This window comes from Theropithecus gelada, chromosome 10 (assembly GCF_003255815.1).
Source record: "Theropithecus gelada isolate Dixy chromosome 10, Tgel_1.0, whole genome shotgun sequence".
NCBI lineage: Eukaryota > Metazoa > Chordata > Mammalia > Primates > Cercopithecidae > Theropithecus > Theropithecus gelada.
In genome coordinates this window covers 20,765,466-20,833,760 of record NC_037678.1, presented here as the reverse complement: position 1 = coordinate 20,833,760, position 68,295 = coordinate 20,765,466, and the positions used below count along the sequence as shown (strand labels likewise).

Genomic DNA, 68,295 nt, shown 5'->3' with positions numbered 1-68,295 from the left:
CACCACACCCAGCTAATTTTTTTGTATTTTTAGTAGAGACGGAGTTTTACCATGTTGGCCAGCTAGTCTCAAACTCCTGACCTCAAGCAATCTGGCCGCCTCGGCCTCCCAAAGTGCTGGGATTACAGGCGTGAGCCACCATGCCCGGCAAGAATATGAAAAGTTTTAACAATTTGTTGTTAGCTTTGAATATATAGAATTGGTCAACCTGGGCCACATAGAGAGACCCCATGTCTACAAAAAATTTAAAAATTAGCCAGGTGTGGTAGCTGCACCTATAGGCCCAGCTTTTTGGGAGGCTGAGGTAGGAGGATCACTTGAACCTGGGAGTGTGAGGCTGTAGTGAGCCAAGATCATGCCACTGCACTCCAGCCTGTGTAACGTAGCGAGACTGTCTCAAAAAAAAAAAAAAGGTAACTAATTAGACTTTTTTTTTTTTTTCTTGAGATGGCATCTCACTCTGTTGCCCAGGCTGGAGTGCAGTGGTGCGATCTCTGCTCACTGCAAGCTCCACTTCCCGGCTTCACGCCATTCTCCTTCTTCAGCCTCCCGAGTAGCTGGGACTACAGGCACCCACCACCATGCCCGGCTAATTTTTTTGTATTTTTAGTAGAAACGAGGTTTCACTGTATTAGCCAGGATGGTCTCGATCTCCTGACCCTATGATCCGCCCGCCTCAGCCTCCCAAAGTGCTGGGATTACAGGCATGAGACACCACGCCCAGCCTAGACTTTTTATTAGATGAATAATATAAACTCATTTCTCAAATGTAGATTGTTATTTTTAGTAATTGGAAGCAGTTTGATTTCCTATGTAGTCTAAGCCAAAGAAAGCACTTTGAAAATATTGGTCATTTAAAGCCATTCAGGCAATATTTTCACCTAACCTTCACATTAAAGACAACCCGACTCACCCCCCACCAAAATAGTAAATGTGACCTCACTGAGATCAGAGGTCCCCATTAAGTAGTTAGAATTACTAACACCAGAGTTCCAATGACTGATTCTAATGGTATTTTGGTATCGAGATCAGTTGAATTCTTTGCTGTTTTTTCTAGTCTGTGGTGACCCTGCTGTAAATGCAAAGCAGGGGGCCAGACCTCAGTGCTTCACTGTGGCATTTGCTGCCAGTCCCACTGGAGCCCCAAGTGGCTCATTCTGGCCTCCCTGCTAGCACTTCATTCTTTGCCTTTGGTCTTCGTCTGAGTGGGGAGTACCTGGCAGCTGTTCCCCAGGGCTGCCTACCCCAGAAGCCTTCATGTGGCAGAGAGGATAAGGAGCCACCCACATATAATGAAGAGTTGGCAGCAAAACTCTGGGGGGAAAGGTATTGGCGAGAAGACTGCTGTGACTGTATCTAATCCAATTTCTTAGCCGTCTGGGGAAGAGAAAGTCGGGCACCCGCATGTTCTCCGTCTCCCTTTCAGACAGCCCAGGCAGCCTCATCTCCGGCAGAGAGAGGCCAAGGGCTCCTCTCCCCCTCCCCGGCCGGGCCGTGCGGGGCTCCCTGGCAGCCTGTCGTTACTGCATTACGGCAGGATCCTGCAGCCGCAGCCCAGCTCCGGTAGGGAGACCACAGCTCGCTTCCAGAGAGATGGCTCTGGACCTCTGCGCCGTGGCAGGAGCACCTGGGGAAAATTACAGGGGCCATTAATCTGCCCAGCAAGGACTTGAGCTGGGGCCGTGTCCTCTCCTGGTTTCCACTTGATGGTCATTTCTCACCAAGGTGGTGGCCCCAGAATAGCACCTGGCATTTTGCCTCTGAGCTGGAATCAAGACTTCTCCTGAAGGGCTCCGCAGTCAGAGCAGCCAGAGGCACCTCGCATCTCCCATAAGCCACACTCGCCCAGGGCAGAGGTGGAGGGCACCTGGCTCTTCCTTCCCCACAAGGGCCAGACCTTCCACCCCCTGTGAAGACAGCTGACAGGCCTCTGGGTACCCGGGGAATGTTGTCAGGATAAGGTGAAGAACAGGAACAAAATGTGCTGAGGTTTCTAAGAAAAGGGGTGTGGATCTGTCGCAGTGTTACGGTTGCTTACAAGTAATAGACACAGCCGGCCTGAGGAAAGGTGAAATACCTACCACTAGCGGCAGGGGGAGCTGGACACAGCTGAGAGGCTAAGAGCCCCTCCCTGCCTCCGAACAGACAAACCTGGGTTCCTGCTCCGCCGCTGACCAGCCATGTGAGCCTAGGTAAATTGCCCAGCCTATTGGGCACTGCAGTTTCTTCATCTGTAAAATGGGAATTTTATAGGGTTTTGTGGAGATTATGAATGCCCAGAAAGCTCTAAGCACCTTGCCTAGATGGGCATCACCACTCCATACTCGGTACACAGTGGCTTTTTTTCTGAATACTTCTTTTGGGGGCAGAGGGCAGGAGGAAGCAGAGAAAAGAACCATAGTGCCTCAGGGGATGTCACAGCTCAGAGGGATCAGGCCCACTCACGGCTCCCCTGTGGCCTCCATCCCCTCCACCTGCACCCGAGCTTAATGAGCCTGCAGCTGCCCTGTTTGTCCGAGGCCATGTTTGCCCAGTGCCAGCTGCAAAGCCCGGGAAATGATAGATAACTCCGGGCTGGAGCTGCCTGCGAGGGATGCTCTTATTTTGTCCCATTAATACTCCTGCTCAGGTCAATAATTGACTGGAGGCTCAGGGTGGGAGAGAACCAGGTGGGCCACAGTGTGCACACGAGCTCTTCCCTGGGCCTGTGAGTACCTGGGCTGTGAAAAGCCGACTGCAGATGCCAGGGAGGCACGGTAGTGACCTGATTTTCTTTTATCAGGCGTAGGGAAGAAGTCCCGTGGAGCCTTGCCCATTTCTAATATAAATAATGCCATTCCCCGTCTGCCTGCTCAGGGAGAAAGGGGCAGCCTTTGATTGAAGGAATTAAGTCGGTAAACAAAGCAAAGAAGGCTGCTGAGGTGCCCCAGGTAGGCACCTGCTGTGCCGTTCACCCTGAGAGAGAGAGAGGAGTTAAATTTGGACGAGTGGAGTGGACCGACAGGGACAGCCCAGCCTCAGGCTGGCCCTCCCCGGATCTCCCTGAAGTCTCCCTTTATCCCCAGCTGAGCCAGGCAGCGCCTCCCCAGGACCCCTGGCACACCCCTGCTGTGGCGAGCTGCGCATGGTGTCTCCACCCTCCCCAGCAGGGGCCCTGCTCGGGCCCTGGGGATTTTCAGCAGAGGATAATTCCCAGGGAATATATCTGAGAAAGTCAAGTGCTCTGGGATGAACAGCTTAGCCTGGAGCCTGGAGCTGGAGAGGAGCTCCACTCTGGGAGGATGGGGCCCTGTCTGTCCCAGCAGAGGGCAGCTTAAGGGTCCAGTCTGCGCTTCAGGCCAGCTGGCTGTGGGCTCTGATCCCCTGCAGCTCTCCGCCTGTGGCTGTGTGGCCTTGAGTAAGTCCCTTCCACTGTCTGGGCTTCCATGCCTTAGCTATAGAAGGTCAGGTTTGGACCAGCAGAACTTGAGGCCCCCTTAGGTTCCAACTCCACAGACTGGTCCCCCGAGGTCCCCCAAGGCCCTGTCAAGCCAGCTTCACCTTCCAAGGAGCCAAAACAGGAGTGACTGGCCCAGGATCCCGCAGGAGTGGCTACGGCTACGGCCACAGCCGGGAGCCGGAGTGGAACCAGGTGCCTGGGAGGGACCCCAGCCTGGGGCCTGTGTTAGAGCTCCCACCACACCCCTCCTTTCTCTTGGCCCCACGATCCTCTGGCACAAATTCGGGAGGGGCCACCGTGCTGCCAGCCTCCCAGCTCAAGTGAAAGGCAGCAGGCGCCAGCGCGGGGGTTGGCATGGCCACTCTGGGCTTTCCTCCTGAGCAACCAGGCCCAGCGCCTGTCAGCCCGGGGGGTGGAGAGAGGCGGCAGGAGCCGCAGCGTCAGCCGGGCCTGCTGTGACAGTTGCTCTGCCCGGAAACCCATGGGACCTCCCTTCTTTGCCCATGCCTGCATCCTTCCCCCTCCTCACCCCCCAGCCTTCCGCTCCCAGCCCGCGTTCCTGAGTTCCTGAGGCTGAATCTATTAAGTCCTTCATATTAACCAGCAAAGGGGGAAACAGCCCTCTTTCATCTTAACTGGAGTGAATTTGCATTAACACCTGGGGAGTTCTGTTTGCCTTGAGAAGGCGCATTGCTATTCTGAGCCGCACATGCTGTGGGGTTAGTGCAGTATCCTATTCTTTTATTAATACGGCTTTCCTCTCCTCCCTCCTCTTTTCCCATGGAAGGGAGAGAGCGGCTGGGGATGCCAGGGCTCCCCCCATCACGTAGGAAGGGCCCCTGGAAATGCCAAGATGGGAGAGCAACTCCCAGCTGAGGCAGATTCTTCCCCTCAGAAGAATCTGGGCAGCTGGGCAGCTCCCAGCCCCAGTCCAGAGTCCCCACCCTGCTGTGTCCAGTGCATGCTGTGTGTAGGGTGGAGAACCCCATGAGGCAGGGCTCAGGGATACGCCCCACCCTCAGGAGCTCCTCAGGGCAGGGAAGGTATGGGGAGGGGGACACCAGGGGGCCAGGAGCTGTGGATACTCAACGATGACCCCCACTGGGCTCAGGGGCCCGGCGAGGTCTCTCCCCCAGCGTTACAGAGGGGCCTGACTTGGTGGCTGCTGCATGTCTGCCCCAAGCGTGCTGCTCCTGACCCTCCGGTGACAGGACTGGTATTAGCCACCCTCGGTCCTGTCCAGGCTGGATGCAATTTAGGATGCTCGAGAGTGCCTGGGAAATGCTGAGTCTAGGATGGGGTGGGTTGGGCAAACCTTGGTTTTCAGGACTCAGACCTAGAGATCAAAGTTCTAGAAGGAGAAAAGTTTAAGGCAGGGGAGGGAACAGTGAAGAGTGAATGCCTCCCCAGGACCTCTCCCCTAGTGATGGGGCTGCCCCCGCCTCAAGTCTTTCAGGAGGCCCAGCTCCTACCCTGAGGCCAGACCTGGTGTGAATAAGAGCCCCGTCTCCCTTCCTGCAACTCCCCAGGAGGGACAGAGGTAAAGCAGCAGCTCCTGGAGCACCCTCCCCTCCCCTCCCACCTCCTGACCACCCCACCACCCTCCCCTCCTCTCCTGAGTACACCACCACCCTCCCCTCCCCTCCAGACCACCCCGCCACCCTCCCCTCCCCTCCTGACCACACCACCACCCTCCCCTCCCCTCCTGACCACCCCACCACCCTCCCTTCACCTCCCACCTCCTGACCNTCCCCTCCCCTCCTGACCACCCCACCACCCTCCCTTCACCTCCCACCTCCTGACCACACCGCCACCCTCCCCTCTCCTCACCCTCCCCCCACCATCCCATGAGATGGTGAAGGGGAGAAAGGTGCAGGGCAGATGGGGGTGGGGAGCTGGAGCAGAGAAGGGTTCCATGAGGGCCGTGGATGAACTCGGGATGGGGGTGTCCGGGCCCCCCAGTGCTGCTCAGAGTTGAGGACTTGGCCTCTCAGCCTCACGTTCCCCTCCTGAACAATGGAGTGCATTCAGAATCCACAACAGGGTTGCCGTGGGGTTGAATGAGATCACAGGGACCGGTTCTGAGCCAGTGCCGGCTGCAGTGAGAGTTTATTAAACCAGGCCTGCCGCTGTGTGGTTATGGCTGCTTACTCTTAGCTTGTCCTGAGCCAGTTATCAAAGGAGACAGCTCAGGGTTGGTAGGGCGGTGGGCCAGGAGGGGTCCTCACACGGCTGCGCCTTGACTCCTGGGCCCTGGGCTGCTGGGCCCATCTCTAGACCACCCTAAACTGCCCCCACAAAAAGAAAGGGGCAACCCTCCCAGCAACTGGCGTCAGTCCATTGTATGTTGATAGCAGGAGAGGGGCTGGTGGTTGCAGATATCCCCAGGGGGGTGACAGCTTCAGCCGACTGGGTACAGCCCCTCTTCAGGGATTGGCGGGAGCGTCTGGAGGCTCTGGAGACCCTGGACTGGTATCAGCATTTCATGGGCATCCCCGGCCCCTCTGGCAACCTGCCAGCTCCCACTCACTACTGGACCCATGCCAGGTGCCACGGCTGCACTCTCCAGTGACATTTACCAGCTGGGATGTGGCCACAGAGACGTGAAATCAATGTGGCCTGCGGCTAGTCCACTTCATTAGAGCGACTCAGCTCCACTGGGTAGCGCAGCCCCCTCTCCAAGTCTCCCAGCTCCTCCGGGACCCACCTGCTTGGCTGACGGGCCCTGTCCCAACCCCAGCACTGATCCGGTGTGTGTGGGGTCGGGGCCACAATGTCTTCTGAATGCCTGCTGTGGCCAGGCCCTAGGGAAGATGAAAAGAACAGCAGCAGTGACCTGAGTGAGCCTCGGCACACTTGGTCTCTCCCTAATCCTCACAGCAGTCCCCAGAGGGGGCCACGACCATTAGGCACAGCAGGGCCCAGTGAATGCCAGCAGCTCCCACTTAGGCCTCACCAGGGACCCCCATGAGAGCCCCATGCAGTTACCATTATCCCCATGTGAGACAGAGGAGGAAACTGAGGCTCAGGGAGGCCAACTGACTTCTCAGAGCTGGGACTTGAATCCTATCCTCCTCATGTGCCTGGCTCATTCAGCAACTGAACCTCAGAGAAGAATCCCCCCAGCCCCGCCCCGCCCCGCTCAGAGTGGGTGGGACAGAAGACCCTCCCCTCACATTGCCTGGGTGCAGCCCACGACCTTCTGAGGAGGCTCAGCAGTGGGAGGCCCAGGGGGGCTCGGTATGGGCTAAGGAGGGGTGGTCCCGGTCTTGGCCTTCCCCTCCTCACGGCAGGGGAGGAACCCGGGATGGAGGACTGGGCTCAGTGCTCCCTGGTGGGGAGGAAAGAACCCAAGTCTGGGGTGCAGATGCTGCTCTGCCTCCTCTAGCTGGGGGCCCCAAGCAAGACACTTCACCCCTTTGTGCTCCAGTTTGCTCAGCTAGAAAACAGGGTCACCGATGTCTGCCTTGGACGAGGAAGTACAATGATGCACTTACAGTGCTTGCAAGCGCCTGGCACAGAGTGAGGACCCAGAACGCCAGGGCGCTCGAGCCACCAGAAGGGATAATGTCCCGTAACATCTGCGTTTATCTGGCAGGCCTATGCGGATGCAAAACTCAGACTGAGCCACCTGTAACCTCCAGAGTGCCCGGGGTGAGCAGGTGGCCCAAGTCTGTTTGTCTGGCCCCCATCCCCAGCACCACACCCAGCACAGCACCTGGCACATAGTAGGTGCTCAGGACATATCTACTCAGTGAATGAATGAGTCTCTGTTTACCCATCTTGAGCACCTCAGTGCCTGGAGAAACTCAGCCCACTCGCAGGCTGCTGTGCAATTCAGGTGAAATGATGGCTTGGAAAGGGCTTGTTTTCATAATTAAAATGAAAAGGAGGAAGAGAGAGGCGGTGACTTCCCAGCAATGGGCGTGGGGGCTGGGAAGAGAGTCCAGTGCCTGATGTACCCCTGGCCAGCTGGTCAGGCCAGCTGAGCTGTAATCACTGCGGGCCCGGTCATCACTCAGCCACCCGCTCCCCACGCCTCTCTGGGCAGGAGAAGCATCCGTCAAAGTCTCCTTCCCCATGACGGCCCAGACAATTAGGCAGTCCCGCCTGAATCTACCGCTTGAAGCCTCTGCCTCCACCTCCTGCCAGCCCAAGAGGCAGGGGCCAGACGGGGTCACACCCCCAAGCCAGGCCAGCCTGTCCTGAGCCCTGCCTGCGTGCCAGGCACAATGCCTACCTCGGCACATCCTCCTCTCCCTGGGCGGGGGTCACTGCTGCATCCCCAGTCCTTACAGATGAGGACGTGGTCTCCCAGAGACTCACCCGGGTCACACACGTGAGTCCCACAAGAGCTATCACTCTGAGCCCCCACTTTTAACCTCTGCAGCCCTTCTCCAGGCCTCAGTTTCCCTTGTGCACCAGAGAGCAGCAGTTTTCTAAAGGTTCCACCCTGAGGAGCCGGCTGGCCCCCAGCCAGCATCCCAGGGACAGCATGATGGATGAGGATCCCGCAGGGGGCAGGTGCGACACGCACACACACCCGCCAACCGACGGCTGGGTGATGGATCTTTTCCTCTTCTCCCCCTCCCCAGGAGCTCGGCTCCATCTGGTCAGGCACAGCGCCAGACTGATGGATGGGCCACCCACTGGGCCACCCTCGCCGCGGCCACCTCCTGCACTCTGGATACTGCACACCAGGGTCAGCAGGGCAGGTCTGCGGCTGCTCATTCAGTCAACAAACACGTATTCACCAGGGCCTACTATGTGCTAGAACGAAGCAATGAGCAAAACAGACTAGGAAACCAGCCATCACCCTCCATGTGACAAATGTGGTCACGGGGCAAACAGAGGGTGACTGTGCAAGCCGGAGGAAGCATCTGAGCTGACTCAAAGGACCAGGGCAAGGAGTCTTCACAGGACAAAGGGAGCGGCTTCTAGAAAGGCCTGGACGTGAAAAAGGGCAAGGCATGTCTATACAGTAGTGACAAGTTCAGGATGGTGGGGTTGGGACAGGGGCAAGGGCCAGGGCAGGCTGAGATGTGGAACAAGGCCAGTTTGGGCTCACCTGAGGACAGGAGGGTGCTGGGCCAGGTTGGCACTTCCAAAAGACCCTGCTGCTGCCAGGGAAGGAGGCATGCTGAGGGTCTGCTGAAATTCAGGAGCAGGCAAGGCATGGTGCTCTGCACCTGTAATCCTAGCACTTTGGGAGGCTGAGACAGGAGGATTGCTTGAGCCCAGGAGTTTGAGGCTGCAATGAGCCATGGTCACCCCACTGCACTCCAGGCTGGGTGACAGAGCGAGACCCTATATCAAAAAAAGAAAAGAAGGCAGGGTACAGTGGCTCACGCCTGTAATCCCAACAATTTGGGAGGCTGAAGCGAGCAGATTACTTGAAGTCAGGAGTTCAAGACCAGCTGGCCAACATGGTGAAACCTTCATCTCTATTAAAAATTAAAAAATGGCCGGGCGTGGTGGCTCACGCCTGTAATCCCAACACTTTGGGAGGCCGAGGTAGGCAGGAGTTCAAGACCAGCCTGACCAATATGGTGAAACCCCGTCTATTAAAAATACAAAAATTAGCTGGGCATGGTGGTGTGCGCCTGTAATCCCAGCTACTCAGGAGGCTGAGGCAAGAGAATCGCTTGAACCCGGGAGGTGAAGGTTGCAGTGAGCTGAGATCGTGCCACTGCACTCCGGCCTGGGCGACAGAACGAGACTCCGTCTCAACAAAACAAAACAAAACAAAAATTAGCCGGGTGTGGTGCTGCAGCTACTCGGGAGGCTGAGACAGGAGAATCGCTTGAACCCAGGAGGCAGAGGTTGCAAGATCGTGCTACTGCACTCCAGCCTGGGCGACAGAGCAAGACTGTCTCAAAAGAAGAAAAAAAGAAAGAAAAGAAAAGAAAAATGCAGGAGCAGATCAAAGGGCCCTGGTGCAGGAGGTACTGGAAGAGCCAGCAAAGAGGAGGGATATGAAAGCCCGGAACCAACGATGGTCAGTGCCAGAAGCCAGGGGTGGTATCTGTCCCATTTTAAAGATGAGAAACTGAGGCTTGGAGGTGGGGAAGGATTCCCCCAAAAGGTCATGCAGGGCAGAGAAACAGCTGGGCAGGAGGCAATGCTCCACGAGAGCGCTCAGCCCGTTGGACCCCCACGTCCAGGAGTCCTCCCCCTCAGCCTATAGGCTCAGCAGCCTGAGGACACCCCCACCAGCACCAGCACCTCCTCATTCAGGGAGGCAGCTGTCCCCTTCGCGCCGCCACGGACAGGAGCCAGGCAAGAAATATCACATCATTAAAATGACAGATCCCTTCACTAACTGAACCGGAAGGGCTGCCTCTTTGCCTTGGATCCTCTCAGTCCCCCTGTCCCTCCCCCAGGCTCATCTCCCCTCCCAGACTGGCAGGTGGGCACGGGAGCCTGTGTGGGGCATGGCCTGGTGTGGTCGGGACCATTGCCTTACCCCTGAGATGACCTTGGGTCCCAGACCTCTGCTTCATGGCATGGCTGTGGTGTCTGGGATCCCATCAGCACTTTCCAGCAGGAGCCCAGGAGAAGTAGGGGCTCCATTCTACAGGTGTGGAAACTGAGGCTTGGAGAGGCGACCCTCCAGATAGGACACCCCTCTGCAAAGTTCCTGGCTTGGACCTGAGCAGAGGCCCTGCCATCCCTGCCATTCCATAGCCCATATCCTGCCCCTGCTCAGAAGAACAAGAACAAAGCATGACCCACACCTCAGAATATTTTCCCAACCCATAACCCGCTGCAGAGCCTGTCTTCAGGGTCAACCCTACCCCCTACCAGAGCGGGACTTGATTGTGTCTGAGCCCCACCTTGTCAGGAGGCCAGGGCAGGGGTCATTCTCCTGAATTGACCAGGCAGGAACCCGGCTGCCTTGGGCAGACTGCTGCTCTCAGTTTCCCCATCTGGCAATGGGAGGCTGCCCTGTTCCTTTTTTTTTCTTTGAGACAGAGTTTCACTCTTGTTGCCCAGGCTGGAGTGCAATGGCTCGATCTTGGCTCACCACAACCTCCACCTCCCAGGCTCAAGGGGTTCTCCTGCCTCAGTCTCCTGAGTAGCTGGGATTACAGGCATGTGCCACCACGCCCAGCTAATTTTTGTATTTTTAGTAGATGGGTTTTCTCCATGTTGGTCAGGCTGGTCTCAAACTCCTGACCTCAGGTGATCTGCCCGCCTCAGCCTCCCAAAGTGCTGGGATTACAGGCATGAGCCACCACGCCTGGCCAGCCCCTGTTCCTTTTGATTGAGGCTGAGCTTGTGCAGGGCCTGATGGGTGTGGAGTGAGCACCTGTAACTTGTGCATGGTGCACAGCACATTCGATGCCTGTGATGTGTGCACACTCGCCACATGTATGTCTCCACCTGCATCTGCCCTGGCCCTGGGTCCTCAGGGTGTCAGACCCCTGTGTGTGCATATCCCTCCTGGCACCCAGACACCCAGCCACAGATGCATACATCTACACCAACAGCCCACGTCCACCCAGACCTGTTCGTGCACATCAGTGTCACATGCCCACAGACATTGAGAGCCCGCGTGAGGTCCCTGTTCCTCTGGGGAGCAGGGCAGGTGAGCAGACGGCAGGAGATGTCACCTGGTCCCGCTGGCAGCCCTGGTTCCCAGAATGACCCCCCTCCCTGCTCTCCCATCCCTCCTCTGGGCCCAGCTAGCAAGGACACACCGTCCGTCCGCCCAGTGTCCTGGTCTCCTTGGACGCAGACAGAGCCCACGGAAGCGTCTGGCGCATCCTGACACGGCCGCAGCAGCTGCACCAGCACCCCCAGCCCCCTTCCCTGTGCCCAGTGCTGTCCTGCCTGTCCTTCCCCACCTGCTGGGCAGCTGAAGCAGCTGCTACATGCCACCCACCGGGAGGGGGCTTCTTGCAGCAGCTACCACGAGGGGCCTCTGCAGCCCACCTGCCTGACCTTGGATAGGTCCTTCCTCTCTCGAGGCCTCAGTTTTTCCCATCTGGAAAATCGGAGGGAGGCTGAACTGGCTTTCCAAGGTCCTGTCCCCATCTGGCTGTGGGATTCTCCCAAAGGCCAGGACAGGAAGGTGGGGCCAGGGCTCTGGTGGGGAGATACAGGAGGAGGAAGCGGGGATTTAGGGACAGGCCTGCACCGCTGGGTTCGGGGCTCTGCTTCTAGTGCATTCTCTCAGTTCGTCCCCCCACCCCCCGTCTCCCAATGGGGCTTCGTCGCCATTTTACAGATGAGGAAACTGAGGCCTGGAGAGATACTACGCAGGGCAAGAACCCCCCGCCTCCAGCTCCCTGCACTCCTGACACTGAGGGCCGGAGCGTGGGAGCCATGCCCAAAACATCCCGCACTCGCTGTCCTGCCCTCAGCCAGGGCGGTGGCGTTCCGGGAATGGCTGTCTCCAGAGCCAGGCCTCTCCCCACCCCCTGCTCCAGGCTCCTGGCTCTGAGCCCGCCCCGGCACTGCCCGTCCATCTGCTGTTGCTTCCTGGCAGGGCGAGTGGGCCATACATCACCTGGCCATGCCGAGGAGGCTGGGCCAGGCAGCTGGGCAGGGTGTTCTGGGCTCGGGTGCGACCCCCTCTGTGGGATGGCAGGCACTGACACCTGCCTGGGAACAGGGGTCTTCTTGGGGCCCAACCTCACTCCCACCCTGCAGATGGCAGAAGCCTGAAGGAGGCAGCTGGAGGCCACAGGGTGACCTGGCTGAAGGGGAGTGGAAGTCAGATGGACAGCCAGGAAGGTCCGAGGTGGTGCGGCTCTGTGGCATTTGGCAGGAGGACAGAGATTTTTATCTCCCCAACCCCCCCACCTCGCCATGCAATGTGCTGATGTAGGTCGCTGGGGCGCTGTCTCCTGACTGAGCTGCTGCCAGGAGGTTGCGGGGGGGACAGGTGGGAGCCGGGGCAGCTGGAAGAAAAGGGGTCACAGCCAGGGGCGTCTCAGCCACCACTCCTGGCCCCAAACCCACACACCTGCCTCTGACCTGGCCCTGCCTCCCAGGGCTGCTCCCGCAGGCAGCCTCTAGCTCTCCATCCATCCCACAACTAGTACAAGCACCCAGTGTGTGTCCCAACATGAGGGACGAAGCAGTGAGCAAAACCCAGCCCCAGGCAAGGAAGGAGTCTGCGGTGTCACCAGGAGAAGGGCGAGGTTTATCTTTTATTTATTTATTTTTAAAGCTAGGGTCTCCAGAGAAGACCCAGGGAGAAGGTGAATTTTGAGTAAAGACCTTGACTGGGCGTGGTGGCTCCCATTCGGTAATCCTAGCACTTAGCAAGGTTGAGGCAGGAGGATTGCTTGAACCAGGAGTTGGAGACCAGCCTGGGCAACATAGTGAGACTCTGTCTCTATAAAATTATTTTTTTTAATTAGACTGGTGTGGTGGCACACGCCTGTAGTCCCAGCTACTCAGGAGGCTGAGGCCCAGGAGGTGGAGACTGCAGCGAGCTATGATTGAGTCACTGCACTCCAGCCTCCGCGACAGAGCGAGACCCTGTCTCTAAAAAAGAGAAAAAAAGAAAAAAGAGAAGAAGAAAGAGAGAGAGAAAGAAAGAAAGAAAGAGGAAAGAAGAAGGAAGGAAGGAAGGGAAGAAAAGAGAAAGGAAAGAAAGGAGGGAGGGAGGGAAGGGAGAAGAAAGAAAGAAAAAGAATAGGAAAGAAAGAAAGAAAAAGAAAGAAGGAAGGAAGGAAAAGAAAGAGAGAGAAAGAAAAAGAAAAGAAAGAGAGAGAAAAAGATGAAAGAAAGAAAGAAAGAAAGAAAGAAAGAAAGAAAGAAAGAAAGAAAGGAAGAAAGAAAAAGAAAAGAAAGAAAGAAAAGAGAGAAAGAAAGAAAGACCTGAAAAAGTGAATGTGTTTGGGAGGAGAGCATTCCTGGCAGAGCACACAGCAAGTGCAAGGGCTCTGGGGTGGGACTGTGCCTGCCAGGTGAGGCCAGCAGAGCAGGTGAGCTGGGGGAGGAAATGAGAGTAGAAAGGGGAGGAGGGAGACACTGTGGGTCCTGGGGCAACTTTGCTGACTTCAGCTCTTCCTTGGAATAGGGTGGGAGGCACTGGAGGACTGGGAAGGGGCCGTGCAGTTTGGGGGAGTGATTGGTGGTAGCTTAGGGGCCCAAAGGGAGATGCCGGAGGGTCAGTGGGAGGGGCCTAGAGGACCAGGGTCTGAGCACGTGACAGAGGCCCTCTGCCGTCTGTCTGTCCTCCTGCTCTCCCTTCTGCTCCCTTTTTTTTGCTTCCTCTCACTCATTCATCCAGCAGGTATTTGCCGAGTGCAGGCACAGGTCTAGCCTTTTATGAACTCAATCCAAGGGACACTTCGCCCTCCCCACCCCCTAGCAAGGCACCTCCAATGTCCGCCCTGCAGCCTGGGGTGGAGGCCAGGCCGCCTCAGCCCCTCTCCACACTCCAGATGGTCAGCCCAAGTGCCGCCTCCTGTGGGTGTAGAATGAACACCCGTGTACTGGTGTACAGGGCTGTCACACACACGTCTAGGACCAGCCTAGAGCACACGGGATGTCCTCTTCCCTCCTGGGCCTCAGTTTTCTCATCTGAGAAATGATTGGAGGACAGGACCTAAAAGCCTGTCCTATTCTAAAATAAAGACATACTGTGGTTACCCAGTGCCCTGGGGGTCACCAGTGCCAGAGGACAGTGCTATGGTTCTGCCTGTGCAGGCTTGGGCACCAGTGCAGGCTGTGGCCATGGGCCAGGCTGCACAGAGCCCTGTGAGCCCCAGAAAGCCCAGGAGACAGGTGTGTGAGGACATGGAGAGGGACTTGGCTGGGGGAGCCCCTCCACCCTGGCCTGTGGGGACCTGGGCAGTGAGCTCTGGAGTCCCTGTGTGAAATGCGCTCATGGCCCTCTTCCTCCTGACCTGATGAGACCCTGAGTCTAGGAGGAGTGGTGTGTAGACCCCTGGCCAGGCCCCCCTCACCCAGCTGCCCCAGGAGTAGCAGGAGAGCAGGAGGTCTTAGCAATGACCCAGTTGTAGCCCGGGAAGGGGCCCCGCCCCTGTTCCCTGCCCTTGGCCCTGCATAGCCCCCCAGCTCACCCGGACCCCTGCAGCTCCTCTAATTACACAGCCATAAAGCACAAATCTCTAACGATCCAATTAGTAACGCTGTTACTGCTCTGTCCAGGACTAAAATTACCAATTAAACTGCTGTCGATTTTATCATCACTTAGACTCGACACAAATGGGGCACTGCAGGCCTCAAAGCCCATCCTCGGACCCTTGGGTGGGGGGCCAGCCAGGGCTGTGGGCCTAGCTTAGCCCCTCCATCCACCAGGGCCCTCATACCCCACTCCAGTCCAGTCCCCAACATCAGGGACTCCACAGGATTAGAGCCCAGTTCCCTGTAGATCCGCTGGTGGCAGTGCCTCCAGTCTGGGCCTCCCTCATGTTCCCTGGGGACAAAACACATCTAGTCTCAGTGTCGGGCTCCTCTCAGCAGCTGAGCCCTGAGACAAGGGACGGGGGTGCTATCTGAAGGCCTGGCCCCACGTCCCCTGCTCTCCTTCCTCTGCTCCTCTCGCTGCCGCAGGCTCAGGGTGCCAACCTCACAGGGTGTCCCCCAGTGTGGAGAGAGGTTCCACTCCGATGCGGTGTCACAGGTTAGTATTGTCCTTCTCCCAGTTGATGAGCAGGTGCCCCTGTAGGGGCCCCCAGTGTTTTATCTCAAAACGGGAAATATATTGGAGCAAAAAGGTCAAGCCCAGGGACTCGATGAATACTAGCCTTTGACTTCAGAGGGGTGAGCTCCCTGTCTCTGGAGGTGTGCAAACAGGCTGCACCCAGGCCACATGGTGGCAGGCAAAGACAGCAGGTCATGCACAGGGAAGGGGCAGGGTTGGACTGGATAACTGAAGCCAGATCAATCATTTGGTCCTCTTGGGAAAGAATTCAAGATGTTCAGTCTCCTGCTCTCCATTCCTGCTCTAGAAGTACTTCCACAAAGAGAGAGGGACAGGGGCAGGGCAGGGCAGCAGGAAGGGTCCAGTCAGCCAAAGATGGGGAGGCAGCCACAGCGTGAACACTCAGCCCAAGGCAGGTGTGCTAAAGGCTCCTGGTCCATGACATTGCCAGCTGACGCCAGAATATTTGTGCTGTCCTGGGCCCAGGGCTCAGCGTCTCTCATCCCTTACTCATCCTGAGAAACAGGTGCCCTTATTCCCAGGTGAGGCACCAAAACTCAGAGCTCCAATGACTTGCCCAGGGGTTGATGAACCCTTTAATGAAGCCATGCCTGTGCCCCCTAGCAGGACAAGGTGTGCCCGGCGAGGCCACAGAGCTGACCTGGCAGCACCTGTATATTTTAATGAACCCATTGTCCAGAAGAGGAAATCAAAGTGGAGAGGGTGTAACATAGCACCAAGTTCAAGGTAATCGTGGGACTGTTGATCACAGCCCTACTGGAGCTGCCGGTCCTGCTAGGAGAGAAGGAGGAGGGGAATTACCTGTGGTGGGAAGTGGGTATTCAGGGAGGGCAGAATCTATGGCCTCTGCTCCTTGCTAAGGAACAATATTGTTCCAAGAACCTGCTGGGGACAGTGTCTGGAGGTGAATAAAATATTAATTTACCCGCAAACTCCTGAAGTCTATTTCAACACCTGCGCAGCTCCTGGTTGAAGTGGAAGCTTATGCACAAACCCTTTATGTGACACAGAGAGACGCAGAGAGGAGGGGGACAGGGCCCTGGGGGACTGCAGGGTCCCAGCTTCATTCTGCTCCAGGACCTGGCAAGGAGACGTGACTTTCTTCCACCTATCACCTTAGGCTAATGCCCGGGCCGTCGGGAGCCGGGGCCTCTTCTCAGGCAGCAGCCGCCCCAGGCAAGTTGGTCTCATCAGAGGCAACAGACTGAGGCAGCCCAGAGCAATTAGGAGCTGCCTCTCGCCTTGTCTCCCGCCAGCTGCCACAGCTGTCACTCAGGAAGTGGGCCGGCAGCAAGGGCTAGGCCTGCAGTACCCATGGTCCCCCTCCCATCTGTGAAGGTTCTGATCCCTGGGGCAGCCTCCCAGCCAGCAGCCTGGCCAGGCACTGGGCATAGATGGAGGCCCAGAGGACACAAGGGACAGGATCTCTGTGATTTCCTAAGCGGGACATCCCCAGGTTCCTCTCACCCCTATCCAGACTCAGTTTCCCTCTGGAGCATTGGTTCTAACCCTGGCTGTACCCTGGAAGCATGTAGAGGAGCTTTAGAAGAATACTCCTGCAAAGTTCTGCTCCCAGCCCAGACCAACGGAAGCAGAACCTTTCGGGGGGATGCAGGGCCACGGACTTGAATGTGTGGCAGGGCGAGCCAGGATTTTGCAGTTATTGACATCATCCCTGCCCTGAGGCTGGGAGCTTCTTTCCTCTGGAGAACATGTCTCCCCTCCCTTCCAGCTGAACCCAGTGCAGCCAGGGGAGACTGTCCTGGCATGACCTTGAACTTGATGCTTACACCCTCTCCACTTTGATTTCCTTGTCTGGACAATGGGTTCATTGATAGCCTTGGCCAGCTCTCCTAGGTCCCTCCATAGCTTCACCCTCCACAGCTGGGCCCTTAGCTTGAGAGGGAGGCTCAGAAGGTCCAGTCTCAGACAGCAGCACCAGGCACTGTCACCTCAGCAGATCCCTGCAGCAAGCTGTGTGGTGGCAGCAACTCCATTGTACAGGGACGCAAACTGAGGCCAGGGCAGGGGCTACACTCAAGGCATAGAGCTGGTAGCAAGGGTCAGGCTTCATCCCAGCCACACTGGACTCCGAGTCCAGTGCTCTTTTCCCATCACTAAGTTCCTTCCCCCAAATAGCAACAAATTCAAGTGTCTGTCCCCTTCACTCTGTTTCCCTCACATGGACTCTTCCCTGTTGTCCTTTCCGCTCCTGTCACCTTCAGGAGCCGGGCATGTGAGTGTTCAGAAGGAGGTGGCCAGAGAAGAGCAGGGATCTCAGCAGTTGGGGCCTCTGGGTTCTGGCCTGCACCCCCTCTCAGCCCGGTCTGCATCTTCGAGTCTATAAATTCCATTATTCATTAGTCGACTTCGGGAGTTTGCCCGGACAATGAATATTTTATTCACCTCCAGACACTGTCCCCAGTGGGTTCTTGGAACAATATTGTTCCTTAGCCAAGGAGCAGAGGCCATAGCCTCTGGCCTCCTGGGACACCCCCTCCCTACCACCACTACCTCCCCTCCTCCAGTACCTTCTCCCCCAGCAGGAGCCCTGGCTTGGGTAGGGCTGCAGTTATTGGTCCCAGCATGACCTTGAACTTGATGCTTACACTCTCTTCACTTTGATTTCCTTGTCTGGACAGTGGGTTCATTGATAGCCTTGGCCGGCAGTGGTGGGTCCCTTCACAGCTGCACACTGGGCCCTAGGCTCTGCCGGGAGCTCTCCCTGGTGCTGAATGTGGCAAGCGGATGCTGGCCTCAGACAAGAAGTCTCTGGCCAGGAGGACAGGGATTATGCTGCTCTTGAAAGGAGTGGGCTCCAGTCTCAGGGGGGAAGAGTCTGGCCTCTGGACAGGGTAGTTCCCACCTCTCTCCCCTTGTCTCCTCCCCACTCGGGGAACCCCATTCCCGGAATCACAGGTTTCAGCGAGTCACCTCTCCCAGTGTCTCCAGCCCCCTGAGCCAATGATTAGTCAGCAAGGCCTGTGGAGAACCCCTCTGGGGAGGACCTGAGGCCCAGGCATCTCCCGGTGGGCACCCAGGGAGTGCAGTGTGATGGCAGCAGCACCTTCCCCAGATGGGGGAGCGACAGACATAATTCACACCCTGTGATCATGCCATCTGCTACCCCATGACGCACAGAGGAGAGGACGGGGCTGCAATGCCGAAGGGTGGGGGCTGAGCGGGCAGTCATTCATTCATTAATTCTCTCATTCATTCATTTGACAGATGTTCATCCAGCCCCAGCCACCTTAGCCCATCCCAGTCCTGTGCCAAGCATGGGTCTGGAGAACCCAGACCTAGACCTGCCCTTCAGAGCTAAGAGAGGTCCTCTCACACTTCTGAGCTTTTGCCCACCCACCTCCTGATCCCTGGAATTCCCTTGACTTGAAAAAAAAAGCCACCATGGGCCACGCTTGTAATCCCAGCACTTTAGGAGGCCAAGGCGGGTGGATCACTTGAGATCAGGAGTTTGAGACCAGCCTGGCCAACATGTTCTCTATGAAAAATACAAAAATTGGCCTGGCGCGGTGGCTCAAGCCTGTGATCCCAGCACTTTGGGAGGCCAAAATGGGCAGATCACGAGGTCAGGAGATCGAGACCATCCTGGCTAACACGGTGAAACCCCGTCTCTACTAAAAAATACAAAAAACTAGCTGGGCGAGGTGGCGGGCGCCTGTAGTCCCAGCTACTCGGGAGGCTGAGGCAGGAGAATGGCGTAAACCCGGGAGGCGGAGTTTGCAGTGAGCTGAGATCGTGCCACTGCACTCCAGCCTGGGCAACAGAGCGAGATTCCGTCTCAAAAAAACAAAAAAACAAAAAAACAAAAATTAGCTGGGCGTGATAGCATGTGCCTGTAGTCCCAGCTCCTCGGGAGGCTGAGGCATGAGAATTGTTTGAACCTGGGAGACGGAGGTTGCAGTGACCAGAGATCACGCCACTGCAATCCAGCCTGGGCAACAGAGCAAGACTCCGCTTCAAAAAAAAAAAAAAAAAAAAAAAAATCCACCTGGACAGCAAGGCCAGGAGCTTCCCCTTCACAGGGCGAGTACCAACACACTCTGCAGCAGCCTCCCAGGGAGTCACTGGGAGCTGGGTTTCCTGCCAACCTCTCAGCAGGCTCTAGCCCACCCTCCCTTGACCCAGGGGTTCTGATTTAGAACTGACAGACCTGGGCCGGCACAGCCTGGACATTTAGTAAACGTGGAACGACTGAGCTGCTGCTGTGCCTCACTCTCTCAATCAATTCTCAAAGCTATAATTATTATTAATTCTTATTCCTTGGGAGTGATGGTCATGCAATAGGAAACTCCCAAGAGTTTCAGGGAGGTGCTGCCTGGCACCTTTCCTACATTATGTCACTTCATCCTCACCACTGCCTGGGATGCCGCACTGCCACCTTAACTTCACAGGCGGGGAAACTGAGGCCATGGCAGGTTAAGGGACATGACCGTAGTCCCACAGTGAGGAGATGGTGGATGCAGAAGCCCCAATCTGCCTGGCTGTTGGTGCTGGGTTCTTTCTTCCTCAAGTCTCTGCTCCATCAAATACACTGGGGAAGCTAAAGGCATTCAGCTGTAGCAGCGGAAGTTCAGAATATGGGACAGGTGGGCAAGCAGAGCTTTGGAGTGGGGTGGGAGCTTTTCTGGGGCTGCTCTCACTTCCAGCCCCCCGTCCCAGTGGGCAGCCAGCTAGCCTGGAGGGGCCTGGGGAGACGGACAGACAGTTGGGGTCCTTCCTGGCTCCTCTGCAGGTTACAGATGTTTCTAGGAGCTCCCTCCAGAGCAGGGCCCAGGAAGTGCTGGGCCCAGGCTGGGCCAACCCCAATTGGCTGGGGCTAGCATCTCTCACTGAGCCCCTTCTCCCCAGACCCTGAGACAAGGCTGTGATTAATCAGTAACAAAAACAGAAACAAGCAGAAAAGTGTAATTAGCTTGGGAAGGGCAGGGCAGGGCTGGGTAGGGCTATGCAATCAGCATTCCTGCTGGGACCTTTAGCTGATTGGGCCAAAGGGGGCAGGGAGGTGGTCCCAATAGGGGGATTCAGGGGAGCACCCAGAGATGGGGCCACAGCCAGGCCAGAAGGTCACCTCCTCCCATGCACATCTGTGCACCATATGCCCACACCACTCCCAGCCCCAGGGCCTGTACACCTCCCCGGGCCTGCCGGCGTACAACCTTTCCACACACAGGTGGCCACACGCTCTCGACATTTGTCCATCTGCATATGGAGTCACAGACACCTGTGCACGTGCCCAGTGGCACACACACGCCCTCATGGATAGCAGACATATGCACACGCAGGCTGCTCCCTCAAACACCTGCCCCCACCCCAGCTCTGGGGTGCCCACGTGCCCTGGGGCCTGGGGAAGCCCTGCACACACATTAGGTCTGACCTGCAGCCATGTGAACTGGCAGGCCCTCACACCAGACCCCACAGGCACCGGGCCATGTCTCTGTCCCGAACTGCCCTGGGGGCCGTGAGACACTTTGGCTTCTCTTCTGCAAGCTGAAAGGTAGGGGCTTGGGAAGGGTCCAGGACTGGGGCCCCATTGTGGGGAGCAAGGTCAGCGGCAGAGTGTCAGTCATAGGCAGGGCAGGAAGTCTACCCCAGACGTGTACCCAGCTCTTACCTGCTGTCCCTGCCCTGTGACCTTGGTCAACGTCCTTCTCAGCCTCAGTTTCCCCACCTTAGAGCCTCCTGGCACGGAAACGGTGATTCTTCTTGAGGACCCAGGTGCTTGGGGCCGGTATCACCTCTCTGGGTCTCCTGTTCTTAGTTCCCGGCTCTCTGCTCCTGGTGCGTGGATGGGGGGAGGTGAGCCAAGGGGCAGGAAGGAGGACCCCCGCAACCCAACCCCTCCCTGGTCCTAGTGGCTGCAGACTTAGGGTGAGGGGGGCCAGTGATCAGAGGGGAGCCCTAGTGGGAAAGGGGAATCGGGGCCGAAGGGGAGAGGGAGCCCCTGGCAGGTTTGGGGCGGCCGCTCAGGGGCCGGCGGCGGGAAGGGGCGGGCTGGGGGTGGGGAGCGCGGAGGGGGCGGGCGGGCGGCTGGCGGGGGAGGCGGGGAGCGCAGCCAGCGCGGCACAGAGCGAGCGAGCAAGCGAGCGGAGAAGCGCCTAGAGCCTGAGCGCCGGGCCGGTGGCGGCCGCGCCGGCGAGCGGACGAGCGGGCGGCGAGCAGCGCGGAGCGCGCGGGGCACCGAGAAGCGGGCGCGGCGGGCACCGCGGACGGCAGCCGGAGCTCTCGGAAAGGCCAGAGCGGCGCCGCCCACGCCGCCCCTGCGGGGCCCCGGCTGGGAGCCCGACAAGGGAGCGGGCGGCATGGCCTGGCGGCCCGGGGCGCGGGGGCGCTAGGCCCCCGGAGGGGCGCCCCCCGCCTCGCCGCTGCCGCCGCCGCCCTCCGCAGCCGCGCGCCCCGCCCGCTCCAGCCGCCCCCGGGGCCGCCACCGGCCCATGAGCCCCGGCCTCAAAGTTTGCGGCGGGCGGGCGGGCGCGGAGCCTCCAAGATGCCGTTCCACCCGGTGACGGCGGCGTTGATGTACCGGGGCATCTACACCGTGCCCAACCTGCTGTCGGAGCAGCGCCCGGTGGACATCCCGGAGGACGAGCTGGAGGGTGAGTGTCCGCCGGGACCCCCGCCCCGCCGGCCCTCCTACCTGTGCGCCCAGGTGAAGCGCCGGCCAGGGGCGCGGGGGCGGGGGGCGGTCCGCAGGTGCCGGCTGCCAGGTGGGCGCCCCAGCGAGCAGCTGCGCGCGGCGGCAGGACCGGTCCGCACTCCAAGGCGCCGCTGTGGGGGTCGCCCAGGCGGAGGGCGGCCCAGACCCTGCCCGCGTGGCCCCCCGCGCTGCGGAAACTTGCCGGGCCCCGCAGCGGGGTCACGGGGCCGCGCAGTCCGCGGTGACGGTGCGGCAACGCGGCAGACTGGGGCTGGGGTCCGCGCTGAGCCCCCAGCGGCGGCCCGGCCGGAGCACCCGCATCCTGATCCCCTCCGCTGCGCCCGCCCGCGGCTCTCTGCTCGCATTGACATTCCGCTCGTGTCGCTTTAAAAATTCAATCTGCTCGGGCAGCAGAAGAAGGGGAGAGGGCGACTGCCCTGCTCTTGCCCGCTGCCGGGCCGCCCCCATCCCCACCTGCGGCCGTAGCCGCTTCCCTGCAGCCCTTCGGGGACCCCTAGTCCGGCGCGCAGGGAAGGCGGCCCGGGAGGCGGTGGCGACAACAAGTGGCCGGATTGGGCGGCTCAGTCGCGATAGCCAAGCCTGGAAGGGAAAGCTAGAGAGGCCAGGACCCAAACCTGCCCCCACCCCGTTCTCCTTGCCTCTCAGACACGCAGAAGGATGGCCGGCCGCTGGCTGGGCGAGGTCAGAGTAGAGGGCAGGGGCAGGGGTCCGGGACAGTGTGTCCTGAGGAGCAGTGAGACCCCGGGGGCCTGCCCAGCTCCTTCCCTGCTGGGCTGGGGGAGGTGCTCAGGTTTCCCCTCCCCCCAGACCTCCTGGAGCCCCCATATGGAGTGGAGTGGGGGATCTGGGCTGATGGGGGTCATGGCCTCCTGGGATCTGCTTGTCTGCTGTTGCCAAGGGGCTGAGCTCACCCAGAGGATGGGCCTCTTGGGGTACCTTGGATCCAGGGGTCTCTGAGATCTGGAGGCTCATTAGGGCCTGGGAGGGTGCTGCGGAGACCAGCACAGTCAGGGAGGATGGTGGAAGCCCAGGAGAAGCCATGGAGGGAGGTCCGTCTTCAACCCAGGCCCAGGTGAGGGCAGATCTTAGAGGAGTCAGACTGGGTCGGGGATGATCCAGAGAGAGAAGGCAGCCTCTGCCACGCTCACTGCACCACAGGCATGAGCCACAGGCTCCTCACCAGCTGCCCCTGCAAACCCTCAGATGCCGGGAGAGCTGTGGAGACAGGGTCTGGGGTCTGATGCGGACAGGACAGATGGATGATTGGGGCCCCCTGACATGACCTCACCATTCATCCCTAAGACCCAGGGCCAGAGCCTCCTTCAGAGCCTGGGAAAAGGAGGGGTACGATGGGGGGCGAAAGATCAGGAGATGGAGCATAGGCCTTCTCTTCCCCACCTTTGTCCCCTCCAGCCCCGGGCCACCTCAAATCTCCTGCCGGTTTTTCCCTCCAGAGGTCCTCGTCCATCCATTCCTCCTGGCCATCCAGGCAGGAGTCACCATGTCTCCCAGACCCCAGGCAGCTTCCACTTCACTCCCTCCCCTTGCTCCCAGCACCCCCACCAGGACCCTGGCACCCTGACTCCAGGCTTTGCTGGGTCCCTCCTCTCCTGATCTCCAGTCCTGGAGTGCACTCCCTGAGGAAGGGGAGAGGCTGAGAGGCTGGCTGCAGGGGCGAGGGGCTGCAGGGTGGGCAGCGCAAGGGCAAGGCCGTAGGCTCCCCAACCAACGACATGGTGTGCTGGCAGGAGCCCAGCAGCGTTAGTCACCAGCCACAACAAGTGCCCTCCCTGCTTCACTCCTGTCCCCTTCTCCTGGGCCCTGGGGAGCTGAGGGGCCCTGACTCAGGGGGCATCTGAAGGGCAGGGCCCTCCCTGGGATGGGCAGGTGGGGTCGTGGAGTAGACAGATGCCTGGGTGGTCCCAGCTCATCTCTGGGCCAGTGGGCAGCTACAGATGAAGGCAAGAAGTTTTCCATGACCAGCCCCGTTCTTGGCTGCAGGTGCCCTAAAAGCCCTCTGCCGGCCCCAGGTCCCTTTCAGCAGTCCTTGAATGCCAGGGCTGGCCGTTCCTGGCACGGATCCCCCTCTGCCCTCTGCAGGGCCTCATGAGTGCTCCTGCCCCAGGGCAGTCTGGGCGAGACCCAGGCCCTTTGCTGGGAGGACGCCATCAGCGGAGGAGCCACACGTGCCAGGAAGAGGGAGCTGGGCAGCCCGGGATGAAACGCTGCAGACAGTACGTGCCTGCCGCAGAAATCCAGGGGGCGGTCAGTCTGAGCGGAAAGGAGGACCAGCCAGGGAGGTGGGAAGCACAGAGTTAAGATGAGGGCTTCCCAGCCAGGCGGCGCTGGGTTTGAGTCTCTGCACCTTCAGCTCATGGAGTGACCTTGGGCAATCGCTCACCTCTCTGAGCCCTGGTTTCCCCACCTATAAAAGGGGGGCTGGTGACGGAGCATGCAGTGAAAGTACCTAGCCCAGGGGCTCAGCGACCCAGATGCAACATGAGGGGAGGCCCTGCAGGGGTAAGAGGCTGCAGCGTGCAGGGCCCAGGCCCATGAGGGTGTGCAGGAGGCTAGGCCAGAAGAGCAGGCTGGCAGGGAGGTCTGGGTGGAAAAGGCCCTGAAGGTCTGGAAAAGGTGCCTGGGGACCTGTGGCCCTGGGGAGGCATGGAGGGCAGTTGGCAGGGTAGGAACGTGGTTGTGCAGAGCTGGCCTGAGGCCCACCCAGGCCCTATGAGGGAGAGGCACGGGCTCTCCTAGATCACCTCTGTGTGCCCCCCATGGCTGGGACACACACCTTTTCCAACATGCACACACAGTGGAGTCCTCCGGGAACACTGAGGCTGGTCTCAGCATCATCAGCGGACTGAGTACCTGAGGGTGGGAATGGGGTGGCTGCAAGTCCTAGCCCTTTCTGGCCGAAGAGAGGAGGAAGGAGTCAGACCTCCAGGCAGACAGTCCCCAGGGCAGGGCTCTGGGGCTGACACTTGGCCTGCCCAGTCAGTGAGTGGAGCCTTCATTGAGAGTGGCCGAATGGGGGCCTTTAGGGCAGGGGAGGCTGGGGAGTCCCCTTTCCTACCTCTCTGCCCTGCAAGCCCAGCAGCCGCCTCTGCACAGCCAAAAGCTCAGGGAGGCCAGAGTGGTGGGGCATGGGGCCAGTGCCGCGGAGAGTAGCAGCCGCTGCGGAGGATGGACACTACCCTCTTCAGTGACCTCCAACCAGTGCCCGTCCTCTGGACTCCGGCTCCCTGATGGAGTGTGGATGTCCCTTGGAGTCTGCTGGGGACTTGGGCTGTGATGAAGCTCCACAGGTTGGGAAGGAGATTGGGGGGTGTCAGGCTGGAGGTGGCAGGTAGGGGACAGGTCAGCCTGGAAAGCTGGTCGCCCTGCCAGCCTATTCCCGGACCAGCATCCTCATGCCAAGATGGAGCCCGGCAGGCTTCCCTTGGCCCCACGGGACGGGAAGGGAGCAAGGCTTTTGGGGAAATGCACCCAGCTGTGGGGTGCTGATGGCACAATGGTGGCAGGAAATTGCAACACCCGCCCCACTCAGGGAGCCCCCAGCAGAGTCTGTGCTTCGGTGATAGTGCCAGAGTTGCTCCCCATTTCACAGATGAGACACCCGAGGCTTAGAGAGGGATGTGACTTGCCCAGGCCACTGGGCAGCTAAGCAGGAGAGCCAGAATCCAAGCCCACGCCTCTGGTCCTGGCAACCGCCAACAGGAAGGGCGGCCTGGCGTCCCAAGCTCACTCAGTCCTCCCTCTTCTTCTGGCTCTGCTATCTGGGACGTTCTGATTTATAGCATCCATCTCTGAGCCAGGACCAGCCAGACACATGCTTGATTTTCTTGCTTAATCATCCCGGCAGCCCCATTGTACAGGTGAGCAAATACCTGCCCAAGGTCACCCCGCCAGGATGTAGGAGGGCTGGGACTTGACCCTCTGTCTCTGCCGCTTCAGGCTGCCTCCCTGTCCGGGAAGGTGGTACCTGAACCTGGCCTTTGTGGGTGGGTGGGAGTCGGTTGGGGCTGGGGCTGGGCTGGGGCAGGGTTCCCAGCACAGGCAGAGGCACCGAGGTGAGACTTTGTGGTGTGTTGGATGCGCCAAGGAGGGGTGTTGAAGGGATTCATGCGTGGGGAGGTGGCAGTGTGTGGATTTACCCAGTGGCCTGGGAAGGTTAGCCTTGCCTGAGAAACAGCTGCTGGGCCCGCAGAGCCGCCTCTGAGCTCATCGCCTGCCCGTGCATCCCAGTATTCACCTGCCCTTCCCTCGCTCTCCTCGGCCGAGTACATTTTCTCAGGGTCTCCAGCAAAGCAACCCAGGGGCTCCAGCAAAGCAGCCCTGGGCTCTGGGAGCTCCCGAAGTGTAGGAGGGATGGCCTGGAGCTCAGCTCACAGCAGGCAGGGGAGGGGCAGCTTCCACTGCAGCCCCTACTGTGAGTCCAGGACTTTGCCATCCCACCCAGACATCTCCCAAGCTGGACCCCGCAGAGGAGGAAACGGAGGAGGAGGAGGACGCAGAGAACAGCAGTGCCAGACCCTGGTCCTCCTTCCCCACACCAGCATCTGGCCCCCACCCGTCTTCAGCTTGATGCCCTTCTTCCACGGGTGGTCCGCAGGCAGGTGGGGATGGCGACCTTTGGGTCTGGAGAAGGGATCGAGCAGCCTCCTCAGCCTCCCCATCTGCTTCTTGGCTGCTTGGGGAGTGGAAATAAACGCGTCCCCTAACCAGGACTGTTGGTGGGCTCTGAGTAGCGGCCCACAGCGAGCAGCATGTGAACTTCCGCTCAGAAGAGCCGGAGAACTCTGCGTGCTCCAGATGGGTGGGCTCCCCACATCATTCATTCATTCATTTCATCATTCATTCAGCAAATGTTTATGCTTGAAGAGGCAGGCCCCGTTCCAGGACAGGGACACAGCCATGAGCAAGACCAGCCCCTGCCTGCTGTCATGGCCCTCGTAGTGCACAATCCAGCGTGGCCCATGCAAGGATGGGACAAGAGCAGGGCCTGTGGGGTCCCAGAGGAGGGCCAGAGCTGGCCAGTGGGGGACAGGGAGGGCACGAGGGAGATGGTGCCGTTCAAGCTGAGAACTGGGGTTGTGTCAGGGTTTGCCACAGTGAGAAGAGCACTTCAGGCAAAATGGGCCGCGTGTTCAAAGGACTGGAGATGGAGCAGTCCTGGTGCCCACAGGACCGAGAGGGCCCCTAGCCTGGATGGAGTTCAGGACACCTGGGATGGGCAGAACATGCGGCCGGGCCAGGAGGCCAACAGCAGTGGCCGGAAACCTAAGCGTGTGTGTGCAGATGCCTCCAGCTCCACCTGGAGGCTCTAGGGACTGGAGTCCCCTCAGCAGCCCCCGTGGCTGTCAGGCCTCAGCTCGCACATCTCCCGTGACGGGGAGCACACCACCTCTTCGGTGACCCAGGAAAACTCGAGGTGGGAATTGACCTGGAGTTCCCAGAGTCCAGGGTTTGCAGAACCCTGTGGCCCTGGCACAGACCTCCCCGCCCAGCTGCTTCCCTGGCCCCGGGGCCACTGGTCAGGAGACAAGATTCCCAGGTCCTGGCAGGGGTGAGTGAAGGGCAAGTCCAGAGTCAGAAAGTCTGGGGGCCCAGGCAACCCTGGTGCACACACATGAGCCTGTCTGACCCTCAGGGCTTGGGTATGGACACCAGTGAGATGAGCCTGATAAGGGTGGGGCCTCCGTCCAAGCCACCTTGTCGTGTGGCCTGGGACATGTGGCCATCCTCTCTGGGCCATGGCCCCTAGTCTGTGGTGAGACCAACAGGCTGGGCTAGGCTCCCCTGTCCCCCCAAGACTAGGGAATGACTCCAAAGTGCAAGGTCCTGTGAGCAGTTTCAGGGTTCATGGACTCTGAAGGCAAGGCCTGGGCCAGCCCAAGCAGCAGCAGCTCCGAGCCCACGCTGACTCTGGGCCGGCCACCTGGCCTCTCTCAGCCTGTTTCTGGTCTGCAGCATGGGCACCTCGCCTATGTCTCTACTTTTAAACACACAGATACACACCCTCTCTCGCATGAGAAGCTTGATTCTGCCTGCTGAAAGCTAAAAGCCCACCCAGGGGAACAGCTTAAGCAAAGGCCAGGTGGCTGGCAAGCAAACAAGGGGATCCCCAGGGAGCCGGAGAGAGCGCTTTGAGCCCCACCCCCCGACCCCCAAAGGCAGATGCCCTTTAGGGCCCTGCTGGGGCTGTGATGATTAAGGGACAGCAACCCTTAAAAACAGAGAAACAGAAGAGACAGAAGTACAGCTAAGGTGACAGGTGAGGAGCCCCTCAACTGTGTGCCAGGGAGTCCCCACCATCATTCTGCCCGTTTCACTGTGGGTAAGACTGAGTCCGGCCCAAGGTCACAGGTTGGGTTCCTGTTCCCCGGGCTCCCAGCACAGTGCATTGCTCACTACCTGAGTCACCGAGGTTGCCAGGCCTCAGTCTTCTACTCCGTACAGTGTGGAGGGCGACCCCCACCCAGTCTGATCTGGCCTGGACCTGGGGGGCCTCCATCCCCCTCTGTCTTCCCTGAACCAAACAGGTCTGTGCCGCCTGCCCATCAGCCCATTAGTCTGGAGCATGCCGCCTCACGTGGCTGCCATTAGCGAGTGTTGGCCGGTGTTAAGGATCTGAGCCTGGGGGAGGAGGCGCAGCGGGATGGGGATGGCGGGGGAGGGGGGATGGAAGGAGTGGAGGCGGGCGGGGAAGCTGTCAGCGGGGCCGGGGAGATCCAGCGTCCTCCCCTGCACGTGGTCACCACCACATGGGGTCGTTGTGAGCACACCAGCAGAGGCCGTGAGAGCCTGGCACAATCGGATTCCGAGAAGTCACTGCTGGGGGACCCTTAGCCCTGCTTTGCTGCCCTGCTCAGCCTGCTCAGAAGTCCCAGAATACTGCACCCTTGTGTACCCTCGGGCCATGCTCTCACCAGATCTGCAGGCTCTGGGTTGGGCTCTCAAAGCCATGCTCAGACTGCGGGGTCGGTGATCCTGGGGGTCTGGAAAGGGGGTCTGTTGGGGACCGGGGTGAAGTCCCAGCCTGCTCCATTCTCTCCTCAGAGATCCGAGAGGCCTTCAAGGTGTTTGACCGTGATGGCAATGGCTTCATCTCCAAGCAGGAGCTGGGCACAGCCATGCGCTCACTGGGTTACATGCCCAACGAGGTGGAGCTGGAGGTCATCATCCAGCGGCTGGACATGGATGGTGAGCACCCCCCCACCTCGGTTTCCCCACCTGGCACCTGGGCCCTGGAGGTGGGGCAGGGGCTGGGGCTGGGGCCTGAGCTGCTGAGACTGCATCCAAATTGGGTCTCTCGCTCCCCTGACTCCCACCCTCAAAGTCCGTGGCAGGTTGCAGCCCAGTCTGGCCCCATTTCTCAGCCTGGAGAATTGAGGCCAGAGAGGTAGTGACAATCCCAGCCACATGCAGGGCTCAGAGACGGCTCCTCTCACTCTGTGTTGACAAGTTTTAAAGTACAGAGCAGTAAAAGGGTGCAATAAATACTCCAGTTCCCACCACCTGAGATAAAATCGCTACATGAGTTGTGTTTGCCACCTGGCATTTTATTAAGGAGAAGTTCCTAAGACGGAATGGTGATGCCAAGACCCCTCTTTATCGTGCCTGGGCCCTTCTCCTATTCTCCATCCAGAGGCCAGGTGACAGCCTGGGCAGGTTGCCCCACTCTGAGCTTCAGTTCCTGTCTATATGGTAGAGGACGGCCCACCCCAGGATGGCTGCAGGGTGCTGGGAGCAATGGAGGGTTCTGGGTGAAATAGGAGGGTCACGGCCCACCTGCTGTCTACCTCCACCTCCCCTTGTAAGGCCTCATCACACTGGGTGGCTTCAGCATCAGCCCAGAGCCTGGCACTTGGTAGATGCCCCTGACACTGACTCAAGGCTCAGAGAAGGTGGGTACCTGCCTAAGGTCACCCAGTAGGCCCAAGGTATATCAAGACTCCATCCCAGGTCCTCTGGGCCCGACCCACTGATTGATTGGCCCTGTGCCTCCTGCAGGTGACGGTCAAGTGGACTTTGAGGAGTTTGTGACCCTCCTGGGACCCAAACTCTCCACGTCAGGGATCCCAGAGAAGTTCCATGGCACCGACTTTGACACTGTCTTCTGGAAGGTATGCCCTGGCTAGTTGGGACCCAGGGCTGTGCACACTGTGGAGTGCTGTTCTGCGGCCAGTGAATGGCTGGGCCTGCACTGTAAAGGGGGGATGACCACTTCAGGCTTGTGTCCACTGGACATTTCACCTCTCAGAGGGCCATAGGCTCCCTGGGAAGGCTGGTGTTGGTCAAGGACTCTCTGGGGGAATGGAGCTAGTGTTTTCCAGCCCCCTAGAATCTGGAGGCCTGTCACTGGGCCTGTGTGGCCACGGGGTGCTGGGTGGGGGCTGTGGTGGCTGTCAGAGCACCGTGTTTTCCCCCTCTGCAAGTGCGACATGCAGAAGCTGACGGTGGACGAGCTGAAGCGGCTGCTCTATGACACCTTCTGCGAGCACCTGTCCATGAAGGACATAGAAAACATCATCATGACGGAAGAGGAGAGCCACCTGGGCACAGCCGAGGAGTGCCCCGTGGACGTGGAGAGTGAGTGACTGGCCCTGGAACCCCACGGGTGGGCTCGATGGCTTGACTAGGGGGATGCACGGTGGGGGGGGTGTCTGCAGAGGGGGACTGGGGGCCGCCTTGCCTGTCCCAAGCCTCTGTCCCATTGGGGCACCCCATGGGATGAGCCCATGTACCGAAGGGCAAGCAGCTCCTAATTCCATTGCTTCCATGTCCCCTTCTGTCTCCCTGGTGCTCCCGGCGGGCGGCCACAGCCTGCTCCAACCAGCAGATCCGCCAGACGTGTGTACGCAAGAGTCTCATCTGCGCCTTCGCCATCGCCTTCATCATCAGTGTCATGCTCATTGCGGCCAACCAGGTGCTGCGCAGTGGCATGAAGTAGACGCCACCTGGATGCCCCATCCACCGCATGCGGTGCCCGCGGCCCGCCCCACACCACCGCCACCTGCAGACCCCTCCCTTGGCCGGCTCCCTGGGCCGCCATCTGCGTGTACTTCAGGGCCTGGCTATCTGGCGAGCCCTCCCCACCCACCCGCAGGCCTCACCTGGAGCTGTGGTCTGGCTGTGGAGGGCCGGGTGGTGGCTGTGTCCTGTCCCCACCCTGTCCCCCCCCGGCCGGTAAGGAGCACTCACTCTTCCTACCATCCAGGGGCTCCTGGGAAATTAAGGAGGGATTTGCACAAGAACCCCCAGGACCCAGTCGCTGCTGTGGTCCCTTGGGCAGGAGGAGGCACCCTGTGCCTGGAGACAGCAGCCTATCTGGGGCCACACAGCCAACCCAGCCCTGGTCCCTGAGGCTTGCCCAGGGCACTGGGCGGGGGGACAGGGGACAGAAAGCCTTCTCCTTGGGGAGGGTGGGAAGCCAGGGTGTCCTGGGCCCTGCTGCCTGGCATGGCCTGAGAAGGGCCTGGTCTTCTCCTGGGTCCCTTCCTCTGACCCTTGTTGGACCCCAACCCAGACCCCCTTTTTCCATGTATCTGCTGGGCCAGCCCATTTCATAGGTGAGGAACCCGAGGCTCAGGGGCTTGAGACTTGGCCTCAGTTCTTCCTTCCACAGGGATTTTCAGGAAAGGCAGCAGCTGAGGTGGCCCTGCAGCCCCCACCTTCTGGGCCTCCCACCAGGGGCCCGGCCACCAAGGCCACATCGTCCACCACCCCAGCCTAGAGCCTAGAACTGTAGTCCAGCTGAGGAAGGAGGCAGAGCTGGGGCCTGAAGGCTCTGAGCAGCCTCCGGCCAGGGGGCTCCTCCAGGGCTGAACCTGAGGAGGGCCCCTGTACTACCTCCTGGGCCAAGAAACTGGCATAGCCCCACACAGTCAGTGCCAAGAGGCTGCGCCAGGCCACTCTCTCAGCCCAGGGCCTGCCCTCCTGTGTCCTCTCACTTCTCTACGCCCTCAAGGCTGGAGACCCTGCTCCCATGCCCCAGCTGTGCCATCCAAAACACTTGGGCAGCAGCTCAGCATGGGCAGACATGGGGGCTGTGGATTCTTTCAGGGCGGAGATGGCAGATGGAGCCCTTGGGCTCCTTGGGCCTAGAGCCACTTCTTACTGGGCCACGGGGACAGCCACCCTGGCACACCCTCTGCCTGGCTGTGCTGAACCTCTGCTGGTCCCAAGGGAGGAGGGAGTGAGCTGGGTCACCTGGGGAAAATCTCATCTCATTCCCGCCCTGCCCGACCTCTGCCAGGGGCTAGAGAACAGAGCTGAGAGCACCCAGCGTGGGGAAACACAGCCAGACCGCTGTGGCGACAGACTTTCTTTATAAACATCTGGAAGTTTTCTGCCCCATCTTGATGAGGAGGAGGAGGCAGGTGGAGGAGAGTGGGCAGGAGCTGCCCGGTGCAGACCCAGGGCTACCCTTGCCGCGGCTGTGTCCTGAGCCTCCGTGAGGCCAGCAGATGGTCTCAGAGCCTACATGGGGCGTCACAGGAACAGGGCTTGGCTTCCTGCTTGTGACTGATGAGAAAAGTGACCACGTGGGGGTCAGTCGGGGGCAAGGGGCTCAGCCCCACTGGACTCTGGGCTGCAGGGGCCACCCCCCAGGTGGGGGTGCCCGCAGGGATGGGGGCAGCTCTTGGACTGGTGGCCAGCCCACGGGGTACTGGAAGACGGTGGTTCTGATGGGTTCAGCCCTAGAGAGAGAGAGAGAAGGGGGGAGAATTAGAGTGGGGTACAGCCCAGGCTTATGCCACTCTCGGCCCACCTGCCTCACCACCCTGGCTGTGGGGAGGGTCAGCTGCCTGCACGACTTTTCTGGAAGGCAGAGTCTCGAAAATAGGCAGACCCTCTGAGCCAGCGACCTCACCTCCAGGAACTGAGCCCAAGGAAACAGCGGGGTTGCGGGCAGACACTGAGCTACGAGAACAGCCATGAGACAATGGGAATAACCTTCGTGTCCACCTGTGGGGGACTGATTCAATACATATGCACGTCCACAGCAGAGAATGCCATGCGGCCTGTGTCAGAATTCAGGCAGACCTATATGCACTGATGAGGAAAGACATACTGTGTGATAGGGAGAAAAAGCAGCTTATAAAATAATGTATATAGCATGATACTATTTTTGTTTAAAAATATATAAAATATATAAATGCATAAAAAAATCCTGGAAGACACAGCAAAATGTTAACAGTGGTTCTATCTGAGTGGTGCCATTATGGGTGACTTTTTTACTCCTTTATACTTCTCAAAAGTTTTACAAGCACGCAAGCCTTTGAAATCAGAAAAAAATATTGTCTAAATGTTTTTAAAAAGCCTCATTTCTCATGCTACTCACTGTCCTTCTCCTCAACGTCCACCCCGAGCCACCTCCCCTGGAACTCAGGGTCCATGTAAGCACTTGCCCTAGGAGAAGCATCCTCCATGCCCAGCCTGGGGCACCCTGCCAAGGCCCAGTGAGGGTCGCCCCCATTCTTCCTCCTGTCCCACACAGATTCTTCTGGCCTTGGGCCCCACCCAGGCTGCATCTCCAGGGCCACAGGGCCCTTCTCAGGTTTCAAAGTACTTTGAACCTTTGAGCACTCTGAACTCCCAACACCCCAGCTGCCTATCAACAACCTTTCTGGAAGGCAGAGCCTCGAAAACATGCAGACCCTCTGAGCCAGCAACCTCACCTCTGGGAACTGAGCCCAAGGGAACAGCGAGGTTGTGGGCAGCCACTGAGTTACAGCAATAGCCGTGAGACAATGGGAATAGCCTTCATGTCCAGCTGTGGGGGACTCAGTACATGGGCACGTCCACAGCAGAGTGCCATGCAGCTGCCGCCAAAATTCAGGCAGGAACTCATCTGTCTTCCGCATAGGACTGGAGTTCTCAGAGGATGTATACCAGGGGATAGGGGTAGGGTGTATTTGTACCCCAATGCGCAGGGCCAGGCCTGGTGCCAGGAGGCCACCCAGTGACTGTGGAACAACAAACAGCAATGCTGAAAGATCTTACTGACCAGGCGCTATTCTGGGCCACACACCATGACCAACAGAAACCTTAAGAATCCTCAGGCAAACCCCATTTTATAGATGAGGAAACTGAGGTGCAAGGAGTCGGTCACGTGACCAAGTGACACCCTCGGGATGAGGCCTGAGGGCCTGGAATGCTAGCCCCACATCGGTTGCAGCCATGGCCCTCCCACTTCAGCTCCCTCTGCTCCGGCACACCCCCACACCCCAACATCCAGCCTTTAGGCAAGGTGAGGCCCTGGCAGCTCCTGGCAGGTTCAGGGGCCCAGTGGCCAGCCCTCTGCAGACAGAGAAGGGCTTGGCCTGCTGAGAGGGGTTTGGAGAGGCCTCTGACCTCCGAGGGGCAGGTGGGGAGCCGGGGTCAGGAGCCCTGGGAGTTTCCCCTGCTGCACCCACCCAGCCTGCCCCTCTCTGGGCCAGACCTGCCATGCAGAGTCAAGGACTCTGGGGAGCTCTGGGTGCAGCCTCCAGGACCCCCAGGTGTGAGAGGACAGGGACATCCCCTGCTTCGTGGCTCACTGCCTGCTAGAAAGCGCAGAAGGCAGCTCCTGACATGATTTATGGCACTGGGGAGATTTCATAAACTCCACCAGCCGCAGAGAAGGCGGGGAGGCTCCGCAGTTGCTGGAAGGGAGTGCCCTAGCTGCCAGCCAAGCCTGGACTCCCTGCAGGGCCACAGGGACAGTGGGGATCCCCCAGGGAGGGTGTGATCCTGGGGAGCCCCTTCCCCTGAGCCTCAGGCCCTTCCTCTGGAAAATGGGGCAGATTCCCGGGAAGCTGGGACCTCCTGGGTCCAAGTCTCAGCCCCATGCCCCTGCCTGCCCTGAGGCCCCGCCAGTAGAGAGGCATACCCGGCCCCTGCCCACACACACTGGCACATTGCCAGGGCTCCAGACACGTGAGCCAAAGCCTTGGGGACATTGAGGTGCGTGTCTGGCACAACTCTGCTCGTATCTTCTCTAGTGACCTGTTTGTCCTGTGCGTGAGGACAGGAGCCACTCTCTTGCATTTCCCCAGCCTCGGTCCTAATCAGAGGAAATAGAGTCGAGGGAGGAGGATGGGCCAGGATGGCAGTGCCCGCCCAGAGAGGGGTGCAAAGGAGAGATTAAGAGGGATAGAGTCACAATCTGAAGAGCCAACAGTGGGCAGCAGGGCCAGGCCTGGCTCGCCAGGGGATTAGTCTGTGTGTCTGAGGCCGCCGCTGCTCTTGACAGCTCCCTCAGGGTCAGTCTGCGGAGGGGGATAAGGGCAATGCCACCAGGCTGGGGCTTCGTGGACCTTCTGCTTCCCCACATTTACAAGGAGGGCTGGCCTGGCTCACTGGGGAGGCTCAGCTCAGCCAGCGGGGGTTGGAGCCTGCAGGTCTCGGTTTCCCCAGGTGGGGTGGGCAGCCCTCTGTGCCCTGTACCCTGGGGGAGGAAGCAGATACCCTGAGAGGAAAAGGGGGGCCCCCAGGCTTCCAGACCAGGCCCCGCAAGAGGCTCGAGGCTCGCAGCATTAACACCCGGGGAAAGCCCAGACAGCAGCCTATATGCTCATTCATGCAGTCAACCTGTCCTGGGCCCCCCAAGTCTGCCAGGCCATGCGGGAGAAGCGGGGGCTGGGAGGGGTGAAGTCTCAGCTAGAGCTTCCAGGACAAGTCTGACTCTTCCAGGCAGAGAGGTGGGAGGCAGTTTCAGGCAAGAAAATAGCGTGCACAAGATGCCCCAAAATCACAAATGATGCCACATCTAAGAAACTGCCGAGTGTCCAGTGGGACCAACAGTCAGGCCAGAGGCAAGAGGTGAGAATGCGATCCCACCGGCTGTGGAGGCAGCAGGGAGGGTCCCCCCGCCCCAGCCCCAGCCCTGCAAATGGGCCTGTGGAGGCAGAGGTGGAGGAAGTGGGGCCAGGCTGCATCAGGGCTGCTGTGTGGAGGATACCCTGTGGGAGCAGAGGGACAGGGAGGGGCCGCTGTAGCCCCCAAGAGAGCCAGGGCGGAGGAAGAACGCTGTTCCTGCAGCATTGCCTCCAGGCCAGAGAGGGAGCCAGGAAGAAAGTGAGGTAGCCTTGTGGAGGGCTGGGACTGGAATCCACCCCCTCCCATCAAGGAGGGTAGGGGGCGTGGATGCAGCGGAGGGGCTCAAAGCCCGGGGCCCAGGGAAAGGCTGTGAGGCTTCAGGAGACCAGCCTGCCCGGAGACGGTTATGGATGCCCAAGGCAGCAATGGCAAAAGCAGGAATAAACGGTCACCTCCCTTCCCACAGCCCCTTTTTCTCAAGGCTGGACAGGCCTGCTCTGCCTAGAGAATAATTCATTTTGGCCCCAAGCCCTCAGGAGGCTGGAGGAAGTCAGGTGGCAGATCCCCTGGAAGGGGCCAGGCTGGGTGGCCAGAGGGAGAATGGCCCAGAGCACAGGGCTCAGACCCCCTAGAGCCGAGGTGGGCCCCAGTTGCAGACCCCATTTCCAAAACAGTCACTGCCATCCAGGCAGCCTGCTGCTGCCACTGCCACTACCCACAGCTGCACGGAGCCCTGGGCCAGCCCTGAACTTCATGTCAGAGGCAGTCTGGGGTCCGGACACAGAGCAGAGACATAGCTCTCTCTCAAGTGAGGGCCAAGGGCAGCAGGGCGCATGTGATCAGGATGGCCCCACCTCCTGGAGAGGTTAAAATTCCTCAGCTGCAAAATGGGGGTGCCAATCTCCCTGAATGCCCCAAACACTGGGAACACCGTAAGCACCAAACTCAATTCTCATATGGTTGCCACTTCAACCTGTGACTGGAGCCAGTCATTCAGCCTCAGTTTCCCCATCTTGTCCCCTAGTCCCCCGAGTCTCAGATTCACAGTGCCTTGTGTCGGCGCAGGGATGCATCTGTCTGGAACCCAGGCAAGGACTCTTGGACACCCCATCTCTACCCCACCCATTGGCGCTCACTCCAGCCACAGGCACTCCATGAAACCTTGTCACAGCCCCAAGAGACAGCCGGGCCTTTGTGACTCGCTCCCGGCGGAGGACACCATGGAGCCAGAGCAGGGAGGCGAGGGGCTGGTGTAACCCGGTTAGCAGGTGGCAGAGGGAGGATGGGACCCACAGGGTGCCCTGTCCAAAGAGCAGCACAGGGCCAGAGCTTTCTGGGCAGCCTCCAACCAGCCCAAACCTCTCGTACATGGGCTGAAGGAGTCTGGGGTGTAGGATGTGGATCCCTGGATAGCAGCCAGTCCCAAGGGAGGTACTCATATGCCCAAAGACAGGATAGAACCCCTTTAGACAGGACCCTTCAGGTAGGACCAGGAGGAGAGAATGTCACACTCCAACGTTTGAGTCATGTGTGTATCATATATACTTTTAAGGTGGGGAGACAAAAACTGAACACAGATTTAAAATAAAAGTAAAAGAGAAAGTTAGTTTTAAAACACCTTTACTGGCCAGGTGCAGTGGCTCATGCCTGTAATCCCAGCACTTTGAGAGGCTGAGGCAGGTGGATCACCTGAGGTCAGGAGTTCGAGACCAACCTGGCCAACACGGAGAAACTTCGTCTCTACTGAAAATACAAAAATTAGCTGGGCATGGCGGTGTGCACCTGTATTCCCAGCTACTTGGGAGGCTGCGGCGTGAGAAATGTTTGAACCCAGGAGGCGGAGATTGCAGTGAGCTGAGATCGTGCCACTGCACTCCAGCCTGGGCGACAGAGCAAGACTCCATCTCAAAAAAAAAAAAAAAAAAAAAAGGTGGGGGCAGGTGTGGTGGCTCATGCCTGTAATCCCAGCACTTCGGGAGGCCAAGGTGGGCGGATCACCTGAGGTCAGGAGTTCAAGACCAGGCTGGCCAACATGGTAAAACCCTGTCTCTACAAAAATACAAAAATCAGTCGGGCATGATGGTGGGTGCCTGTAATCCCAGCTACTCGGGAGGCTGAGGCGGGAGAATCGCTTGAACCCGGGAGGCAGAGGTTGCAGTGAGCTGAGATCATGCCACTATACTCCAGCCTGGGCAACAGAGCAAGACTCCATCTCAAAAAAAAAAAGAAAAAAAGAAAGAAAGAAAGAAAGAAAGAAAACACCCTCACAGTCTCTTTCACTGGAGCACAGAGAAGGCAAGAAGTTTGGCCTTCACCTTTTGGCAGAGCCCTGAGGGAAGGCCTCACCCCACAGACTGGCCAGGCCCCCTCGGCCCAGACCGGGCCAGGCCACCGTCCTGCGAAGCCACACCACAGAGGTTGTCAGGTCTGAAGCCCCGTTGCAAGATGCGGAAAGTAAGGTGGCCAGGATGGGAAAATGTGTCAAAGTCACACGTGGCTCCTGGGTGCAGCTTTATCCCCTTTTCCTCCCCTCCCCGCTTCAGTCCCTGGAGGAAGAGCCCAGGAGCTCAGGCTTTGGTTTTGGCCGCAATGCCCCTGCCTGCCCTGTGTCCCATTCTGCTGATGTGAATATCACCTGAGTCCTTTCCCTCAAAGAGGAGGACCAGGGACAGCACGAAGCACACACCCCAAGGACCCCGACCCAGCAGCTCCCCTTTAACTTGTGAGTGTCCCGAGGGCTGGAGCCATCACCAGACCCCCTTCCTTAGAAAGACAGTGGGACCAGGACCTTGTCATCACACCCTGTACAATCCTGACTCTACATTTTCCTAGCTGTGTGCCCTCGGGCAAGTCATACCCCTCTCGTGAGCCTGTTTTCCCTTCTGCAAGGCCCTAGGGGTAGCAGTGCATGGTGACCACAGCCCAGGCCCCTCCCTCTGGCAATGGACTTGGTGACGTGCAGCCAATCAGCTCAGCCGCCTGCCTCCCCTCCAGCCAGCACAGACTCCAACAGGAGCCCAGCCTCGGGAGAGGCTCCTTCAAACACCCTTTAGTCTCTGGCCAGGGCCTGGGGCCCCAAGAGCACCCAATGTGGCCCCTCGGAGAGCTCTGTGGAGGCATCTTTATTTGGCCCCTGGGCCTGGGCAGTTCATGGAGATTCCTGAGCCTCAGGAAGGGGCAGGCGGGCTGGGGTGTTGCCCCCGAGGGCACAGGGGGAGGGAACCCTGGGGACCTGTACCTGCTGCTTGGGGCTGAGCTCAGCCGCTTGGCTCTCTTCTCCAGCCAGTCCTCCAGATGGCCCTCGGGGAGCTCGGGAGCATCTAGCAGCCACTCCCTGGCTCGCCTCTCCTCTGTGGGGACAGGGAGACAAAGGCAAGTGAGGGGTACACGCCTGCCTGCCGGAACCCTACCCTCCCACAAAGCAGAAGCAACCGGTAGGCCCTGAGCAAGCTCTGGGAAGTTGCAGCAACCTTCCAGGAAGATGCACCTGGACCACTTCTGAAGGCCCTCTGTCCACGAGGGCCCAGCACTCAGCCTCGCTCCAACTAGAGGAGTGAACTTCCCAAAGGTGAGATGTCAGCTTCCATGGAGGCTGAACTTGCCCCTCCCTGGAATCACCAGGCTGTGAGACTCCAGAAGGCAGGGAAGGTGTGTTCCTAAACTCCTTGTTCCCAGACTGTCGTAAGAGGTCTGCTTGGTGCCACGTGGAGACTGGGTATGCTGCCTGATTGAGGGAGGGATGGTGTGTATCTGCCAGTGACTGCTGAGCTGGCCACAGGGTCCAGGTGGGGCTGAGGTGCACCTTCAGGGCTCCCGGGCAGGAAGCCACGCGGGCTCCCTGTCAGGGTACACAGGCCTGCCTTCTCCACTCATGCTGAGGCTGTTCCTGACACCTGGCCCAAACCGGGGGCTCAGGGCTCCCCGTCACCCTGGGCAGCCCTTGGCTACCAATGACGGGGAGATGGGGAGGCACAGGCCAGCTTCCCCGGTCTCAGAGACCACGTGCCCTAGCACCCCACTCCCGCTTAACCCAGGGCATCCCGAGACGTACCCTCCACCTGGATGCTCAGCTCCTGCAGGTCTCGCTCTGACATGTGGGAAAATCTGCAGTTGGAGCCAAAGTCGCACTGGCCTGCAGCAGGAAAACAGAGTTACTCGCTGCTCGGGAGGGGCTCCCCATGGGGGCTGAGGGGTGCCCTGGTGAGGGGCCCCAGAATCTTAGGGTCAGGACTTCAGGGCCTAAAGAGTAGCAACCCTGATCCTGGACAGAAAATGGAATCTCTTTGGCCCTGCCCACTCAGCAGTCAGAGCAACCTCTCACCCATCATGCCACATGCTCACAACCCTTCTCCAGCTGCCCCCGGTGCTGGGGATCACTTCCAACTGAAGCCTGTCACGAGTGGGCCTCGCAAGCCTCTGCAGCCTCTCTGTCACCAGCCCTCCCAGCCCTGCCTCAGTGAACTACATATGGGTTCCTGAAAGGGCCATGCTTCCTTTCTCCACTCCAAGCCACAGCACGTGCTATGCCCAGCCTAGTATTCTGCCTGCCTACCTGGCTCACCGGAGCAGTTGGACTGCTCCTTAGAAAGGCTTCAGTGGCAGCCTTGCCAAGGAGGCACCAAAATCTGGGGTGGCTTCCCCTCTCTCAACCAAGGAGACCAAAATGTATGTCGAGATACTGGGAGGCTGGAGGTGTCTCAAGCCAGTGTAACCTACCAGTGACATACTCACATCAAGGCAAAGTCCGTGGGGAAGCCCCTGATCTGCAGGCTTGGTACCCATCCTAGGGGAGCTTGGACATTCACCCAGTTTCCCTAGTTCAGCTGAAGCACCTCTCCCCAGTGCTAAGCTCCCTTACAAACCATATGAATCATCATAGTTTTCCTCTTTGCCACGGCTGCCAGGAAGCTCAGAGTCAAACCCTTAGAGAATACACAGGACCTCAAGGGCATGCATGGAGGAGACTATTCTCTTGGTTTTATCTTATTTTTCCTACCCTTATTTTTATCTGTCTTTGGTTCATTCACTTACTGAGGTTTTTATCTCTTGTTCTCTCTTTTTTCAAAAGAGACAGGGTCCTCACTCTGTTGCCCAGGCGAGAGTGCAGTGGTGCAATCACAGCTCACTGCAGCCTTGAACTCCTGGGCTCAAGAGATTCTCCCGCCTCAACCTCCCTAGTAGCTGGGACTATCAATGTGTGCTACCACGCCCAGCTAATTAAAACAAAATTTTTTTTTTGTAGAGATGGGGTCTTGCTATGTTGCCCAGGCTGGTCTCAAACTTCTGGCCTCAAGCATTCCTCCTACCTCAGCCTCCCAAGTACTAGGATTACAAGCGTGAGCCACCATGCTTGGCACTTTATCTCTCTGACCTATATGCATCTCTAGTAGCTAAGTATTGAGCAGTCAAATCTACACCTAGCATCCTTGGTTCTGATCCCGAACTTCCTCAGATCATCAACCCTGTTACTCTCTGAAGTTCTGCCTGCTGGGAAGGAGGCCAGGCTCCCAGGCTAACTTAATCAACAAGTCTATTCCACCCGTAAGTGTCTCTTGGATTTACTTGTAATCTCCCACGGCTTGCTTGTTCTAGGTGAGCTGATACAATCACATTCTAGATCTGAAGAGCTGAGGACCAGTCTCTAGGAGGTCCTAAGACACAACACCTGGGAAGGCCCTGACTGGCCAGTCAGCTGGAACCACCGCTGCAAAGTGGGCTTGGGATGGTGGCCCGGGTCGGGGAAGACACTCTGCAGAGGTCCAAGTGGGCCAGGTTGGACATCGCAGGTCCCCGCAGGGACCTGAGCTGTGCAGAGCACTTTACCTGTCAGTAGAAACTTCCTGCAGGGCCGCTTGTTCTGCTCATCCAGCAAGATGGCAGCTGCATCTGCGAGAGAAGAGAGGGACAGGATTCAGGCTCTACCAAGGGAGGCGGGAGGTGGAAGCCACAGGGACACGGACTCTCTAGCCCGACACAGCTGCGCAGAAAAGAAGAGTTTCCTATCCGCGGAGGAGTGGAAGCAAGAGATGGCCACAAGTGGGAGTCCTGGGCAGATGGATCCAAGCTGCAGGTGACCTCAACCCCTCCCACCCCACGCAGGACTGGCCAAAGGCAAGGACCAGGTTTCATGCCAGAGGTTCTCAACTTGGCACGAGGGAGTCACCTGAGGAGTCTGGGGACTTCGGGTTTTTTGTTTTTTAGAGACAGGGTCTCGCTCGGTCACCCAGGCTGGAGTGCAGTGGTGCAATCATGGCTCACTGCAGCCATTGCCTCCTGGGCTCAAGCGATCCTTCTCCGGTCTCAGCCTCCCAAGTAGGTAGGACTACAGCTCTGCACCAGCATGCCTGGCTAATATTTTCTATCTTTTTGTAGAGCTGTGTCTCATTATGTTGCCCAGGCTGGTCTTGAACTCCTGGGCTCACATGATCCTCCCATTTTGGTCTCCAAAAGTGCTGGGAATACAGTTGTGAGCTACTGGGCCCAGCCTGGAGGTATAATACTTTAAAAAAATCCTGGCCCTATGGAACGTCTCATTATTATCTTTGCAACTTCCTGTGAAGCTATGATTATTTCAAAATAAAATGGTAAAAAAATTTAAATAAATCCTAGTGCCCAGGAAGCCCATCGGCTAATCCCAGGATCCAGGCATTGCTCCACAGGCAAGACTGCAATCCCTGGCTTCTGTCTTCCCTCCTTCCACCAGCTGTAGGGTGCTCAGGGCCAGACCAGTCACCGCCCTGGACAGGACTTCCGACAGTCATTCTGTAGCATTGGCAATCACTCTGATCCTAACCTTAACCCTAGTTTCCTCTGATTTTTCCTATTTTTCTTTTCTTTTTTTGAGACAAGATCTCACTCTGTCACCCAGGCTGGAGTGCAGCGGCACAATCTCAGCTCCCTGCAGCCTCGACCTTCCTGGACTCAGGTGATCCTTCCCTCCCAGCCTCCCAAGTAGCTGGGACTACAGGTGACCGCCACCACGCCTGGCTAATTTTTTAATTTTTTGTAGAGATGGGGTTTTGCCATGTTACCCAGGCTGGTGTCAAACTCCTGGGCTCAAGTGATCCTCCCCACTTGGCCTCCCAAAGTGCTGGGATTACAGGCATGGGCCACCGTGCCCAGCCTATCTTTACTTTCATCATATAGTTATGGTTTTAAATTTGCTTCTTGATACAAGCTATTAATCAGTCAAAATCTGTAAGGAAGTAGGGTACCTGAGGGTGGTACCCTGGCTCAGGAGCCCTTATATCCACCCCAGGGGAGGGGAGCAGCCAGGCCTGGGCTGGACATTCACCCATCACCTTTTCTAGAGGCCAAGGAAACACCACAGGCTTCAGAGTCCAGGAAACCTGAGCTCTAATCCTAACAACATATGATCACGTGCAAGCTGCATAATCGCCAAGTCTCAGTTTCCCCATATGTCAAATGGGAGGACAGTTCCCACCTGGCAGGGCTGCTATGAAAATGTCATCAGATAATGAATGGCGAGTGCTCTGCAGAGGAGGCCCATGGTTCCCAACCCTGGTGGCACAAGAGAATCACTAGGAAAGTGACCAGGTCTGCCTCTGGGGCGAGCAGTGGCCTTAGCACCATGTTCTCCAGGTATGCGGCCAAGACGGGGTGGGTACACAGCAAATGGTAGCAATTCTTCATTTTTTCCTCACAAACCCTCTGAACAGCGCAAACATCCCGATTTTGCAGAGGGGAAAATGGAGGTTCAGACAGGGGAAGTGATTTGCCAAGGGCAGGTGGTGGCTGTGAAGGTGTGGTTTGCTGGGATAGGGGGTTGGTTATCAGAGAACTCATGCCAGGGGGACCAGCAGGGTGGGGAGGGTCCATCTGTCAGTGCTGGGCTTGTCAGACTCAGCAAACCCAGCTGGTGCTACAGACACCACTGCCCGCCCTTCCCTGAGGGGGTAGGCTAGTGGAGGGCATGTGGACATTGCCCTGGACCCCCCTGAGGCTGTGACGGCTGAGGCTGGCAGCAGGGCTGAGCCTGAGTCCTGGACAAGGGGCTCTTCCAGGTGGCTTGGCATGGGAGTATTCTAGGCTGCCTGCGTCTGCTCAGTAGTTCCCGACCCCAGCCACACATCAGAATCACCAGGCAGTTTTTAAAGTACATGGACACCCAGCCCCAGCCCTCCCAGGTTCTGCTTTAATTCATTGAAAGGGAGGGCATCAGAATCGTTTAAATCTCCTCAGTGACTCTGAAGCGTACTCAGGGTTGAGAATCCCTGGCCCAGGCCCTGCACGAGGAAGCCCATGCTCTTGCAATGGGTATTCAAGGCCCCTCGTGATCTGACCCTATGGGTCCTTCTTGCTTCATCTCCCAGAATTAACAGCTGCCCCTGGTGCCCCATGTTTCTTTGCTCATTCACTTAGACATTCATCTGCCAAACATTCACTGAGCATGTCCTGTGTGCCAGGCACCACGCCAGGCTGAGGATTTAAGTGGAGAACAAGTCGGAGCTAGTCCTTCCTTCTGGTCCAACAGTCACACTAATCCCCATGGATGTAAGCGGGGTAAACATCTAGTGTGTAGCCAAATGACCTGACCCGTTCTAGGGGTCGGGGAGGATGTCCCTGAGGATTTGCTGCCTGACTTGAGTTCTGAGGTGGGGGGGCCTGGCTTGGGGCAGGGAGGACAGCAGGAAGGGCATGTCTGCAGAGGGGACAGCTTATGCCCAGCAGATGCAGTGGCCAGGGTGGCTGCAGCTGGGAGGGAGAGGCCGGCAGGACAGGGCCTTTGCCCAGAACACACCATCGTCATTGGGCACAAGCTTGCTAAGGAGAGGGGCCCTATTTTATCCACCTTTGAATCTTCAGAGCCTGCAGGGAGCCGAGGATACGCTGAATGAATGAGCCGTGAGATGAAGGCTGGAGGGAATCCTTTTGAGGACCCACAGGCACCGTACTTACTTAGTAAGCCCTTATGTGCCATACGGTCACCAGGAGGTTACTGAGCCCCTGTCATAGCCCTGGGAGGTGGGGACTGTTGTAGCTGTTTTACACATGACAAAATGAGAGCCACAGTGTTAGTGAGTGACACCTGGGGACTGGTGCCCTGCACCTGACCACGGCAGATAGATCATCAGCCCCTCTGAGGGCTAAGGGATGTGCCCCAGGCCGCGAAGCTGGGAGCAGAGCTGAAGTCAAGTTCAGTCACACAGCATATCTTCAAGTTCCTGCGGTTGCTCAGGGTGAGCAGAAGCCCTGGGGCAGCCTCCCGAGGAAGTGGAAAGACGCCATGTGCCAGCTCGGCCCCTAGTAGCTGGGGACCCAAGGCGAGGGAACCCACTGCTCTGGGTTTTATTTCATTTATTACTATTTTTTTTTAAACAGGGTCCCACTCTGTTGCCGAGGCTGGAGTGCAGTGGTACGATCTCGGCTCACTGCAGCCTCTACCTCTTGGGGTCAAGTGATCCTCCTACCTCAGCCTCCTGAGCAACTGGGACCATAGGAATGGGCCACCACGCCTGGCTAATTTTTTTATTTTTGTTTTTATTTTTTATTATTTAGAGATGGAGTCTTGCTCTCTTGCCCAGGCTGGAGTACAGTGATGTGATCTCAGTTCACTGCAAGCTCCACCTCCCAGGTTCAAGCAATTCTCCTGCCTTAGCCTCCCAAGTAGCTGGGATTACAGGAACCTACCACCACACCCGGCTAATGTTTATATTTTTAGTAGAGACAGGGTTTCGCCAGGTTGGCCAGGCCAACCTGACCTCAGGTGATCCACCCACTTCAGCCTCCCAAAGTGCTGGGATTACAGGTGTGAGCCACGGAGTCTGGCCAAATTTTTTTATTTTTAGTAGAGATGGGGTTTCACCATGTTGCCCAGGCTGGTCTTGAACTTCTGGACTCAAGCGATCCTCCCATCTCAGCCTCCCAAAGTGCTGGGATTACAGGTGTGAGCCACTGCTCCTGGCCTGCTCTGGATTTTGAAGTCATCACCTGTAACAGGGGGTGCCTGGCCTGGCCTGCCCAGCCTCTTACAGAGCTGTTCTAAGGACTGAATGTGTTGGGGATGTGAGGACGCTGAGAACGCAGGAGCCCTGGGGAACTCCTGTCGCCTGCTGCTTCATCTTTTCTATAAGTGACACAGGGACCTCTGCCAATCAGCCCTGGATCCCAGGATCCAGCTGTTCACAGCTGAGAATCTGGGACTAGGTGATCTTGGCCCAGCTCCCTCCAGATCACAGCCCACAATGGATCTGCACAACAGACAGAGCCTTAGCGTAACACCAGGGTTAGAGGCCTCCTAGGGACCTAGGAGACCCCACTGCCCATGAATTTTCCTATGGCTTTCCAACCACAGCCACGCCTGGCCTGCTGAGCGGTCTGGCCACCCCCTCACTTGAACCTCTGAGCCTCAGCTCCCTCATGTGAAATGCGGAGAGTCTGGGAAGCCTTTAGAAACACCATGTCTAGTCCCCAGACCTATCTCTGGGGAGTGGATGGGGTCGGGGAATCAGTGGTTTTAACCTAAAGGTCTCCAGATGATCCTAACCTGCAGCCAGAGTTAAGAATCATTGCCCTAGAGAGTTACTCAGAAAAGCAAATGGCGAACTATGAAAAGCACCCGGCATGTAGCAGGCACTCGACCCATGCTCGTTCCCTGTTTGTGAACTCTCAGTTTCAGGCCTCTTTTTTTTTGAGACAGGGTCTCACAGGGTTGCCCAGGCTGCTCTTGAACTCCTGGGCTCAAACAATCCTCCCACCTCAGTGTCCTAAAGTGCTAGGATTACAGGTGAAAGCCACCACACCTAGCCCCAACCAGAGAACTCTCTCTCCACTTCTCCTCCCTTCTTGGCTGCTGGATTTGGTTCCTTCTTCAGAGGCCCTATCCCAGAATCCTGCTCACCAACCTACAGGGCATTGGCCCCACTCTGGCTCATTCCAGGAGCTCTTGGCCCACCCTCGCCCCACCACTAAGTGCCCTCACCTCTCAACCTGGCTCCTGCCAGTCATGCTCTGGACCCTCCCTGGCTGTGCCTCAGGGTGAACGTCCAATCACAGCCATGCAATAGCACAACTCCCCGCTCTGGGCACCTCCCGGGAAACAGGCCCTGTGCTAGGCACTTCTGACCTTAGCTCATTCACCCCAACTGTTCCCGCGCTGAGAGGCCTTTCTCAGAAGAGCCTGCCCCCCTTCTGCAACTGGGTTATTCACCCGTGCCTGCAGCCAGTCATTCAACTGCCACTGACCGCACCCAACTGCTCCCCACGAAGCAGTCTGCGCTGTCAAGGTAGGTCTGGGCACGGCAGCTAAAGCCCTTCAAAGGCTGCTCTCTGCCTTTGGAACAGGGACCCCCTCTCCACCCCCTGCTTACAACGGCCTCCACAGGCTTGGAAGATCCCTGTCCCAGAGCCAGCTTGAGCCCTACCATTCTCCCCTGGCCTGCTCCGCCCAGCCACACCCTCTCCCTCCTGCTCCGAGAGCCGTGGTGCTGGACTCAGGGCTGCCTGCTTCTCTGCACACCCTCCACCCAGAACCACGTGGCTGGCTTTCCCCTATTTCAGCTGTTGGCTCAAACATCACCTCCTTCTAGGGCCTTCTTCCTGTCCACAGAGCCTGGCAGGTGCCTGGAGCACAGAGCCTTCAGTCAGGGTTGCTGGGGAAAGAGCTCATCTACCAGCCTGCTCTTTTGAGGGTCCAGTGGCCCAGGCCTCCCTCTCTTTTGATCCTCAAAGAGCCCAGACCCAGACTGTCACTGACCCACGGGGGTCTTTGAAGATAAGAAAGATCAGAGAGCAGGGCTCCAGGAGCCCGGCCCCCAGCCAGCGGCACCCACCTCGGAACATGTCGTACCAGACCTTCTTGGCCTTGAGGTGCTGCAGCCCGTTCAGGTGCTTCTTGCGGTTGTGGAGGTTGTCCTGGAAGGAGCGGTCGCAGTAGTCACAGAAGTATCGCTTCCCCATGGCCACTCAGAGCAGGTGTTTGCTGCCTGGGAAGCCACAAAGAGCTCAGATCAGACCACTGGAGAAAACACACCCCTCACCAGCCCCCCGAATCCTTCCTGAGGACCAGGCCTGAGCCCAGGCTTTACTCACATGCACCCCGCCCCATTAGGAGTGTCAAGCTGATGAGTATGGCCTAAGAGGCCTCATGCCAGAGGGATCTGTTAACCATTCTGATGCCCAGCCTGCAACTCAGACCAGTTAAAGCAGAACCTCAGTGGGTGAGACCTGGGCACTGTTTTTGTTTGTTTTCGTTTTTGTTTTTTTGAGAGGGTCTTGCTCTGTCACCCAGGCTGGAGTGCAGTAGTGCAAACACAGCTCACTGCAGCCCCGACCACCTGGGTTCAAGCAATCTTCCTGTCTCAGCCTCTCAAACTGCTGGGATTACAGGCGTAAGCCACTGTGCCTGGCTGCTATTTGGTATTGTTTAAAGTCTATCACGTAATTCTAACATGTAAGTAAGCTGAAGGACTGCCACCTTACACCCTGTGGCTGGCCTCCCTTGTCTCCTACCACATAGGGTTTTCTATGTTTGAGACAGAGTCTCGCTCTGTCACCCAGGGTGGAGTGCAGTGGTACGACCACGGCTTACTGTAGCTTTAACCTTCTGGGCTCAAGTGATCCTCCCACCTCAGCCTCTCGAGTAGCTGGGACTACAGGTGCGTGTCATCATGCCTAACTTAAAAAAACAATTTTTTTGTAGAGATGGGGTCCCGGTATGTTGCAGAGGCTGGTCTCCTGGGCTCAAGTGTCCTCCCGCCTTGGCCTCCCAAAGTGCTGGGATTACAGGTGTGAGCCACCACCCCACCCCCTACCGTACCTCTGACCTCCACATTTGCAACATAGAGGACACATCAGCCTCCCCTTTGCTCCTCACACATGCCAGGCACATGGCCACCTCCTGGCCTTTGCACCCGAGGCTCCCCAAGGATGGGTGTGCTCTCCTGCAAACACCCGCCTCACTTCCCCCTCTTGACCCCTTCCATCTTTCCTCCAATGCTACTTCATTCAAGATGGCAGAATCTTCCACTTAACTTCCTCCACTCTCTGCTTTATTTTCCCTCATAGCATGTATCACCCTTTGATACCGTTAGGCTTTGTATCCCCACCCAAATCTCATCTTGAATTGTAATCCCAATAATCCCCACGTGTCAAGGGAGAGACCAGGTGGAGGTAACTGACATGGGGGTGGTTTCCCCCATGCTGTTCTCGTGACAGTGAAGAGTTCTCACAGGATCTGCTGCTTTTATAAGGGGCTCTTCCCGCTTTGCTCAGCACGTCTCTCTCCTGCTGCCTTGTGAAGAAGGTGCCTGTCTCCCCTTTCCCTCCTGCCATGATTATAAGTTTCCTGAGGCCTTCCCAGCCATGCGGAACTGTGAGTCACTTAAACCTCTTTCCTTTGTAAATTACCTAGTCTCCGGTATTTCCTTATAGCAATGTGGGAAGGGACTAATACACCCTTCATGCAATAAGTTACTTGTTATGTTTATTGTCTTTCTCCCCCAGTAAGAATATAAACCCATGAGGGCAGGTTTGTGTTTTGTTTACTGCTGGAGCCCCAGCACCTAAAATAGTGCACACTACAGACTAGGCATTGAAGTACTTGTTAAATGAATCAATTCCCGTTTTCCCTTTGGGAAAACTGAGGTTCAGGGAGGCGGTGTGATTCCTCCTGATAAGCAGAAGGCAAACCAAGTCTCCTAACGTCACACTGCCGGGTGTCCTCTCTTCCACAGCCAGTTCAAGGCTTAGAGAAGCCAGAGGGCTCACGCAGTGAATGCTGACAGCTTCCCAAGGAGATCACTAAATTATCAGGTGGCAGATCCGAATCCAGTCACAGAGGGAAATGAAAACATTTTGGGGTCTTAAGACCCCTCAGCCGTGGTGATCACAGCCACCACTCCTGACCCAGGAGATCTGCAGCCCAAGGTGGGTGGCAATTCAATGACTCTCGCGGCCAGCCCTTGGGTCCGTGAGTTTGGTGCCGCAAGACAGGAGGACAGACGGGTCCACTTGGGGCCGCCAAGGGGGATCTGCCAAGGCTGAGCCCAGACCAACTGCTCACCCTGTGGTCAGACCCCTCACTTCACAGAACAGGTTCCTGAGGCCCAGGTGAGGAAGAGAAATGATCTCCCCCAGGTCACAAGGTAGCTATTGGGGCTAGCAGCCAAAGCCCCAGACTCCCAGGACCTGATCACCACAGTGGACTGATGGGGGAACACAGCTCAGGAGGAGGAGACTGCGGAGAGACGCAGAGACAGTCCCAGCAGCCAAGCAGGTTGATGGAGAAAGCCACTCTTGCAGCAGACAGGGACAGCAACCATTAAGTCAGGGGCTGTAATGGGATCAGGAATAGCCAGTCATTCAAAATGAAAACATATAAAACCTCTCTTCTCCCATTACTGCAGAGAGACCGTGTCCCAGACACGCACACTTGATATATTAAATTTGGCAGCTCTAATATACCCCGTCTTGCCAATAAACTTATAGGAATTGGATTGAAATTGTAAGAGATGAACGTTTAACGGCCGAGTGCTAAACCAAGCCATTCAGAAAGCATGAAGCTCCAAGAAGCTGCTGGCGCCGGAGAGTAATGGGGAAGGGAGGGGACGGGGAGGGTGGTTCTCTGACAGACTGGAACAGAACGGTGGCTCTGCAGCCTACTTAGCTGGACAAAACCACACAGGCATTGAGAAGCTGCCTGTGTGACCTTGGGCAAGTCACTTCCCTTCTCTAGGCCTCTACTTCCACTGTGGGAATATGACGCAATGGCTGCTTGCTCAGGAAGTGGTACAGAGAAGTTTGCTAATGCAAATGGTGAAAAAGACGCTGATAATGTCTGGCATTAAGCAAGTGCTCAATAAATGTTACCTATTATTAGGGCTAGTGGTTTATTGAATACCTACTATGTGCTGGCACTAAGCTGAAAGCTCTATATGCATCATCTCATTTAATCCCCAGGACAACCTGTCAGGTAGGGCCTGTTATGCATTTTTAGATGGGGGCACTGAGGTTCCAGAAATGAAGTGACTAAGCCAAGGTCACACTGCTAGGAAGGAGCCCAGTTGGCCTTGGAATCCAGGTCTCAGGCCTCTAGGGTCCCCACTCCTAATCACATAATGAATGTCTCCTCCTTAATCCCAGCACTTTGGGAGGCCGAGACGGGTGGATTGCTTGAGTCCAGGAGTTCGAGACCAGCCTGAGGGAAACCGCATCTGCACAAAAAATGCAAAAATTAGCTGAGCGTGGTGGAGCATGCCTGTAGTCCCAGCTACTCAGGAAGTGAGGCGGGAGGATGGCTTGAGCCCAGGAGGCAGAGGCTGCAGAGAGCTGAGATTGAGCCATTGTACTTTGGCCTGGACAACAGAACAAGACCCCCAACCAAAAAAAAAAAAAAGGCTCCTCCCAACAAATAATACTAATTTTCCAATTTTCCTTTATTAACCACTAACTACACCCTAGGACCATGCTAACCCCCTCAAACCCCAAGAGTTGTGGATTATAATCTCACTCATGAATGAGGGAACTGAGGCTCAGACAGGTGCCATGAGGGACCCCAGCTCACACACGTAGGAAGGACAGAGCAGGCCTCAGGGTACCTGCCCACCCATGCCCTCCTCTGCCCATCCATCATCTAGCACATGGGAAGTGCTTGGCCATCCTGGACAGGTCAACAGGACCCCACATTCTAGTTCCAGCTCTGCCACGTGGCTGTCTGTGACTCAGCCACCTGTCGTCTCTGAGCCTCAGTTTCCCCATGTGGGAAGCGGCAGGACCGGGTGATCTCTAAAGGCCTCTCTGGTTCTAATATCCAGTGATCAGATGAGAAGATGCCCACAACAATGCTTTTTTTAAAAATTTAAAAAATGGTCTCACCATGTCGCCCAGGTTGGTCTCGAACTCCTGAGCTCAAGTGATCCTCCCATCTCTGCCTCCTGCAATGCTGGGATTACAGTCGCGAGCCACCGCGCCTGGCCGGCAATGCTTTCTATCTACCTGTCACAGACACATGCGCAGTGTCAGGCCAGGGAGACCGGCGGGCAGCACAGTCCCTCTGAGACGGGAAAGCATGCTCACTGAGCACCACCTGGGCGGGCCCCTCCCTGACCCTCTCGCCCTGAGAAGCAGGTCACAGCACCCCCATCTCACCTCCGAGAGTGGGATACCCAGCCTGGGGACAGCACTGAACACCAGGACCGGCTATCTCTGCACTTCCGTGCCTGGGGAGGCTGTCCGGGGACAGGGTTAAGAGCTGTCTCTGGAGTCAGATGTCAGGGCTAACATCCAGTCACCACTGCTTCCTAATTTTCTCACTCGGTGATCCTGGCATTTCTGGCCTTGTTTTCCTGCTATGAAAACTGAGATAATAACAGTGTTCAGGCCAGGTGCGGTGGCTCACACCTGTAATCTCAGCACTCTGGGGGCTGAGAAGGGTGGATCACGAGGTCAGGAGTTAGAGACCAGCTTGGCCAACATAGTGAAACCCTGTCTCTACTAAAAATACAAAAATTAGCTGGGCATGGTGTATGTGCCTGTAGTCCCAGCTACTCAGGAGGCTGAGGCAGGAGAATCGCTTGAACCCGGGAGGCGGGGGTTGCAGTGAGCAGAGATCGCACCACTGCCCCAGCCTGGGTGACAGAGCGAGACTTCATCTCAAAAAAAAAAAAAAAAAAAATTAGCCAGGTGTGGTGGCATGCACCTGTAATCCCAGCTACTCAGGAGGCTGAGGCAGGAGAATCACTTGAATCCAGGAGGCAAACAGAGGTTGCAGTGAGCCGAGATCGCACCACTGCACTCCAGCCTGGGTGACAGAGCGAGACTCCCTCTCAAGAAAAGCAAAAAATAAAAATAAAAAAATAAAACAACAAAACAAAAAAGAACCAGCTGTGCAGATCCCCCACTGCCCAGGGATGGCACTGGCGTAAGGGGGCACACATTCCACCTACTTCACAGGTCTGTCCCCACAGGCATGTGACTGAGGCCACGTTCCTAGACAGAGGCTGGCCTTCAACAAGATGACCTCGCTCAGGTGTAAAATTCTAGAGCTCCTGAACCAAATGCCTCCCGTTCTGATGCCTCTGCCCATGTTAGGATAGGGTTCAACTTGCAGAATCCTCTGGACACATGCAGCGCACTGCCAGACACACAACTTGGCAAGCAGAATGCTGGCTGGAGTTCAGCTCCAGCTCCCCCCTCAGCCAGGTGCCCTTGCACAAGGTGCAACCTGCACCACCGTACTTGGCAGCCGAGGCGGGGGTCAGGGACAGGGGAGAGAGGAGACAGCTGGAGTGTCTCTAAACAGCGCCCAGACACCAGCATGGGGTGCTGACTAAGCTGGCCCCCTCTGCTGTGATTCATCCCCATCCTCTGAGGGTGGCACGCATAGCAGAGTGTGAGCGAGGTCCCGTCCGGAACACAGAACCATCCGGCCTCACTCCCTGCCAGAAACACAGGTGGTGCCATCCACCCACTCCCAGGGACCAGATGCATGGCTGCAAAGGCATCTGCTGGATCCCGGGAGCATTGGCTCCGGGGTGACAGTGCTGGCTCCTCGTGGCCAAGGGGCAGCGGGCAAGGCTAGTGGGACAACCTCTGGGCCACATAGGTCACATCTGAATTCCAGCTCTGCCGCTTATAAGCTGGGTGACCCCTGGGAAGTCATTTCATCTCTGTGGATCTATCCTTAGCTATAAAATATGGATCCCACAGCTGCTGAGATTTACCGAGGCAGCAGTACATTAAGATGCCTAGTAGCCAGCTGCAATGGCTCAGGCCTGTAATCCCAACATGTTGGGAGGCCGAGGTGGGAGGATCACTGGAGCCCAGGAGCTCGAGACCAGCCTGAACAACATGGGCAGACCCCATTTCTACAGAAAGAAAAAAAAAACTAGGCAGGCATGGTGGTGCACACCTGTAGTCCCAGCTTTGCTATTTGAGAGGCTGAGGTGGGAGGATAGCTTGAGCCCAAGGAGGTCAAGGCTCAGTGAGTTGAGACTGCACCACTACACTCCAGCCTGGGTGACAGAGACCCTGTCTCAAACAAAGAAAAAAAGGTGCCTAGCATACAGTTCCTGCTCAATAACGGAGGCTGTTACTGTTGTTACTATTATCATTCAGGTTGCCCATCCCCTGGCCCTCTAAGTGAACACACTCTGAATCCTGCTTTAAAACCGCAGTCACAGCCGGGCACGGAGGCTCATGTCTGTAATCTCAGCACTTTGGGAGGTGGGTGGATCACCTGAGATCAGGAGTTTGAGACCAGCCTGACCAACATGGTGAAACCCCATTTCTACTAAAAATACAAAATTAGCTGGGCATGGTGGCACACACCTATAATCCTAGTTACTCAAGAGGTTGAGGCAGGAGAATTGCTTGAACCCAGGAAGCAGAGGTTGCAGTGAGCTGAGATTGTGCCACTTGTGCTCCAGCCTGGGTGACAAAGCGAGACCTTGTCAGAAAAGACAGAAGAAAGAAAGAAAAGAAGGAAAGCAGGAAGGAAGGAAGGAAGGAACGAAGGAAGGAACGAAGGAGGGAAGGAAGGCAGGCAAAAACTAGTCAAGGCACTGTGGGGTGCCAGAGGGGAGAAAAGAGGCTGGGGATGGTGGGTGAGGGGTGACAGCTTCAGATTTGATTCCCGCTTGCTTGGCACTTCGCTTTCATTCCTTTATTTAATCCTCCTAGAGACGCTCTGAATAGATATCAATATCAAGTGTCCATTTTGCAGACCAGAAAACAGGTTTGGGAATCCTCAGTCCTAATTTGTTCACAGCCACGTCCAGAAGGACTCTAACAATATTCATAACAATGACTGTTAGTGTCAGCAACAGTAATGACACTCACATCAGTAACCAATAACAATCACGTCTCATCATCCTGAGCTGCCAGTGGGCCAGGGTGCCAGGGACCCCCACATCCCCTCCTGTGGAGCCTTCACCATGACACTGTGAAGCCACGTCCCCAAGGCCTCACAGCCAAGGCACACCAGAGCTGGCACGCACACTTGGGTCTGGCTGACCCCAGAGCCCACTCTCTCCCCATCCCACCGTCCTGCCACGAGGCTGTTACAGGGCAAACATTTGTGCTTCATCAATATTCTCCATTCCTTTTGTTGTGTGTGTCTCAGGTACAGACAGAGCTGGCTTTGGCACAAGGCAAAAATAAGCCAACAGCTCGGCCTTTGGCCAGGGGCTGGGATGCGCACTATAATTATCCTGGACTTGTGCTCACCACGGGCGACCCTGAAGCTCACCTGTTATTTTTTCTAATTATGGCACCTCCAGACCCCAGGTAAACAGTAAACCACAGCCAGAGGACGGTTTTATTGCACGCCCACTAGGAGCTCAGTAATGTCCCAGTGTCACATATGCCTGCCATCTGGAGTTGATGGCATCGGAACCACCCTGTGGGGGTGGCCTGCAGACTGCTGGTGCAGGACCCTGCTCCGAAGGAAGCGCCAAGGAAATCCAGAGGTCTTTCCTGACCGGATCCCCGTATGCTAGGGGCATCCTTGAGATCTTTGGGTGGCAGCCACATACCTTTTTCATCCCGACCTCATCCCTACGTTTGCCTCCTGCTCTCCCCTGGGGTAAGGCACCTCATCTTATTCCCATAGGTTTAAGGCAGCGAGGGGCCCACCCACTGCAATTTCTAACTCGGCAGGTCTAGGACAGGGCCAGGATCTAAGAAAGTCCTGATTCAGACTCCACAGAGAAATGCGAGTCCAGGCCGGGCACGGAGGCTCACACTTGCAATCCCAGCACTTTGGGAGGCCAAGATGGGAGGATCACTTGAGCCCAGGAGTTTGAGACCAGCCTGGCAACATAATGAGACCCCATCTCTACAAAAAAAATTTTTTTAATTTGACCAGGCACAGTGGCTCACGCCTTTAATCCCAACACTTTGGGAGGCCGACGCAGGTGGATCACCTGAGGTCAAGAGTTCAAGGCTAACATGGTGAAACCCTCATCTCTACTAAAAATACAAAAATTAGCTGGGCAGGATGGTGCATGCCTGTAATCCCAGCTAGTCCGGAGGCTGAGGTAGGAGAATCACTTGAATCTGGGAGGCGGAGGTTGCAGTGAGCCAAGATTGTGCCACTGCACTCCAGCAAAGTTAGCTAGGTATGGTAACACACACCTGTAGTCCCAGCTACTTGGGAGGCTGAGGTAGAAGGATCACTTTGAGCCCAGAAGTTCAAGGCTGCAGTGAGCCTCGATCATGCCAGTGCACTCCAGCCTGGACAACAGGATGAGACCCCCATTTCAAAAAAACAAACAAAAAAAAAACCAAAACAAAAAAAAAGGACTTCACAGGAAAAAAAAAAAAAGAAACGCTAGCCTAAGGTAGCAGGTGATGGACAGAACAGAGAGGGTGAGAACATGCTCAAGGTCACACAGAACAATCCTTTGAAGCTGTTTTTTCTTAAACACAACACTCTAATCACCAACCCAGGTCTGAATCCAACCCCTGCCACTCTCAGGCTGTGTAACTCTCAACAAACTACTTACCTCTGAGTTTCATCTGGAAGATGAGGGTAATGACTCTATTTCATAAGATTACTATGAGAATTAAATCATGCATGCTAGGTGCCTAGCACTGTGCCTGGCACGCCAATGGTGCTTCATACACGCTTGTGCATGTGGCAGCCAGCCTCCAAGCCCCCAGCAATCCTACCTCCTGACTTTCACACCTTGTGTAGTCCCCTCACAAGCTAGGTCAGGGTTGATCTGTGTAACCAAGAGAACAGAGCAGAGGTGAGGGTATGCCATTTCCAAGAACAGGTTATAAAAGACATGGCAGGCAGGGCACGTTGGCTCACGCCTGTAATCCTAGCACTTTGGGAGGCCAAGGCGGGCGGATCACTTGAGGTCAGGAGTTCGAGACCAGCCTGACCAACATGGGGAAACCTTGTCTCTACTAAAATACAAAAAATTAGCCGGGTGTGGCGGTGTGCGTCTATAGTCCCAGCTACTTGGGAGGCTGAGGCAGGAGAATTGCTTGAACCCGGGAGATGGAGGTTGCAGTGAGCTGAGATCACCACTGCACTCCAGCCTGGGCCACACACACAAAAAAAGGCACTGCCGCTTCCATCTCAGTGTCTTCTTTCTCTGATCACTTGGTCTGGCGGTAGCCAGCTGCCACACTGTGAGCAGCCCTGCAGGGTGGCCCACGTGACAAGGAACTGAGACCCCCTGCTAACAGCCATGTGAATCCATTTGGAAGCAAACCCTCCGTCCCCAGTTAAGCTTTCAGATGACTGTACCCTGGCTGGTATCTTGAGTGCCACCTCCTGAGAGACTCAGCCAGAACCACTCAGCTAAGCAGTGCCCAAATTCCTGACCCTCAGAAACAGTATGAGAGAATAAAAGTTTGTTGCTTTAGGTTGGATGCAGTGGTTCATTCCTGTAATCCCAGCACCTTGGGAGGCCAAGACAGGAGGATCGCTTAAGTCCAGGAGTTCAAGACCAGCCTGAGCAACATAGTAAGACCCTATCTCTACAAAAAGTATTTTTTAAAAAATTAGATGGGTGTGGTGATGCATGCCTATAGTTTCAGCTACTTGGGTGGATGAGGTGGGAGGATTGCTTGAGCCCAGGAGATGAAGGTTGCAGTGGGCCGAGATCATGCCACTGCACTCCAGCCTGGGTGGCAGAGCAAGACCTCGTCTCAAAAAAGAAAAGGCAACTTAATAGGATTACGTGCAGATTTTTTTTCATTTGATATCTATTTTTTAAATTTTCTATATTTGGCATGTATTGTTTTAAAATTTACAAAAAAATAAAAAATAAATTCTCTTCAAAAAAAGTGGGGTCTAGTCCGAATTCCGAATGTAGCAGTGTTGGTGACTAACTGATCACAACCAGGTACAGATTTCTTTGTTCCTTCTCCACTCCCACTGCTTCGCTTGACTAGCCTCTAAAAAAACAGAAAAAGAACAAGTGGGAAATTTGTAAGGCAGAGATAAATCCTATTCCTTCTCCCTCTGGAGGCTGCCATGGAGGGTTCCAGAGACCTGGTTCACTCGGATGAACCAGCCAGGGGTGGTGAGTGAAAGAAACAGAGCAGACATTCCCCGCAGCCCCTGGATGAAAACTGACAAGGCAAACCCTGATTCCAACCAGACTTGGCCTAGCACACCCCAAGGCCTGGTGAAGGTCGGTTGAGCCTGAATCTGGGCTCCAGGGACTGCGGGCTGGAGACACAGTTTCTCAATAGATGGTTACAGGTCCCAGGAGGCCAGAGTTTCCAAATAGGAAAGGTAAAAATAGTCTGAATGAGGCTCCTGAACCAGATACTTGGACTCAAAACTGTCTCTGCCTCCCGCTTCTTCTCTCCCCAGTCTGGGCGCCAAATATCATCTGATCCTCTATCTCCACTGTCACTACTGCCCAAGACAGAACTCAGCTCCTCACCTCTGGACTCCTCATATCTGGACAGCCCCCTCCGTTCACTGTATCATAAGCACCACCAGATCAACTCTCCTTAAATCATCCCTGCTCAAAATTTTCCATGGCTTCCAAGTGAGAACCTTATTAAAAATGAATCTCAGCTAAATGCAGTGACTCACACCTGTAATCCCAGCACTTTGGGAGGCCAAGGCCTCCCAACTCCTGATCAGTTGAGGTAAGGAGTTCAAGACCATCCTGGGCAACATAGTGAGACCCCTGTCTCTAAATTTTTTTTTTTTTTTTATTAGCCAGTTGGGGTGTCATGTGCCTGTAGCCCTTGCTACTCGAGATGCTAAGATGGGAGGATCACTGGAGCCCAGGAGTTTGAAGTTATAGTGAGCTCTGATCATGCCACTATACTCCAGCTTGGGTGGCAGACTGAGACCCTGTCTCGAAAAAATAAAAAATAAAAGGGGGCCAGGCACAGTGGCTCATGTCTGTAATCCTAGCACTTTGGGAGGCTAAGGTGGGCAGATTACCTAGGTCAGGAGTTGAAGACCAGCCTAAACAACATGGTGAAACCCTGTCTCTACTAAAAATACAAAATTAGGCCGGGCATGGTGGCTCACGCCTGTAATCCCAGCACTTTGGGAGGCCGAGGCGGGTGGATTGCCTGAGCTCAGGAGTTCGAGACCAGCCTGGGCAACACGGTGAAACCCCAACTCTACTAAAATACAAAAAATTAGCCGGGCATGACGGCATGTACCTGTAGTCCCAGTTACTCGAGAGGCTGAGGCAGGAGAATTTCTTGAACCCAGGAGGTGGAGGTTGCAGTTAGCTGAGATCGCATCACTGCACACCAGCCTGAGCAACAGAGTGAGAGTCTGTCTCAAAAAAAAAAAATTAGCTGGGCATGGTTGCAGGCGCCTGTAATCCCAGCTACTCAGGAGGCTGAGGCAGGAGAATCACTTGAACCTGAGAGGCGGAAGTTGCAGTGAGCCAAGATTGCACCACTGTACTCCAGCCTGAGTGACAGAGACAGACTCCTCCGTCTCAAAAAAAAAAAAAAAATTAGTTTAGCGTGATGGTGCACACCTGTAATCCCAGTTACTTGGGAGGCTGAGGCACGAGATTGAACCCAGGAGGTGAAGGTTGCAGTGAGCCCAGATCATGCTACTGTATTCCAACCTGGGTGACAGAGCAAGACTCCGTGTCAAAAACAAACAAAAAAAAAGTCTCCTGGGTCAGGTCCCCAGAAATCCTGATTTAGCAGATCTGGAGGGGAACCTAGAAACCTGCATTTTAACTATCAAGTCTAATACTCCTTAAGACGCAAAAGCCTGGAGGACTGAGCTTTCCCTCGAGTTCCAAATGCAGTCGCTGCTGGGGACAGTTACTCTGGGTAGACACAGCCCCCTGGACTCATGTCCCAGCTAGAAATCAGTTCAATGATGAATAGCCTCAGGTCACTGAAGTGGTAATCCAACTGCATGCTAAGCACAATTAGTTAAAGTGGATAAAGCTGTTTTCTTACTAGATAAGCATCTTGTCACACTCCTGGAAAGTTTAGAATTAAAAAATAGAAGCATAAGGGCAAATCAAATTCACTGTATTAATGTTCTTATCCTAAATTGAGTAATAATCAGTATATTTTTGGAATTAAAAAGTAGCTGTAGGCCAGGCACGGTGGCTCATGCCTGTAATCCCAGCACTTTGGGAGGCTGAGAGAACAGAATCGCTTGAACCCAGGAGGCGGAGATTGCAGTGAGCTGAGATCGCACCACTGCACTCCAGCCTGGGCAACACAGCGAGACTCTGCCTCAAAAAAAAAAAAAAAAAAGTAAGTAAGTAAGTAAATAAATAAATAAAAATTAGGCTGGGGAGATGGCTCATGTCTGTAATCCCAGCACTTTGGAAGGCCAAGGTGGGTGGATCAGTTGAGCTCAGTAATTTGAGACCAGCCTGGCCAACATGGTGACACCCCTAAAATTTTTTTGTCTCTACAAAAAATATATAAGAAAACCAGAAAACCAATGAGTGAGGCATAGTGGCATGCACCTGTAGTCCCAGCTACTTGGAAGGCTGAGGTGAGAGTATCATTTGAGCCCAGGAGTTGGAGGCTGCAGTGAGCTATGATCATGCCACTACACTCCAGCCTGGGCAACAGAGTAAGACCCTTCTCAAAATAATAATAATAATAATAATAATAATAACGCAGCGTGGTGGTGCACAGCTGTAATCCCAGCTGTTTGGGAGGTTGAACCAGGTGAATTGCTTGAGCCCAGGAGTTCCAGGCTGCAAGGAACTATGATTATTATAACCAGGAATTATGTGCCACTGTACTCCAGCCTGGGAAATGGAGGGAGACCCTGTCTCTACAAAAATAAAACACAATACAACCAAACAAAACAAGCCACACCTTTAACTCCCTGTGGTCTTCCCTACTCATTGCACCTAAAATGATTCTCTCTCCTCTGAACTTCCCATCAGCCAGATTGGTTGGAAATGATCAGCAAGACCTAAGTAGTCTTCCCCTAGAGTCTCACAACTTCCTGCTCTGAGGGGCTCCCAGGATGCTTTGCAAATAGTAAAAAACCACAGTAAGGATAACTCATGGATGTAAAGCATTTCACTTTTTACCTTCTGATCCCCTAACCTGGTATTACTGTTGCTATTTACAGATGAATTACAAGATGGCCCAGAGAGTCAAAGCCTGATCAATGTCACAGAGTCAGAGGCAGAGCCAGGCCTGCAATCCAATCCCTGGTTTTTGTTTGTTTTGTTTTCGTTTGAGCTCTGTCACCCAGACTGGAGTGCAGTGGCGCAATCTCGGCTCGTGGCAGCCTCCACCTCCCAAGTTCAAGTGATTCTCCTGCCTTAGCTTCCCAAGTAGCTGGGATTATAAGCAGGTACCACCACACCCGGCTAATTTTTTTTGTATTTTTAGTAGAGACAGGATTTCACCATGTTGGCCAGGCTGGTCTTGAACTCCTGACCTCAAGTGATCCACCCACCTTGGCCTCCCAAAGTGCGGGGATTACAGGTGTGAGCCACCGCGCCCGGCCCCTAGTTTGTTTTTTGTAGAGATGGTCTCACTGTGTGGCCCAGGCTGGTCTTCAACTCTTGGCCTCAAGTGTTCCTCCTGCCTTGGCCTCCCAAAACGCTGGGATTATAGGTATGAGCCACCATGTCCAGCCCAGTCCCTGGTTTTGAATGCCACCCCTATCCGGATGACTCTTCTCAGGCTCCTACCTCTCCTCTAAACTCCAGATCCGTGTCCTCATTTGCCTCTAGACACCTCCACTTGATGTCTGTGGGCCAGCTCAAACTGACGCGGACAAAACAGAATTTAAGATAATTCCTGTTGATTTTAAATTGTTGAGGTCAAAACTCAGATGTCAGCTGGACGCGGTGGCTCACACCTGTAATCCTGGCACATTGGGAGACCGCGGCAGGTGGATCACTTGACACCAGGAGTTCAAGACCAGCCTGGTCAACATGGTGAAACCCTGTCTCTACTAAAAACACAAAAATGAGGTGGGTGTGTTGGCGTCTGCTTGTCATCCCAACTACTCAGTAGGCTGAGGCATGAAAATTGCTTGAACCTGGGTGGCAGAGGTTGCAGTGAGCCGACTGCACTCCAGCCTGGGCAACAGAGCGAGACTCTGCCTCAAACAAACAAACAAACAAACAAAACACACAAAAAAACTTAGAATATCCTCCTTGATTCCTCTTTCCTGTGCACCCTACACACATCTGCTAGCTTGCTCTGCCTGCCCTAGCTCCCAAATTACATCCCAAATCCAATCACTGCTCTGCTCCACACCCTAACCTACATTACCACCCATCAGGCCAAGCGTGGTGGCTCACGCCTGGAATCCCAGCACTCTGGGAGGCCAAGGTAGGAGGATCACCTGAGGTCAGGAGTTGGAGACCAGCCTGGCCAACATGGTGAAACCCCATCTTTACTAAAAAAAAAAATTAACTAGGCATGGTGGCAGGCGCTTGTAATCCCAGCCACTCAGGAGGCTGAAGCAGGAGAATCACTTGAATCCGGGAGGCGGAGGTTGCAGTGAGCCGAGATAGCACCACTATACTCCAGCCTGGGCAACAGAGCGAGACTCCATCTCAAATAAATAAATAAATAAATAAATAAATAAATAATCACCCAACTTCCCTCAACTGATCTACTGCAATAACTGCCCCCTCACAGTCCACTCTCCATAGACCAGCCAGGATGATGACATTAAAGTGCAAATTAAATCTTGTCGCATTTCTGCTGAAAACCCTTCAGTGGCCTCCTAGTGCAATTAGGAAAAAACATGACTCCCTGGCCAGACGCGGTGGCTCACACCTGTAATTCCAGCACCTTGCAGGGCCGAGGCAGGAAGATCGCTTGAGCACAGAAGTTGGAGACCAACTTATCAAAAACAAAAACCAAAGAAAACAAGACTCCGTAACGTGGGTTCCAAGGCCAGATATCAGCTGACCGGAGTCCACCTCTTCATAATCCACTCTACTTCTTTCCCTCAAACATCCCAGGACTGTAGCTGCCTCAAGGCCTTTGCACCAACGTTTTCCTGTTCAACTCTACTATTCATTCAGGTATCTAGTCAAGTGTCACCCCCAGAGCAGCCACCCAGGGTGCAATGTCACCACCACTGCCTCTCCAGTCAACCAAAGCACTATGTGTTTGTTGCACTGTACCTCCCCCACCTGCCCACTCAGTAGATTGAGCGCTCTATGAGAACAGGGACTTGTTCACTGCTGGGTCCCCAGAGCAGGGAACAGAACAGGCGCTGGGAAAACATCTGTTGAATGTCCCAGGTACTCCAAACCCGCTCTTTTCAATACCAAGCAGGTCCCAAGTCTCCAGCCTTCCAGACCAGGGTTGCCGGATGCGAAGCCCAGGGGTGAGAGTAACAGGAAGCAGGGCAGATCCCTCCCTGCCGTTAAGCCAGCGTGAAGGGTTTAACCTCCAGGACAAGACTTTTGCCACAGGCTCCAGCTCCTGGCCTAGACTTGGGGCTGACGGAGGGGACAAGGTGAAGAGATGAGCCAGGGTCTCGGGAACCCAGATCCCCTCACCCCTCTATCCACTCCCCATCCCAAGGAATGGTGTGTCCCGCCGCAGGGCGTACGGACAAAGACGGAAGCGCTCAAGTCTTCCAATGCGGGGAAAAGAAACTAGGACTCGCCCCTTGGCGTCTGGCGGAAGGTACCTGGCTCCCCGGTGGCGGCAGCTCCGAGCTCCTCCTCCTGCGTCCCCACGTCGCGCACTGCTTGCTGGGATTCGTAGTCTCGCCTTGGCCATCAGCTCGCCCTTCCCAGAGAGCTTTAGGAATCCAAGCCAGGACGGGGCGGAGGGCGGGGGGAAGGTGATGGCGCGCGAGGGCTTCTGGGAGTTGTAGTTTAACATATTCAAACAGCCAGGAATTCTGGAGAGGAAAAATTGGGTAATAAATTTTATCAGATTATTTGGGTTGTCCTGATATGGATCTTATGAGATTTTTTTTTCTCAGGCCCAGGACAGCCGTACCTCTGTGGTTCAAAACACCCAAAGCCGAGATTCAGAGGTACTACAAATCCCATAAAGTGTTGCACGTCTAGGGCCTTTGGAGAACGAGGTCGGCCCCGGCGCAGGCGCGGTGGCGCGAGTTGGACCGTGAAAAAAGAAACATGGCGGCCGCGACGTTTACTTCGAAATTGTACTCCCTGCTGTTTCGCAGGACCTCCACCTTCGCCCTCACCATCGTCGTGGGCGTCGTATTCTTCGAGCGCGCCTTCGATCAAGGCGCGGACGCGATCTACGACCACATCAACGAGGGGGTGAGGGCCTGTGCCATCCTTGACCTTGGACCTGCCTGAGGGGTGACAGTGGAGTAGAGGTGGGACGGGACTCAGTAACCTTTACCAGGAAAGGGGTAAGGGGTAAACTGTCGGCGTCTTCTGTCGCGAGTCCGCCGTCTGTCCCCTTGGCTTGATGTGAATTATAAAACGTTAAGCGAGGTTAATATATCTCACTTTACAGGGGTTGTAAGTATCGCTGTGTGCCACCCCACATACCCACTTGTCCATTATCAGAAGCAAAAACTAAAGGCTAGTGAGAGCAAAGGACTTACTACGTGCACAGGAAGCCAGGGGCAAGTCAGGGCCAGAAACGGGACCCCTGTCTCTCAGGGTTTCAAGGGCAGATTTGAGCAGGCGACGGTCGTGAAAAGGACATTAGACACCTTAGACGCCGTGGCTGAAGTTTCAGGTGACGCTTTCGGTCCCCAAGGCTTCCCACGTAGGCAGTTGTTATTAATGGTTGAGAGTGGGAGCTATGAAATCAGAAAGCCTTGGATAGGAACACTGGTCCTTGTCACTTAACTGTGGCATTAAGTTGAGCAAGTTTCTTCTCTGAACTCCGTTTTAACTGTGAGATGGAGATATTAATAGTAGTAACCTGAGCACTATTGTGAGGATCACAGGAGATGCAGCAGGGTGCCACATGCCTGGTAGGTGGCACCACTGAAAAATAATCACTGCTTACATTCCTCAGGAGAAAGTGGAAGCATGAGGTAGGAATGGCAACACATTTTTGACTTTTATGTATCACGCACTGTGCTAGGTGCAGTGCATGCTTTATATCGCTAAATTATGGCTGTATTGGAGTAGGCCTTATACATCTAGCCCTGTTCCACCACTCACTTGTTTTTAATTTGAGACTGACTCTGCAGCCTGGGAAGGCACTGTCCACTAGTGCTATGCTGCCTGTGACCAGTGCAACTTCCTGCCCATATGAAAGTATTGCCACTGTACCGTCTCTTGCAGTTGGTTCTGCTGACCACTCCCACTGATCTGGAGAGACATCCAAGTATGTTGTTATAACTCACCCATTTTCCCTGTGCTTTTTTTTTTTTTTTCCTTTTTAAGACAGGGTCTTACTCTGTCGCCCAGGTTGGAGTGCAGTGGCATGATCACAGCTCACTGCAGTCTCGACCTCCTGGGTTCAAGTGATCCTCCCACCTCAGCCTCCTGAGTAGCTGGGACCACAGGCAAGTGCCACCACGCCCAGCTAATTTTTGTATTTTTCGTAGAGATGGCGTTTCACCATGTTGCCCAGGCTGGTCTCGAATTCCTGAGCTCAGTCTGTCCTCCTGCCTTAGCCTCCTAAAGTGCTGGGATTACAAATGTGAGCCACTGTGCTCAACCTCTTGTGCTTTTGGGAATAAGAATTTTGGCCAATTTAGGTCCCAGGAAATGTTTTAAATGGCTCATGGTGAAATATTTTGGGACTACACACTTACAACCTCTTCAGTAATACCTGGGAGTTAAAGAACTGAGACATCTTCCAGGCTGTTTTCCTTAATAATTGTGTGTTTTGGGGCACTTCCCTCGGTCTCAACCTGAATTTCCTATAAAATTAAAATCACCCCTTTCTACTTCACCTGGTGATTGAAAGCATCATAGTATTTTATAAATGCCAAGAATTATGCATGAAGGCTCAGCACGGTGGCTCACGCCTGTCATCCCAGCGCTTTGGGAGGCTGAAGCGGGCAGATCACTTGAGGTCAGGAGTTTGAGACCAGCTTAGCCAACATGGCGAAACCCCATCTCTACTAAAAATACAGAAAGTAGCCAGGTAGCGCACACCTGTATTCCTAGCCGCTCATGAAACTGAGGCAGGACAATCGCTTGAACCCAGGAGGCTGAGGTTGCAGTGAGCTGAGATTGCGCCACTGCACTCCAGCCTGGGCGACAGAGGAGTCTAAAAAAAAAAAAATGTGCATCAAGCATAGGATTGCTTCGAGTTTGTCCACCACAAGTGTATCTTTTTAATCAGGACATGGCATGTGTTTCTCCCAAGCTCATTTTAGAGACCAGGGCAGTGGGAGTAGTTTGTAAAATGTGAGAGGCAAAGGTCAAAGTTTGTGGCTCTTGTCTTTAAAATGCAGAAACTGTGGAAACACATCAAGCACAAGTATGAGAACAAATAGTTCCCTGGAGGCCCCCATCGAGGCCAGAAGGACCAGGTCCACCCAGCAGCTGTTTGCCCAGAGCTGGAGGCTGAGCTTGAAGATGATGCTCAAGTTACTCTTCATGGACCACCGTTCGCCGTTGGCAAGAAACAGCTTTACTTACAAAACAGACTCTTTACCTTCTGCTGTGTTTGAAGTTTGTTTAGTCAGCATGCTCAGGAAATAAATCTGAATTGCCCTTGAGACCTGCTTCTGCATTGGTTGCTTTGTTAACTCTACCTGATCTTCACTTGTCAGTAATTTGAGACCACTTCAAAGCCCTCTGCAAACACCCCAAGGGCAGAGTCTGCTATTTTGAGTTTTCCATTAACTTCCAAAGAATTCTGCTTTTCAAAACAGGAGCCAGAGTTGGAGATATTACAGTCAACTTTGGCTTCTGAGCCAGTAATTCCATTCTTAAATAACTCACTGTCTTGGCCATGAGGAAGCACTATGGCCTCAGCTGGGGGAAAGACCCTGGCCTGGGGGTCTTAGCCACTCCCCACCCTAGGGTCTAGTTCAGGGGTATCCAGTCTTGGCTTCCCTGGGCCACGTTGGAAGAACTGGCTTGGGCCACACATAAAATAACACTAATGATAGCTGACAAGCTAAAACAAAAGACAAAAACGGTTTGTGCAAAAATCTCATAATGTTTTAAGAAAGTTGAAGAATTTGTGTTTGGGCCTCATTCCGAGGCATCCTGGGCTGCATGCAGCCTGCGGGCCTCAGGTTGGACAAGCTTGGTGCATTCTGCCTCTTACTGGGTATCTTTTGGTAAGCTGCCATACCTCTCTGGCTCACAGCCTCCTGCCACCGTTCCACTCTGATGAGTTCAGTTCGTAAAGGTGCTTAGTTGGTGGGTTTGAATTCTCACTCCACTGACTAGCTATGGGAACCAAGGTGATATGGTTTGGCTGTGTCCCCACCCAAATCTCATTTTGAATTGTAGCTCCCATAGTTCCTATTTGTTGTGGGAGGGACCCGCTGGGAGATAATTGAATCATGGGAGTGGTTCCCCCACACTGTTCTCGTAGTAAATAAGTCTCACTAGATCTGATGATTTTATAAGGGGTTTCCCCTTTTGCTTGGCTCTGATTTTCTCTTGCCTGCCGCCATGTAAGACGGGCCTTTCCCCCTCCACCATGAGTGTGAGGCCTCCCCAGCCACGTGGAACTGTGAGTGCATTAAACTTCTGTTTCTTTATAAATTACCCAGTCTCGGTTATGTCTTTATCAGCAGCGTGAAAATGAACTAATACACAAGGGCAAGGCACTTGAACTTGCTGACCTTCGGTTTCCTTATCTGTAAAATGGGGTAGTAGAACATACTGTATGGGATTTTGGGGAGTATTAAAGGAGTTGTGCCTGTAATCCCAGCACTTTAGGAGGCTGAGGTGGGAGGACTGCTTGAGGCCAACAGTTTGAGACCAGTCTAAGCAATACAGTGAGATACCCCACCTCTACAAAAAAATTTAAAATTAGCTGAGCATGGTGGCACAAGCCTATAATCCCAGCTACTTGGGAGGCTGAGGTGGCAGGATTACTTGAGCCCAGAAGTTAAGGTTACAGTGAGTTACGATTGTGCCACTGCACTCCTGCCTGGGGCATAGTGAGACACTGTCTCTAAAAAAAAATTTTTGGCCGGGCATGGTGTCTCATACCCGTAATCCCAGCACTTTGGGAGGCCAAGTCAGGTGGATTGCTTGAGGTCAGGAGTTCAAGACCAACCTGGCCAACATAGTGAAACCCCATTTCTACTAAAAATACAAAAATTAGCCATGTGTGGTGGCATATGCTTGTAATCCCAGCTACTAGGGAGGCTGAGGCAGGAGAATTTCTTGAACTCGGGAGGTGGAGGTTACAGTGAGCTGAGATCGCGCCACTGCACTCCAGCCTGGGAGACAGCAAGACTCTGTCTTGCTCTGTCACCCAGAATGGAATGCTATGGCGCGATCTCAGCTCACTGCAGCCTTGACCTGGGTGCAAACAATCCTCCCACCTCAGCCCCCCAGGTAGCTGCGACTACAGGTGTGCGCCACCACTCCCCACTAGTTTTTTTGTATTTTTTGTAGAGGTAGGGTTTTGCCATAGTTGCCCAGGCTAGTCTCGAACTCCTGGACTCAAAACATCCTCCTGTCTTAGCCTCCCCAGATTACAAGCCACCGTGCCCAGCCAAAAATGTTTTTAAATTAAATTTTTAAAAATAGAGGAGCTGTAGGCCGGGCACAGTGGCTCAAGACTGTAAACCCAGCATTTTGTGAGGCCATCGCGGGCGGATCACGAGGTCAGAAGATCGAGACCATTCTGGCTAACACGATGAAACCCCATTTCTACTAAAAATACAAAAAATTAGCCGGGCGTGGTGGCAGG

The 68,295-nt window shown here is 55.8% G+C and overlaps 3 protein-coding genes across 9 annotated transcripts; 2 read left to right on the top strand and 1 right to left on the bottom strand.

Moving 5' to 3' along the window:
* The first annotated feature begins 21,262 nt into the window (after positions 1 to 21,262).
* On the top strand, positions 21,263 to 32,965 carry CABP7 (calcium binding protein 7). The gene is made up of 5 exons (XM_025399116.1): positions 21,263 to 21,706; positions 28,831 to 28,974; positions 29,785 to 29,897; positions 30,210 to 30,363; positions 30,597 to 32,965. Exons 1-5 carry the CDS (start codon positions 21,598 to 21,600, stop codon positions 30,722 to 30,724), a joined length of 648 nt encoding a protein of 215 aa, XP_025254901.1. The 5' UTR covers positions 21,263 to 21,597; the 3' UTR covers positions 30,725 to 32,965.
* On the bottom strand, positions 32,084 to 63,208 carry ZMAT5 (zinc finger matrin-type 5). Of its 6 annotated transcripts, none has more exons than XM_025399117.1 (7): positions 63,146 to 63,204; positions 47,370 to 47,522; positions 41,401 to 41,463; positions 39,629 to 39,709; positions 38,816 to 38,927; positions 32,648 to 32,798; positions 32,084 to 32,474 (listed from the first exon to the last, which is right to left on the bottom strand). In XM_025399117.1, the coding sequence occupies exons 2-7, from the start codon at positions 47,494 to 47,496 to the stop codon at positions 32,469 to 32,471; spliced, it is 540 nt and encodes a 179-aa protein (XP_025254902.1). In that variant the 5' UTR covers positions 47,497 to 47,522; positions 63,146 to 63,204; the 3' UTR covers positions 32,084 to 32,468. The 6 variants fall into 6 exon arrangements, with proteins under 6 accessions (XP_025254902.1, XP_025254906.1, XP_025254903.1 ...); XM_025399121.1 differs by lacking the exon at positions 32,648 to 32,798 and adding an exon at positions 53,447 to 53,565 and having other exon boundaries at positions 63,069 to 63,177; XM_025399118.1 differs by lacking the exon at positions 32,648 to 32,798 and having other exon boundaries at positions 63,146 to 63,208.
* A 95-nt stretch (positions 63,209 to 63,303) lies between these two features.
* LOC112633559 (cytochrome b-c1 complex subunit 9) lies at positions 63,304 to 66,601 on the top strand. 2 transcript variants are annotated; one of them, XM_025400290.1, is made up of 2 exons: positions 63,304 to 63,752; positions 65,864 to 66,601. In XM_025400290.1, the coding sequence occupies exons 1-2, from the start codon at positions 63,603 to 63,605 to the stop codon at positions 65,903 to 65,905; spliced, it is 192 nt and encodes a 63-aa protein (XP_025256075.1). In that variant the 5' UTR covers positions 63,304 to 63,602; the 3' UTR covers positions 65,906 to 66,601. The 2 variants fall into 2 exon arrangements, with proteins under 2 accessions (XP_025256075.1, XP_025256077.1); XM_025400292.1 differs by having other exon boundaries at positions 63,571 to 63,811.
* The last annotated feature ends 1,694 nt before the right edge of the window (positions 66,602 to 68,295 follow it).

Bases quoted from the DNA above. Each gene is read 5' to 3' on its own strand.
- CABP7 (XM_025399116.1), top strand. From the start codon at position 21,598: ATGCCGTTCCACCCGGTGACGGCGGCGTTGATGTACCGGGGCATCTAC. The intron at 21,707-28,830 runs GTGAGTGTCCGC...TTCTCTCCTCAG, and splicing joins CCCGGAGGACGAGCTGGAGG to AGATCCGAGAGGCCTTCAAG. The intron at 29,898-30,209 runs GTATGCCCTGGC...CCCCTCTGCAAG, and splicing joins TTGACACTGTCTTCTGGAAG to TGCGACATGCAGAAGCTGAC.
- ZMAT5 (XM_025399117.1), bottom strand. From the start codon at position 47,496: ATGGGGAAGCGATACTTCTGTGACTACTGCGACCGCTCCTTCCAGGAC. The intron at 39,710-41,400 runs GTAAAGTGCTCT...TTCCTGCTGCAG, and splicing joins CAGGAAGTTTCTACTGACAG to GCCAGTGCGACTTTGGCTCC. The intron at 32,799-38,815 runs GTACAGGTCCCC...ATTCTGACACAG, and splicing joins AGCTCAGCCCCAAGCAGCAG to GCCGCATGGCATTCTCTGCT.
- LOC112633559 (XM_025400290.1), top strand. From the start codon at position 63,603: ATGGCGGCCGCGACGTTTACTTCGAAATTGTACTCCCTGCTGTTTCGC. The intron at 63,753-65,863 runs GTGAGGGCCTGT...TTTAAAATGCAG, and splicing joins ACGACCACATCAACGAGGGG to AAACTGTGGAAACACATCAA.